The 54,915-nt window shown below is 53.6% G+C and overlaps 1 protein-coding gene and 1 pseudogene across 2 annotated transcripts; one reads left to right on the top strand and one right to left on the bottom strand.

Moving 5' to 3' along the window:
• The first annotated feature begins 6,586 nt into the window (after positions 1-6,586).
• Positions 6,587-34,334, top strand: HNF4A (hepatocyte nuclear factor 4 alpha). Of its 2 annotated transcripts, none has more exons than XM_075527765.1 (10): positions 6,587-6,701; positions 10,962-11,136; positions 12,211-12,305; positions 17,882-17,988; positions 18,646-18,801; positions 22,993-23,080; positions 24,110-24,265; positions 27,981-28,217; positions 32,957-33,079; positions 34,192-34,334. In XM_075527765.1, exons 1-10 carry the CDS (start codon positions 6,587-6,589, stop codon positions 34,332-34,334), a joined length of 1,395 nt encoding a protein of 464 aa, XP_075383880.1. The 2 variants fall into 2 exon arrangements, with proteins under 2 accessions (XP_075383880.1, XP_075383879.1); XM_075527764.1 differs by having other exon boundaries at positions 32,957-33,109.
• Positions 34,335-46,525: 12,191 nt separating this feature from the next.
• On the bottom strand, positions 46,526-46,858 carry LOC142422488 (large ribosomal subunit protein eL33 pseudogene; annotated as a pseudogene).
• Positions 46,859-54,915: the final 8,057 nt, after the last annotated feature.

Below are 54,915 nucleotides of genomic sequence, written 5' to 3'. Positions count from 1 at the left end.
CCTGCTGGGGCTTTCGGGTTCTAGAATCCCCAGCTCCAAGCTGTCACTGCGTATCCGTGTTTGGGAAGCGCTTCCCCCAGCCCAGCCGCCTTTATCTCGATTTGGCAACAGCAAATTTGCTCAGGCCCCCGGAGCCAGGGAGAACAAGCAGAGTGTTGACTCTGGAGCAAAACCTACCGTTTGGAGAGCGACAGAGGAGGCCAGGGGCTGCGCGTGTGGAGGCCGGCGGCCTCTTGCATCACTGCCTGCCCACGGGGGCCTTTTCAGGGTTAGGGGTGAGGCAAACCGCAAACTCATGTCCAGTTAATTTTTTAAGGCAAAATCAACAGGCTCAGCAATGATTAGCAGGCAGGGTAAGTTCGCCTTCATCGTGCTGAGGGGCAAGAAGGAGCCTCGAGGAGCAAGGGGATGGGGCCCGGTTATCAGTTAACCATACGAATGTGGTTTCCTTCCAAACCCACTGGCCTTCCATCCAGGGCCCCCTCATCTTCCTCCCAGGGGACCCCAGTCACTGAGTGAGCAGGCAGGCGACCAGCTGCAGCCCTCGAAGGTGCTGGCAGGACCCCTGAGGGCCGCCACAGAGGACAGGGCTGTCAAAAGGAGACGCCACCTCTGTGTGGCCTGTGCTGTGGGGTCAGGGAGAAGCCCGGGTCCATGTCCCAAGCCTCGGCTTCAGTCTTCAGTAACTTCCTCTCTGCTGGGGCCTCAGTGTCTCCATCCGTCCAGTGGGTAGGTCGGCAGAACCATCCCTTCTAATCCTGGGGTTCATGCGGCCCTGATTCAATGGAGCCTGGGGGACTGCATCCGGCTTGGGGAGGGGACTCTGGGCATCCGTGGAGGAGAGAAGAAACCCAGGAGACCCAGGGATGGGCATGGGGCCTACCTGGTGTCTGCCGTTGGTAGGAACAAGCAAGCATCCGATCCCAGCTCCAAAAGAGAGTTCTGTCTTCACGGCTGGGAGGTGCGGGGGTCCTGTGGGGGCACAGGGGGGTTGCAGAGATGGCCTGGCAGACCCCAGCTGGCCCAGGACCCCAACCCGAGGACTTAGAGAGCTTCTCAGGCAGCCTCAGGCTGGGTGGCTGCCCGTACTGGAGTTTGGTCAGCGGTCGGGACCTATATTGTGAGATAGTTAGGACTTTGTCCACAAACTGGAATTTGAAATTTCAAAGGGGCGAAAGCTGAAGGGCCCTACCCCAGAATGGAGATGGCTCTTGGCTTCTTTCCCCCACGACTTTTGTTCTTTGTCTTGATAAGTCCTAACTGTCCCAGCACCGCTCCCAGGGGTGGAGCGAGGTGGAGGGATAGCCTAGTGGTTAGCTCTCAGGAGAAATGGAGATGCCTGGTGAACCCTGGGTGGGTGGCCCAGGATCTGGAGCAGTGGCTCTGAGTTCACCATTGGCCCAGGGACACAGGATCCTTTACTTGAGCACCTGCCCCCCTAAACTCACATGATGGCAGCACCCCCAAGGCCAAGAGCTCAGAATTCTGAAGGGCTGACCAAGCAGCCCTGTCCTCTGTGCTCCTCCACCTGGCTGCCCAAAGCCTACATTTCTCCCGGCGCGAGACTGCAACACAGGGGTGTGAACTCTCAACTCAGACATCAGACTCAAGTTCAAATGCAGCCCCTCCTGTCTCTACCCATGTAGCCTTGGGCAGGTGACATCGCTTCTCTGCACCCCCCCCCCTTTGTCAGCAGTGAAGGGAAGATGGGCTCAGTGGTTCGAACCCACCCAGGGCCTCAGAAGGCAGGCCTTGACATGTGGTTTGGAAAAGTCACAGCCAAGAAAACACTAAGGTGCCCAGGTCTGTCTGCAGACTGGATGGCAGCCTGAGCTGGAGTTCGGTCCAGAGGAGGTGCCGTGATTCAGAGTCAACGTCATGGCAATGATCAGTGGGAAGGGGCCAGTGGTCCCTGCGGCCATGGGCACATCCAATGAAACAAGTGGAAGGCCTGGCACAGGAAGCTCTCACTGTAAATGTTAGCCCCATCCTCACTTGAGGTGGGGAAATGACATGGTCCCCATGCCGCTCCCTTAACCGCCATCCACACGGGGCTGCAGCTTCCTGCTCTCAGCGGGGTGTGCTGCAGCCCTGCCCTGGCACCCACGGCTGCCCCTGGCCAAAAAAGTCCAAACTCACTGCCATCAAGACTGTTCTTCAGAGAGGCCCTGAAGGATAGAGTAGAATCCTGTGTGTCTCAGAGGCAAGATCTCTTTTTTAAAATATTATTTTAATCGTTTTATTGGCGTATGGCTCCCATGTCGTAGGAGGGAATCGTCCCGCCATACGAAGAAGAGTTTTGCAGTCATCACACAATCCATTTCAGACCGAGACTAGACATCTTTACGGGAGCAGAAAGCTTCATCTTCCTGCTCCGGAGTGGCTAGTGGTTTCGAACCGCTGACCTCCCAGTTGTTTGCGACCCAACACATCACCCACGGTGCCACCAGCACCCCTTTGGCTGCCTGGGCCAGGGCGATCAAAGCAATTCCTCCTTCCCCTCTGGAGATTTCCGTCCCTCCCTCTCTCTCCCATGGAGGAGCAGGGCCGGGAGCTCTGAGGTCCTCCGCTGTCCTCTGCAGATGACTGAGCCAGGCTCTGGTGACCCAAAGGCCTTAATTGTCCACGCTGAGTGGCTGTCCCCGGGAACACTCCTGAGCAGAGCCAACAGCGCAGGACAACCGTCAGCACCATCCTCTGTCCTCCTCTACTTGACCACTAGTGCCCACCCCATTCTTACAGAGAAGGCATCCACCCATTTCCCCCACACCAAAGCCAAGGCTGGGGGAGGAGGGCACAGAGCGTGGGAAGCTGGCAGGGGGCTCGATTGTGAGCCCGCTCTGTCTGACTTCCAGGTCTGTGCTTTCTGCCCCTCAGAAAACAAATCATCTCACGGAGGGGAAGATGGGGCTGAACCAGGCAGGGTGTCACCAACTCGATGGCACCCGCCAATAACCAGAACCCTGTGGAGTCCCTGAGCGGCGCAGGGGGTTCAGCCCTTGAGTACCGGCTGAAAGGGCGGCTGTTCCAGCCCCCAGTGGCCCCTTGAAAGACAGGCCCGTGACCTGCTTCTGGACTGTCACAGCTTTGAGAACGCTCTTGCCCACGGGACTGTCATGGGTTGGAACCAACTTGAGAGCAACAATGGGAAATTTATAGGCGTTGCTGGGCCAACTGAACAGTGAATGGGGTTGGCTGCTAACCGAGAGGGTGAAGGTTGGGGTTCGCCGGCAGGCACCTTGGGGAAAAGGTGTGGTGAACGATCTACCTCCCCAGCCAGCCACTGACTAACTGCTCTGTAGGGGCACAGTGCTGGTCGGACATAATGGATCGCCATGCGTCGGAACCGACCCTGCCACTGTTGTTCTGTTGTGGTGGACGTTGACGCTGGACGTTGAAGAGCCTCCGAGTAGCCACGCTCTTAACTCTTACAACAAACTGCCCGTGAGGCCTCTTGTCCAGAAGAAACAGAAGCCCCGAAACAATATATAACTCACCTGGGGACATGCAGTCAGTCCAACCAACCAACTACTGAGTCCATTCTGACGCCTCACCCGACAGGACAGGGCAGAACTGCCACGGGGGTTGTCCTGAGGCTATAAGCCTCACCTTTGTCCCAAGTAGCTGCCGATGGTTTTGAACGGCCAACCTTGTGGTTAGCAGCCCAACACATAACCAGGGCTCTCACGGAGTCAGTAGTGCTAATATTTGGTGGGTCCTATGAGGAATGTGTATCTAAATGTGATTGTTTTTTGGGGAACAGCTTATGCTCCCCTAAAAAACCCCAACAACAAGAGGATGGAATAAACTGAGCAATGGATTAATTGGTGACTGGATGGGTTCGCTGGTGAGATGGGACTCGGATGGCTTGGACCAGTGAGGGGCATCGTGTGTCTTGCGGGCCATGCATGCTGCTTGGTAAGTTGTACACGCCATGGTCCGTGGGTGCAGGCTGCTGCCCTGGCGTGTGGGTCGGTACTTGTGTGCATTGGTGTCTAGTCGGCTCTGTGTCTCGGCAGCCTTAGGTAGACCTGAACCGAATGCCTCCCCATCCCCTCCCGTTTCGCCGTCGTGGGCTCCTTGTTAACGCTATGGTGCCCCCGCTTCTCCTGGGGATGAGGTTCCAGGTTCTCGCTGACCCTCGCCTTGACGAAGCACCCTGGCCTTTGCTAGCTGGGGATAGGCCTCTCCCCAAGCGTCTGAGCCGTAGCATTCTTCCTGATACCCATCTGACTTACGGATGGGCTTTCCGTAACGGGAGCCCGGCCCTGCGGATGGTGCCGGGAGTAGCTGTGTGTGGCCTGCCATAGGTGCCAGACCAGTGGCAGGGACCTGGGGTCTGCCATCCGGGCCCCTCCCCGAGCTGCCCCCGACCTCCCTCTGTGTTTCGCTCTTCCTATTTTTGCCTTTCCTTCCTGCCCCAGCTCCGCACTGCCCCCAAGGTGGCTGCAGCCAGGATTAGGTGGCCCCAGGGCGGGCCCCGCAGGAGCCTGCCAGTATTTGTAGTCTCCTCAGACCCCTATCTAATCTCAAAGTGTGAGTGAGGGGGTTTCCTTCTTCCTCCCTCCCTGGGGAGGTCTCCTCTTGTTCCACACACACCTGGGCCTGTATTGACTCCCCGTTTTACAGAGAGGGACACTGAGGCTCAGAGAAGAGACATGATTTAAACAGAGTCCGTAGGGTGAGGGAGTTTGTCCCTGAGTCAGGTCTCCTGCCTCTCTGATCTTCTCCGGAACAATTGCTCTCCCTGCCCCCCAGCCCCCTCCCTCCAGGAAATAAGCCACCCTGGTTATCTATCAGCTTTGGGGAAGAGGCTGGGGGATGGGGGGATGAAATGGGCCAAGACAGGCTGGTTTCCCTTACCTGGAAGGGTGTGGAGAAGACCATGCCGCCTCATGCCAGCTTGTCTGTGGTTTGCTTGCTCATTCTTGCACCCCCTACTCAGTAACCACCTCTTTCCTTATTTCTTATTGCTCTTTCTCATGGGAGCTACCAAATCTCTCCAACCTGCCTATGCATGAGTTCTCTCACTCCTTCATCCATTCATTCATTTACCCACCCATCCTCCCACTCATGATTTTTCTCTTTATTTATCTACTCTTGCTCACAGAGGTTACCAAGTCTCTCCAACCTGCCCATCCACTCACTCGTGAATTCATTCTCACTCATTTGCTCATTCATTGACTCACCTACCCATACACTCGCCCTCTTGTTCACAAGAGTGAATATGTCCCTTCTTGGCCAGGAGAGGAGGGCAAGCTCCCAGGCAACCTCTCCGGCTTCTGCCTTGGCGACCTTCCCTGACCAGCTGCACCAAGAGCCCCGAGGAATGCCTTCTTAGCAGACTATGAGGGCTGGAGGGTGGGAGAGGGAAAGGTGGGAGTCCAAGGGAGTCGACCCGGCCACAGGATTTGCAGCATCCAGTCCAAAGCAAACCGGCAAGGCCCCTGGTGCAAAAGTTTCAAGAGGGCATCAGCAGATCACTAAGCCAAGGGGCCCTTCGGAACCAAGGTGCTGAGACACTGCCCAGGCCAGGGGCCTGGAAGCCAGCTCCACAGTGAAGCGAAGGAAAGGAGATAGAGATGGAACCCAGGAGGCGAGAGAGAGAGAGAGAGAGAGAGAGAGAGAGAGAGAGAGAGAGAGAGAGAGAAGCCAGGCACCCCTGGGGGCCTGACCTGCAGCACCTCATTTAATATTCAAACCAACTTCCAAGGAAACTGAGGCTCAGAGAGGCAAATCATTTACCCAAAGCCACACGATGGTAGAAGGCAGGCGCCTGAGAGGAAATCCAGGCCTATGGGCCTGTAAGCCCTGTCTCCTGGCGGGGTGGGGGTGGGGGTAGGGGTAGGGGGGTGGGCAGGAATGAGGGATTTGGAGGATAGGACTCGGGTAGAAGAGGTGGTGCCTCCCCACACCCCCCTCCGAGAAGCTCCTAACTTGGGAGCTGTGGATGCTGGTAGTCACCTTTGAGGGTGGGGAGGGTGATCATGGGGAGATGGAGCAACCAAGAGGTGAGTCTGGCCCTCCTAGACCCCCATCCATTGTGACCGCTCTGGGGAGAGAAGACCAAGTGGCTGGGACCTGGAGTCACCTCGGGAGCCTGGTGGGGAGCTGGATGTTGGCTGTTCATATCTGAGCATAGCCATTAGAAACCAGACTCAGGTGCCAACGACTTGGTGAGGCTGCGCTGGAAACCCAAGGAGGGCAGCAGGGTGAGGTGAGGCTCAGCGCCAAGCCTGAAGACTCCCCAAGTGAAGCTTAGTGAGTCAGGGCCTCAACAGTTGTAATCAGTACCCCCCCACCCCCAGTGTCTGACAGAAACCAACAAACAGCCGAATCCCTTTGGTCCCGCCCAGCCTATCCACCGGGGGGGGGGACCAGATTAACCATTAACCCCCCAGCCCTCCCCGGCAGAGCCTCCACCCCTGTGGCGAGCCTAGGCCAGGCTCCCGGCAGAGCCTCCCAGAGGACGTTTGAGACACAGGAAGGCAGAGAGGGCGCCTAGGTGGGGTCGAGACAAGGCCCCGGGCCTTCAGGGTGGGCATCCTGGGCTGGGCAGGTGACCGAGAGGTGGCGGCAGGGGAGAATGCGCCTCTCTAAAACGCTGGTCGACATGGACATGGCCGACTACAGTGCCGCGCTTGACCCGGCCTACACCACCCTGGAGTTTGAGAACGTGCAAGTGTTGACCATGGGCAATGGTAGGTGTGGGCAGCCATGACCGGGCGCGGAGCGGGTCTTGGGCATTCTGGAGTAGGAGTGATGGACAAGATTGGTTGACCCTGTAGGGGGAAACTCAAGTGTTGCCTGGTTGAAGCCAGGGTGCCCAGATACCAGGAGCGGGGACATGCTGGAGGAAGGCGGGTCGGTGGGCGGGCGGGCAGGCAGGGGCAAATTTCCAGCAAGTCCACTCCAGGTCTTGGAAGCCCCTTGGAGCTCTTCCTGCTTGGTGTGCGGCTTGAGGGCAGCAGGGTGGCCAGCTTCCTCTTGGCATCCAGCTCCCATAACGCACCCCAACGCGGTCCCTTCTCCAGCCCCAAGACCTAGATCCAAAGAGATGAAATGGTACGCCCCGACCCTGGCCTTGGCGGGAGAAGGCACAGCTGCATTTCAGGTGTCCTTGGGGCTCTTCTCTGGGTGGCCCCCAAAGCTTGCCGGGGCAGCCTGGTTACTTGCTGAGAGCCCTCAACTCGGCACAGTGCAGGCTGCATGCATGACCCCTTGATGCACACAAGCCCTGCGTCCCTGGGTGGGTATCTCCCGGTCTGTGGGCACGCTCGTTCCTGCCGGCAGACATTTGCATGGTTGTGTCCCTCCGTCCATATCCCGTGGGCATTTCCTAGGTATTTGTCTCTTGCTCGGGTCTGTGCGTGTGTGTGTGTGTCCGGGCACCTGTGCGTGTGTGTAACTGAGTGTTACGCACGAGTCGTGGATGTGGACAGCGTGCCTGTGATTTCTGGACATAGGTCCGTTGGCGGGCATTCTGTCACTGCTTCGGATGACATGTGTCCCTCTTCTGGACTGCAGGGAGCGGGTGGGGTCCATGCCGTGACCCTATGCAGACAAAACGTGTGGGCTCCTGACATTGCCGTTCCCCCAAACGAGACTCCCACTGGCTATGTGGCCACTTGCCTCCGAGCGGGTTGTGGTGGCCTCTGCACCTTGGAGAGGTCTCTGCGTCCCACCCAGCACAAAGAGGGGGTGGCCGCTTCTCCTCCACCAGGCGAGGCAGTCGCCGCGGGCCAAGTTCAGCCGTGGCTCGGAGCTGAGCAGTAGGGGTCCACCCGTGGCTGCTTGGTTCTGCAGCGTTCAGCCCAGCTAGAAAGAGGAAGCAGCGACCAGGCCGGCGGTGGGGGTGGCGGGCACTAACCGCTGTGGTCCAGCTCATCAGAGTGTTTGCCCACTGCTGGCATCCACTCACTGTGGCCTTGGGCACACCTCCTGCCCTCTCTTGGCTTCTGTCTAGTCTACCTACAAAATGGGCTACCTCACCCACTGCCTGCTGACCAGCCGGCTTTTAGGAATGCCCAGGGTCACAGGCTGGCATGGTAAACAAGGGCACTGTGCGTGGTAAACATAGGGTGTTGTGTGAGCCTGCAGGGACAGTGTGTGCTGTCCCACGCCTGGCCAGGGCCCAGCCCCTCACCCCCCACCCCTCCAAAGCCTGTGTCCCCAGCTCCCAGGAACTGTGTGCTTGAAGCAGAGGCCAAGTCCAGCCTGGCACCTGGGTGTCCCCAAAACAGGACCGCTTCTGGTCCCGGAGCCAGTGAGATGTGGGTCAAACGCTGACCTCGGTCCTTTCGACCTGTGTGAGCTCTGCTCCTGCCTCTCCGGGCCACCTCAGTTTCCTCATCTATAAAATGAGGATACATTGTCCTGTTGCCTGCCACCTACCCCCCCACCCCCACCCCGTGGCTGAACAAGGACATCCCTGAGTCCTTCCCATGGGGGACTGGTGCCAGCCCCCATGCGGGTGGTCAGTAAGAAGGGCTATGTCCTCAGAGTCCGAGAACTGGAGAGGTGTTCAATGTGCATACTCAGAACTGGTGGCCCCCAGGCTTCAAGGGTAAGCCCTCCCCAGCCCTGCCCCCCATTCAGAAGCAGCAACAGCAGGGGGTCCTTCCATCTCCGAGGTGCTGAAGCCACCTTAAAATGGGCGCCTGGCCAGAGAGGCTGCCAGCACCCCGGTTCTTCCTGCGCTCAGCAGCAGAAGGCTCACCCCTCAAGCATCAGTGCCCACCCTGGAGGTGGAGGATGGAGCATGACGTGTAAGAATCTTCCGTCGGCCTCTGACCAAATGGCCCAAACCTGTGGGGTGAGCTCGCCCTGGGCATGTGGAGTGTTGTGGGGTCGGCTCAGCCTGGGTGGTGTCCGGTTGACCAGTGAACAAGGTGAGGACGGGCTTAACCCAGCTCACTGCCATCAAGTGGATGCCAACCTGCAGCAACCCTGTGGGACAGACTAGAACACCTGCGGGTGTCCGAGACTGGCGCGCTTACGGGATTCTTACTCACCTGTGTGCAGCGGTTCGAGCTTCGCTGGTTGGGAGGGCTGTTTTTCACCACATTGGCTGGGGGCTGCCTCTCTCCTGACCCCACGGTGCTGTCTTAGAGAATCATAGCCTCCTTTCAAACGTGTGATTCCTGACAGGAGTGGGGCGCTCATAAGCAAGGTAAGCACGGCTTCCTTGTGCTTATTCACTCATCTGTGAACTATTTCACATCTGTCGTGAGCAGTTTCGTGTGTTTTTGACCATAGTAAGTAAGCACAAGTCAGTCCATGCTTCCCTTGCTTACTGGGTACTCCACCCCAGCCCTGGAGGTCAGGGATGGGTGTTAGGAAGTAAATTCTCCCGGGGGTGGGAATGAGGGGGTGAGCCTAAGGGAGAAAGGGCACCAGAATGGCTAACAATTACCCCCGAGTCTGGGAATAATTCACCAGGCGAGGGGACCACAGTCCTGAGCATACTTGAAGTCCCAGGAGACCTTCAGCCGGCGAAGGCCAGAGAGAGATGCAGCTGCGTCCTCTGGTGCCTGGCCGCAGGGAGGCTCAGCGCTGAGCGGTTTCTTTTGCAGCAGTGATTTTTGTCATGGACACTGATAGCTATCAATTCACGACATCCCCCTCACGGCCCTCGGGGTCACGGTGCACCATGTGCGCCCATGTGACAAGCACGGAATCTCGGGTTGGAGACATGAACTAACTCAGCCACCGCCACAAGCTAAGAAGTGGAGGAGCCGGAATTCGAACCTGGATATAAGGCCCCCCGAGTTGGTGCTCTTAGCTACAATCTGGGCCTCTCTCCTGTTTCCTTAGGACTCTGCCGATGGGTTTGGGGCGGGGGAGTCCGGTGGAAACTAGTGTGTAACCATGTGGGGAACATGCCTGTGTTTTTTCTGGGGAGATGGTGTACAGCTTTCTTTCTGTTCCTTGAAGGGTCAGGCCTTGGTGGAAGATTTGCTTATTAAAGAATATTAATAGAGGGTTCAGATACTGAAGTTAAAAAGGGAACAAAGAAACAAGCAGAGCAGTCAAACGGTCCCATTTTACAGCTATGGAAACTGAGGCCCAGGGAAATCTGAATTGAGGACAAAAGGCACTTGCCCAGGGCACAGGCAAGTTCACGTCAGGATGGGCACCAGCAACCAGGAGGCTTGGCACCCAATTCAAGATCTCGTTTGGCATGCTGCCTCTTACCCCCGCTCCTCACATCTCTACTGACCTAGTACCGCTAGACACGGGGGAAAGACGAGGCTTTCTACTCCTGGAAAGAGTTCCAGTCTCAGAAAACCACAGGGGCAGTGCCACCCTGTCCTAGGGTGGCGGTGGGTCAGAACTGCCTCCATGGTGGAGAGATGGGAGTTTTGGAGCACCCCTGGGACAGGAGATCATTAAGGAACTTCTCTGCAGCATCATCCCGAGTGTGGCTCGGGGTTACCGCTTCTGACAGGGAACATTTAAGGAGCACCCGGACACGGGGCCCTGACCCTCCCAGGCAGGCAAATGAGCACCTGTCCTCAGAGCATGGTCCCTCTGCTCCTCACTCAGCCCAGGTCACTCAGTGAGACATGAAGGGCAGGACTTAGATGGGGGCGCGAAGCTAGGGGAAGGGACATCTTGATCCCTCCCACACCTGGCCCACTTTCCCACCCTGTCAATCAGGGGTCTCCTGGGGTCACCTGTGCCCAAGGAGGTGCCCAGATTTTCATTCCTGCCCAGAGGAGCCCCAGTCAGTGGCCAGCACCGTGGAGGAAAGCAGACATGCCCAGACCATCCTGTGGACTCAGGGTAGAACCCACCCCAGCTTAGGGATGTGAAACGGAGGCTCCACATGGCCAACTGACGGGGATGGCAGAGCCCAGGAAAGTCCCTGCAGTGGTCGCCCTGGCTTCTGAAGGGCCACAGCCCAGAGGAGGCTCTCGGCCTCTCCTGAGTCCACGCTCCCCTCTCTTCACCCCCAGAAACATCCCCGTCTGAAAGTGCCAACCTCAACGCGACCAGCAGCCTGGGGGTCAGTGCCCTGTGTGCCATCTGTGGGGACCGGGCCACGGGGAAGCACTACGGGGCCTCGAGCTGTGACGGCTGCAAGGGCTTCTTCCGGAGAAGCGTGAGAAAGAACCACATGTATTCCTGCAGGTGAGAAGTGTCCCCCACCTTACCCCAGGCCTTGACTTCCCCAGCTGGGAAGTGGGTGCGCTTGGGCTAATGCCCCCTGGGGTCCCAGAGGCATCTCCCCCTCAAGGCTTCCAAGGCCCCCTTAGTTTCTTAGGCCTTGAGGGTCCAGAAGAGAACACCTCGCCAGGGAATCCCATTCTCTGCTCATCGAGCTGTGGGCTGCCGTTTATTGAGCACTTACTGTGTGCCAAGCACAGTGTAAGCCTTTGCACACATTACCATGAGGAATCCGCCCAGGTGGCCCCATGTTAGGATTCCCACCAGAGCACATGAGGAGCCAGGAGGCTTTGGATTGAGCCTCCTCTGGAGCCTCAGAAGGTGAGGGGTCCTCCTCCATCTGGGGGCCTTTTCTGGGGCAAATGGGAACCCGACCCCCAGAGCTTTCTACCCACCAGGTTCCCTACGGCCTCAGACATGCTTCCTGCAAAAGCTCCCCAATTCTGAGCAACAGCCCCAACAGGCAATAGCAGCTGCCCAGGTACAAGACTCGCCAAGCTCTTGGCGTTGACTGTCTGGCTGGTGCCTGCGTAGACCTCTCAGAGGTGGTTTCTGAGATGGTTCTCATTTTATGGATGAGGAAACTGCGGCTAGGAAAGGGCTCAGAGTGTACCTGAGGTCAGAGGTGGAATTAGAGTTGACATTCAGGGCTCCTCCCCGGCCGTGACGCTGCACTGCCACTACCTCATTGAACCAGGCCCTCTCTGGATGCTGGACTTCTTGAGGTGTGATGGAAATAGCAGGGCCCCGGGGCTTCCAGAGGCTAGGATTCACTCCAGCTCTGCCACTGACTAGCTAAGGGCCCAGGAGCCCATGTGGTGCCTCTCTGAACCTCAGTTTCCCCATCTTTTTTAGTAGGTTGGAGTTGACAGCCTGCCCAACTCCTGGTTCATTAGGTGGGGGACCCCTGGGAGGAAGGGTGGGAGGAAAGGGGCTGGGGGTGGGGGTGGGGATCAATCAGATGGCCAGGGTCCTAGTTTCTTCCTGGGAGGGGAAAGGCTGTCCCTTCTCCACCCAACCATCCCGAGCCCTCCCCAGGTTTAGCCGGCAGTGCGTGGTGGACAAAGACAAGAGGAACCAGTGCCGGTACTGCAGGCTCAAGAAGTGCTTCCGGGCTGGCATGAAGAAGGAAGGTGAGCCCGGACCGCCCCACCACCCCACTTCCCTCCCCGCACCCACAGCGCCCCGAGAGTCATTTACAACTGCGGACACCACTTTATGACTGGGCAACAGGTCCCAGGGCCACTGGCTAATGGCTGAAAGGAGGGTGGGGCTGGGAAATCTGGCCACAGGGAGGGGCTGGGCTTGGTCCTGAGAAAGATTCGGGGAGATAAGCGCCCACTCTCAGCTCCTCTTGGAAGCAGTGGGCAGGCCACCCTGCCTGCCTTCCCACAGTGACTGTCACACCTCAGGCCGGAAGTGGAAGGGGAGGCTCTTACTCCGGGTTTGGAGTAAGAGACCAGGGACACTCTAGTCCTGAATCTCCTGCCCCAGCAACATCTGCCCCCAAAACCTTTCCTCCTCATCCTTCTGTGCCAGGGAATGGTTTGCACGTTCTAGAAAAGCGGGACCCAGACTCCAGGCTTATCCTAGGTGATGGGAAGAAGGAGACATGAGCCTTGGAGCTTGCCCCGCTCCTGCTACCTATCCCTGGCTGGCTGGTGTCCGTGTGAGCACATTCCTGTCTCAGCTTGGTCCTGTGTGGCTGCCACTGTCAAATACCCCCCTTCTCTTTCATGGATGAGGGAAAGGAGGTCCAGACGGGTTAAGCAGCTTGCCTAAGGCCCCACAGCTGACCAGTGGAAGACCTGAGGTTTGAACCCTGAAAGTTTAAGACTCAAGTTCAGAGCTATCTGGACAACACTTATCTCTTGGCCCCCGGGCCCCAGAAATATGGAAAATTGCTTTCAGCCAGAGTTTATCTAGGACAAATCTCTTTCAACTGCTTCTCAAAGAAATTTGAGTTCATTTTCTAACCCCCCTTGTTTCCTTCTGGGGCCCTGGTGGCCTACTGGTATTGGGCTGCTAACCGCAAGGTCAGCAGTTCGAAATCATCAGCTTGCTCCGCAAGAGAAAGACAGGGCTTTCTACTCTGGTAAAGAGTTACAGTCTCAGAAACTCACAGGGCAGTTTCTATCCTGTCCTATCAGGTCACTGTGAGTCAGCATCGACTTGACTCAATGGCAGTGAGTGAGTAAGTCTTCTCCCTGCTGATCTCCTTGCTCCCAGCTCAGGGACTGGCCCAGGCCTCCACTGCCACCTAGAGCTCTGCCACCCGAGCCAAGCCTAGTCCTGGACAAGCACAAACCCCAGACACCCTATAAGCAGGCACCTGGGACCCAGGTGAGGGGAGTACACCTGGCAGTCTTCCTGTCCCCTGACTGCCTCTGAGCCCATTTTCTCTGCCTACACCTTTGGAAATACTTTCTGGGTCCCAGCTCTGGAACGTGCCAGTGTGAGGGGGTGAACCCTGCTGGAAGTCCTGGATCTGCCAACCCCAATGAAGGAATGGATGGCCCCCAGATCTCAGGAGTTCTCAACCCTGTGATCTAAGGGCCAAGGTTTCTCTGCCTGTGGTCAGTGGTTCGATTGGTCCAGTCGTCTAAGACGTAGAAATTCTGATTGTCCAGAGGTATTATGCTGAGAGTTTGTGTCCAAGAGAAGGAATCCCTCCCATTGAAATATCAGGCCTTGAGGCAGGCAGGTGAGGAGATGGGTTGCCAGACACGCTGAGCAGACGTCTCCCTACCTGGATGGACCTGCGGGTGCCCAGTCATTTAGATGGCCCTTGTTACATAAATGCAGACTCGTTGGCACATGTGTAATGTGGGGGCGTTTCTGTCCCTCTGGGCTCCAGTTCTGCCCTCTATAAGATAGTGCCTGTACAGGTAACAAGAGCACCAAGGATATATGTTTGCTCTCTGACCTGCCACGGAGCTAGCCTAACTGTGTCAGGTCTCCTGGAAGTGGGTGGAATCCCAGTTCATTCAGCCCTAAGTTGGCCTTGGAAATAGCTGTTTGCCTCCTGACCAGGGCAGTGACATCACTCCAGGAGGACAGGGAAGCGGCTGAGAGCAAGTGAGAGCAGGCTAGTCATCTCACACACTTGCTTCTGGGGCTGAGCCAACCTGAAGATCATGCCGCATGCAGCCTCCTGGGGCTGAAGTAGCAAAGTCTTCACTTGTTGCCAAGGTCAAGCTCTGGGCAGTAAGGTGATGGCGGCCAGTTCGACCCAAGTCTTCCAGAGCACCGGGATGGCCCAAATGCTTAATACAGGCAGCTGCTAACCAGGCGGCTAGCTCTTCAAGACCCTCCATAAACAATGCAGGAGGCCGGCCTGCTGAGTCCGAGGTCTGTGGAAATCGCCAGGAAGCACAGTCCTGCTCCGACAAGTAGAGTCACCAGGGGTCCGAATCGTCTCTAAGACATGGACTTTACCGAGGCCTATGGTGTAGTGGTTACACATTAGGCTGCTAACTTCAAAGTTAGCAGTTTGAAGTTACAAGCCACTGCACACTCTCAAGATGAGGCTGCCCACTCCCATAAAGAGTCTCAGAAGCCCCACAGGGCAGTGCTACCCTGTCCTATAGGGCTGCCGTGAGTCAGAATCAATTCAATGGCAGCGAGGTTGCTTCGCTGATCAGACAATTAGGGGGAGATTCCAGTTCTCTTCCTTGCTGCCTTTAGCAGGGTTTGGGGACTGAAACTCAAAGTCGCCTCTGAGGGCAAGAACGTGTGACCATCCCTTAAATGGAGGCTTTCTCCACAGAAGGGGAGCCTGAGTCCGGGGAGGGGATGGGAAGGGTCAGGACCAGAACACAGGTTCCCCAGGGCAGAGCCAACACCCAGTTCTCTGGATTGAAACAGGGATCAGGGATTTTATGGTCTAGACTCTTCTCAACTTTCTCTTGACCTCAGTAAAGGACTCCAGGCGCCCCCCCACCCCCACACCCCCGCCCCAGGCCTGTGTCTCAGCCTGAGAAGCATTCACCACAATGGGCAGCAGGTGCCCTGGGCGTCAGTGAGCCCAGCGGTAGGCTGAGATGGCTTCTCTAGCACCAGAGACTAGGGACACCTCCCTGGACCTCAGCCACCAGGCCCCGGCTCAATCCTGGCATCTGAAGTCCAGCCCAGGAAGTAGGGTCAGGGGTCAGAGGTACAAGAGGTGCGGTTGGTGGTGGACCAGGGCTGGGACCTACCCCCCATCCAGCCTCCACCCAGGGGCCCTCAGGGAAGCCCAGCTCATCCTCCTCTCTGCCTCTTCCCCACCGGTTAATATTCAATAGGAGTTACATTAGGTCCCCGACCCTGCTAATACTGTGCAAACATTTGGAAAACATCATTCCGTGACTGAACTCGCGCCGGCGCTGATAAGGCCGGCCTAACCTTGAGGAGCCTCCTCGCAGCTGCTGACAGCAGCCCTTTTATTCTGCCGGCCTCTGCCCCGCGAGGCGCCCAGTGAGGGCGGGCGGCCCGGCAGGCCCAGCAGCTACAGGAGGGTGTGGACAGGTGGGGCAAGTGGCAACCTGGCAGGAGCTGTGCAGGGTGGGGTGTGCTGCCAGTGGGGGCTCAGGTGGCCTGGTGGGGAGTGGGGAGGTCTCTATGGAAACCCCACTGACCCCTGGGCTCTGTTGGCGGCATTTGACTTTCTGGTCCCTGCCCCCCGGCAGGTCCATGCAGTCAGGGGCAAACTAAAGAGCAGGGAAATCAAACGGTTCCTTGGGGAAGAGGGTGCTTATAAGAATTAGAACTCCTTCATCCACTCGGCAAATAGCGTCAGAGTCCTGACTGTGTGTCAGGCACAGTTCTAGACCGAGCTACAGCGTGAACTGGAGAGACGAGACCCCACTGTGTGCTCTTTGGAGCTTCCTTCTTGCACCGAGAGAGAGGCAGTTCACAAGCAAACAGCTATATCCAGGTTACTTGCTTAGGAGAAAAGCCAGGTCCGGGCAGCATGAGAGGGAGGGTGGGATGTCATGTTCCAGGGTGACCTCAGAGAGGGTGACATTTGTGTGCCAAGACAGAGTGAGGCAGTGATAGGTTGGAAAGGATGCCATGCAGTAGGACAGCAGCTGCCCTGGGAACAGCACCTGGAGGGAGAAGGGGCCGAGGCATCTGTGGGCCAGCTGCCATTGTGGTCAATTGCCATTAAGTAGACTTCCGGCTCATGACGACACCATGTGACCAAGTAGAACCACCTCCTCCATGTCAGAGACACCACAAAGGAACTCTGGTGCCATAGTGCTTACAAGTTGGGATGCTCACTGCAAGATCAGCAGTTCGAAACCACCAGATACTCCTTGGGAGAGAAAAGGGGACTTTCTACTCTCAGCAAGAGTTACAGTTTCAGAAACCCACTGGAACCGTTCCACCCTGTCTCGTGGGGGTCCCTATGCATCAGTATAGATTCACTGGCAGTGAGTTGGGTTTGGCTCTGGAGGGGACACCAACTCAAGGTCGCATCAATGATTAATGTGTCCAGCTGTTTTCTGACCAGTTGGAGATCTTAAGTCCACCCAGAGGTGCCTCAGAGGAAAGGCCTGGCAGTCCATAAAATCTGCATTGAAAACCCAATGGGACACAGTTCTACTTGCACACATGTGGGGTTGCCAGGATCTGGGACAGATCCCGTGGCAGCCAGAGGGGAAGCAGTGAGCTGGGCCTGCCTGAATCCTGAGGTTAAGCACCAGGGCCGCTTGGATAGGCCAGAGGAGAGGCCCGCTGGCTGTGGGCCTGTTTTATTTGAATTGCTGACGGCATTTGCTGGTGGATCTGACGTGGGGTGTGAGAGAGAGGAGACCAGGAAGACACCCAGGCTTTTGGTGGGCGAGGCGGGAGAGCTTTCAAAGAGCCAGGCTAGGGAGGGTAGCAGACCTGGTAGGGATGGGGAAACAGGCCCAGTGGAAAGGTGGGTCCCCAGGAACACAGAGAGCAGATACTAGGTAGGAATCCAGGGTGCCCTCCAGCTTCCGCAACAGCTCCTGTCCATCCTGAGACAACAGGGCCTCGTGCATTGCCAGGGACCCATGTGAGGCCATCTGAGGTCAGTGCTGGCTTGGCTTTGGACGGCAGTGAGGTGTGGGGCCCTGGAAGACACAGAGAGAAAAAAATCCCAGCAGTGGAGGGGTGGGGGGGCGCAGCTCAGCATTGCTCTCGCTGAGAGGGTTAAGCCAATGCCCTGACTGCTCCTGCTGGGACCCTCATGCCCGACTTTGGTCCCAGTGCCCTGAATGGTCGCTGTGTCGCCCAGAGCCATTTGTTTTGCTTGTTTTACACACTTTCATCTGGAAGCAAAGGGACCCTTTTCTGAAACAGGTTGAAGGCTGCCTACTCAGTGTCTAGGACCCACTGTAAGCCTTCTGGCAAGCCATCACTCTCAGCTGCCAGCCACGATGGGTGCATCACTCTTACAGCCACCATATGTGTGTGTGCAGGTGGGGGGTGGGAGGATCCTGGTGTCTGGAAACTTCTACCACAGGCCAAGCTGGACGCCATCTTCTCTCAGTGCCATGTTCTGCTCTGGGTCTGCCCCCTATACACTGTCTCTCCAACCGCTGAATCATTTCTTTTTCTTCGGAACAAGCTTGACAACTCTCTCTGGGCTAGACAACCCCCTCTACCCCCACACACCTTGAACTTCCCTCATTCTTCACGAGTTATGAGTCTCCTGCCCCCAGCCCCCTCCTCACTGCCCTCTGTCTCCTCACAGCCGTCCAGAACGAGCGGGACCGGATCAGCACACGCAGGTCCAGCTACGAAGACAGCAGCCTGCCCTCCATCAATGCCCTCCTGCAGGCCGAAGCCCTGTCTCAGCAGGTACTGGGTTGACCACCCCTCTGGATGTTCCTGCCATTTAGAGTGTGCCCCCATCCCCCATGCTCCCCAGCCAGGCCCTGCAGCAGCGGGTGGAAGGGCCTTGGGTATTTAGAAGGGAAACTGAGGCTAGAGACAAGGTGCTGCCAGGGCTTCACTGCCTACTTTGTAGCGAAGCAGAACTTGCACCCAGGTCCAGAGGCCTGGTACACTTGCTAGTTCGTCCTGCTGCCTGCACATGCAGGTCAGGCAGAATCCTTGCTCTCACTGAGGCCCTGTGATCGGCTCGGCACTGAGAAGATGCAGTGTGGGACAGGGGCTGCACGCAGGCTCAGCCACGCTTGGCTGTGAGACCTTGAGAGAGTCACAGCTCCTCTCTGGGCTGAGATTTCTTCACCTACCAGATGAAGTTAAGCATTGTCCTCAGGGCCTAAGGGAATCCTAGGGGTTCTAGGGAGCTGGAAGCGGGGCTCCAGGGGACAGACCACAGAGGAAGACCCACAGGAGCCCTCCTCCCTCGTGCCAGCCTCCTCGGCATGCCACCACCTGTCTGCTCTGCCCTCGAGCTTCCTTCAGAGCTGGGAAGGCACCCAAGGTCCAGCACCCCATTTTCCAGGACTGAGGGTGTAGGGGGCAGCTGGTCATTCTCTTTGTCTCCAGATCACCTCCCCCGTCTCTGGGGTCAACAGCGACATCCGGGCGAAGAAGATCGCCAGCATCTCGGACGTGTGTGAGTCCATGAAGGAGCAGCTGCTGGTGCTGGTCGAGTGGGCCAAGTACATCCCGGCCTTCTGCGAGCTGCCCCTGGACGACCAGGTGGGCGAGGCAGCCCCTGGCAGGGGACGCACAGGGTCCTGCTGGCCCACTTCGAGGGTCCCTGTGGAGCCTGGTTCCGTTTGACTTATCAAGAACACGCAGAGTATCCACCAGGGCCTGGAGCTCTGTTAATGACTTTGCAAATATTAACCCATACAACCCCTCCAATGGCCTTCAGGGCAGAGGGGGTGTTATGATTAGCCCCATCTTACGGGTGAGGAAACGGAGACCCAGAGAGGTTAAGTAACTCATACAAGGCTCCATAGCTAACATCCTGCAGAGCTGAGACTGGGCCCCAGCGGGCAGCCTCCCAAGTCCAGTCTCCTAACCACTGCGGTCAGGAGCTAGCTCCGAGGCTGTGTGAGCTTGGACCATTACTTCCTCTCTGGGGCTTCCGTTTGCTTATCTGTAAGGTGAGTGTGGTAATGTCCCTTCACTGTGCTGCTGAGAGGCCTGGGTCCCATTGCTATGTGACTACCTCACAGCTGTACATTGGAGCATCTCCTTCCAGAGCCAGCCTCAGGTTCTTTCCTGGCTTCCCACCAAGGTGGTTGATTCAGCCTTTTATCCTCCAAAATGCATTCATGGGGGGTAGCCAAGGATCCCAGAGGGAGAATGGGGCTGGACCAGGGGAGTCTGATGGCTGAGCAGTTTCTGAGATTCCGGATACCAGCTCCAGCTCAGAACAACCACTAGCCCCCCTGCAGACCTCCTCCCCGTCTGCCAAAGGGAGCTAGCTTGGGTCACCTTTGAGCCTCAGAAAGTAGCTCATGGGACCTGGGGAGCAGGTAGCCCAGAAGCCGGCTCAGGGGGTGCTTACTTACATCACTTGCACATTTGCAGAAGAGACTGATGCTGCTGCTCTGTATAGTATTAGGAGCCCTGGGGCGTAGTGGTTCTGCGTTGGGCTGCAGACCACAAGGTCAGCTGTTCGAAACCACCAGCCACTATGCAGGAAAAATACACTGAGACTTTCTACTCCAGCAAAGAGTCACCATCTTGGAAACCCACCGGGGCAGTTCTACCCTGTCCTATAGGGTCGCCGCAAGTTGGCTCCGACTGGATGGCAGGGAGGTTTGGTTTGAATTGGCATATTAAAGTTCCCGAGAAGTCCAACCATCTAGACAACTGCTGAGCTTTGAGGGCCCCGCACTCTCCAAGAACACTCAGCAGCACCCTACAGGGGTCACTCACACTGATGCTGGCAGCTGGTCCCCTGCCTCTCGGCTCCCATCCACTTTGGAGAAATGGCAGGGCAGGTATTTGGGCCAGGTTGCCCCTGCCCTCTCCTCTGCTGCTAGGCCCTGGCCCGGGTCCCCTCTGCTGGAGATCCTGTATTAATATTTAATCAGCTCTGGTCCTTCCCAGGGGCTTAGCAGGACAAGACACCCCCTAGCTGAACAATTGTTAACCTCGATTTCCCACTCAAACCTCCCTGGCTGAGGCTCAGAGCATTCTCAGAGAGCAGTGAGGGGTGGCCAATAATGTGGGACAATCATTAACGCCCCCACAACCACCCCCAGAACAGCCTCCGTGTCAGGGGGCTGAATCTCAGAGCAGGGGGTTCCTGGCTCTCGCTCATGGATCAAAAGGAGCCCACCTTGGCTGGGGGACAGCTGGAGGATAGGGACCATTGTCCTCCAGAGGCCATCTCAAAGCTATCCCCCAAGGAGTCAGTGCCTCAGCTTGTCTGCTGGCTGCTCTGTTTTGGACATCGATCCCTAGTCACCTAGATGGTTGGATATGATCAGAGAAGGGGATGGAAGCCCAGAAAGGGTAAGGGACTTGGTCAACGTCACAGAGAAAATTGGCCACGGAGCTGGGCTTGTGGTCCAAGTCTCCCGCCTCCCAGTGTGAGCGCCCTAGACTTGCCCCCCCCCCCCCCCCCCCCGGCTGCTGCTCTCTGTCCAGGTCATGGAATTCACTCCCATCGATTCCAACTTATATCGACCGTTAAGGAAAGGGGTCCCCAGTTCTCTTCCTTGTCTGTCATCCTTACAAGTTCTAACTACGGGGGAAAGGGGCGAGGGTAGTAGCTGCTCAGGAGGAACTAGAGGTGGAGAGAAAGTCAAGAAATATGTTCATCCGCTCATCCGTTCAAGGAGTCCCGGCCATCACATTCAACCCAACAAAAAACTCCCCCAAAGAGCAACTCTGTGGGACTGAGAAGAGACTTGCGGACAAGGCCTTGTGGATAAGATCCCTGAGGCTACCAGCCTGTCCCCAATGTTGACCATCCCACCCTTTGGTTTTCTTGCAAACTTGAAAGTAGGTGGTTTGGGGGAGGACTCCCACCTCAGAGTTCCATCTTCCTCCCAGTCGGCCTTGTCCTCGCTGCCGGGAAGGGGGTCTGTCCCGCTGAACCCTCCCATCCAGAGCTCACACCTTTGCCTTGGGAAGGCCCATCCCGGAGACCAACATCCCCGTCCAAGTCCTTCTGGTCCTCTCGGAATCTTGTTGGGTGCCGTTCAACCGGGTACGACTCTCAGCGACCCTGTGTACAGGCGAACAAAACACTGCCCATCCTGCGCCATGCTCGCAGTCACTACTGTGTCTGAGTCCACGGCCGCAGCCACCGTGTTGGGCCTTGTCCTTGAGGGCCTTCCTCTTTACCCTGACCTTCTACCGAGTATGATGTCCTTCTCCAGGGCCAGGTCTCCTAATAACGCCATCCAACGTACACGAGGCAAAGTCTGGTCGCCCTGGTTTCTAAGGAACATTCTCACAATACTGCTTCCAAGACAGGTTTCTTTGCTCTTTTAGCAGTATAATTCTTCGGTCTCCCTTATTCAATGGCCAACCGTCACATGCATAGGAGGCCACTGGATGTACCATGGCCTGGGTCAGGTGCGCCCTAGTCCTCAGAGTGACAGCCTTGTTCTTCCTTGCATTAAAGAGTCTCGTGCAGCAGATTCGCCCAAGGCAATGAATCGTTTGATCTCTGGGCTGCTGCTTCCAGGAGCATTGATTTGGGGTCCCAGCAAGGCCACGACACTCTTTTCTTAGAGGATTTGGGTCTGCTTGACATTGAGTTAGAATCCATCCTGAAGGCCGCACTCTCTGATCTTCCTCAGCAAGCGCTTCAAGTCCTCCTCGAGTGGCTGATGCTCTGGAAATCCTCTGGACCTGAGCGCTCCCCCACACAAGTGCACAGCAGAACCAACCAGGACGTTTGTGGAATGCAGATTCCTGGGCCCCACCCTATGCTGACTAAATCAGACTCTCCGGCAGTAGGGCCTTAGACTCTGCTAACTCTCTGGCGCTGGGCCATTGGTAGAGCTTCAGGATGCCCCGTGGGGTGGGAGTGGGGCGGATCTCAGACCCTCTAGACCCTCCAGAGCAGTGGTTGGGAATGGGTTTTTTTTTTTTTTTTTGGACATTTATCACGTCATTCAGGGGCCATACGAAATAATTAACTTAAACATAGCCTGCTGTGTTTAATTAACCTTTAATTAACTCACCCTTCATGTGATGACAAGAAGCGCAGGTGGCATCGTGCCTACGCACTGGGCTGCTAACTACAAGGTCAGCAGTTCAAAACCAGCAGCTGCTCCGTGGTAGGAAGAGGGGCTTTCTACTCTCATTAAGAGTGACAGTCTCAGAAGCGCACTGCGGTTGTTGGTTCTCGCCTGTCCTACAGCGTTGCTGAGCCTCGCTGTGCACTCAATGGCAGTGAGCGGTGTGCTGTGCTGAACGTGACGAGGGCTGGAACTGCTCTCTGGGGAGCGGGGTGTGATGTGAGCTGGTCAGGAGGATCCCGAGGGCCGGAAGTCCTCCATTCCTGCTGTAGAGATCTGATGCCGACCCCCGAGCCTCTGCTCAAAAGAGACACTCCCAGAAGGTCGCTTCCTGGACCCTCCAGGCACACAGACCATCCAGAGAGGAATGGCTGTGCGCGCCCCACCCAGGGCCACAAAACCCCAGGCAGGACCCCTGAGGCTTCCCGGCTATGAGCCCCGTGTCCTGCCTCCTCCTAGGTTTCTCCTTGGGCCTGGCAACGTCTTCCCGGGTCCCTGAGCTTCCAGGGCCCCTGGCTAGGAGAGGCAGGCAGCAGTGCTTTGAGGCCCACTTGGTGGATAGGGCAGGAGGAGGCCGCTGAGAGGTGTGTCCAGCTGACTCCCTGGGGCGCTGAGTGGCCAGCATTCCTCCCAGGGGTGCAGCTGCCAGAGCCTGTCCCTCTCTCTCTCCCAGGTGGCCCTGCTCAGAGCCCACGCCGGCGAGCACCTGCTCCTCGGAGCCACGAAGCGGTCCATGGTCTTCAAGGACGTTCTGCTCCTGGGTGAGTGGGGGCAGGGGCGCCTGTTCCCAACTGAACACCCCCCGGGCCCCAAGCCAAACTCAGCTCACTGCCGTCAAGTTGATTCCAGCTCATATCAACCTTAGTTCAGGGTAGAACTTCCCCTGTGGGTGCGTGAGGCTGTACATCTTTACTGGCGCAGTCTCGTCTTTCTCCCACAAAGCGACTGGTGGGTTTAAACCCCCAACCCTTCGGTGAGCAGCCCAAAGCGTAACCACTCTGCCACAAGGGTGCCCTGGAAAGCCCCCTTGGATGCAAGAGTGGACATTTCCCAGTGATGCAGTTATGGAGAGAGTTAGAAGCTCCAGGCTGCCAGCGGGATAAAGGTCTGGCAATCAGCCCCCGAGGAGAGTACAGTGAAGGGAACCCCACGGGCAGTTCTAACCTGTCACATGGCATCAAACCCCAACTCCATCGCACCCAACAGCAAGCATTCGAGGTCGAGCAGGCCGGGCTGTCCCCAGATCACCCGTGCCTCCTGGAGTAGGGACGGGAGGTGGACCTGGGATGGCCCATGTCCCCTGGGCCGAATTTCAGATGCATGCTGTGTGCCAGGTCTTAGTCTTATTCATTAATTCGTGAACTACAAATCAGGAGAGCACTATTATGCAGCTCTTGTCACCGAGGAGAAAATGAAGGTGCAGAGAGACTAAGTATCCAAAGTTGCCTGACTGTGTGTGGAGAAGTTCAAGTTTGGCCTGAGCCCTTAGCCTTTGGTGGCTTCTCCCAAGCGGCCCTTGATGGCCACGAGTCTTGTGAGTTGTGTTTGGGGATGGCGCTTGGGTGATGAGGAAGGAGTCGAGAGAGAAGGCTCCTGCCGCGGTGGGTTGCCTTCAAGAAAGCCATTCCCTTCATCCGGGCCTCAGCTGCCTCATCTGTAAAATGGGCAAGCCAGGCCCCGTGGGACCTTTCTCCCTTGGCAATGGCAAAGGGCACACCCAGGCCCCAACTAGGGCAGAGTGCTAAGCCCAAGGGTGGCCATCCATCCCCGCTTCCTCTCGCCCCACCCAGGCAATGACTACATCGTCCCCCGCCACTGCCCAGAGCTGGCGGAGATGGGCCGGGTGTCCATGCGCATCCTGGATGAGCTGGTGCTGCCCTTCCAGGAACTGCAGATCGATGATAATGAGTACGCCTGCCTCAAAGCCATCATCTTCTTCGACCCAGGTACAGCCACACCGCCTCCTTCCCCTCCTCCTCCTTCCCCTCCTCCTCCTCCTTCCCCTCCTCCTCCTCCTACCTCTCCTCTTCCTCCTTCCTCTCCTCTTCCTCCTTCCTCTCCTCTTCCTCCTTCCTCTCCTCTTCCTCCTTCCTCTCCTCTTCCTTCTCCTTCTCCTCCTCCTCCTCCTTCCCCTCCTCCTTGCTGGTGCTCCTGCCCTCTGTCAGTGTCTCTTACTGTGCACACAGAGCCAACAGCCCGACTCCTGCTTCTAGCGGCCAGAGTGCTTGTTTTCACTGGGTCCCTTTAACAGATGGGTAGAATCGAGGCTCAGAGGCCTGGCGGGATGCTTTCCTTCCCTCCAGCCCTGCTTCTCCCTTTCTCTATCTATCTATCTATCTATCTATCTATCTATCTATCTATCTATCTATCTATCTATCTATCTATACACACATATATATATAATATTTTTTCTCTCTTCTTTTACCTTTTCTTCAAAAAAAGTCTACTGAAATAATAGCTGCACATGCTAAAGCATGCCAATAGCCCCACCCCCATTCTGCCCCCACTTTCCCAGCCCAAGTCTCTTTCCCAAGGGATTTGCCACTTCTAATTCTTTCTGCTTTTTTCCAACAGCTACCACATCACTATAAACAAAACGCTGAGCTCTACTCTCTCTACCTCTCTCTCTATATATATCTCTATCAATCTCTGTCGTTTCCGTTTTAGGTCGTAGTTCCCCACTATGCTAGTTGAGAACTTTGGTCTATCCCCATTCCTTTCTCTTCTCTCCAATCCTTCCAGTATATGTTTTATTGCTCCATCGGGCTGTTAACCAAAAGGTCACTGATCCCACCCCATCAGCTGACAGTCCCCACAGGAGAAAGACAGGGTTTGCTCCCATCAAGAGTTCATCTCTGGAATCCACAGAGGCAGCTCTCCCCTTTCACTCGGCTCAGTGACAGTGAGTGAGTGAGTGAGTGAGTGAGTGAGTGAGTGAGTGAGTGAATGAATGAGTGTGCGTGAGTAAGTAGTGAGAGAGTAAGGAGTGAGTGAGTGAGTGAGTGGTGAGTTAGTAGTGAGAGAGTTGAGTGAGTGAGTGAATGAGTGTGAGTGAGTGAATGAGTAGTGAGTGGTGAATGAGAGTGCAAGGAGTGAGTAAATGAGAGAGTGAGAGGGAGAGGGAGTGAATGAGTATGTGAGAGAGTAAGTGAGTGAATGAGTGTGAGTGAGTGAGTATATGAGTGTGAATGAGTGAGTGTATGAGTGTGAGTGAGTGAGTGTGAGTGAGTGAGTGAGTGAGAGGGAGGGATTTGAGGGAGGGAGTGAGTGTGAGTGAGGGAGGGAGTTGAGGGGCTGGAGGGAAGGAGGTAGGGAAGCAGGAGTGAGTAGGAATTGGCGTCTGTGCTCATGATTTCTGTCGCAATGAGCTGCCCACTTGTGCCCTCATTACTTGCCCTGCCCACTGCAGACAGCAGTTCTAACTCCTTCCTTAGCAGGACATCGTCTGACACCCCCACTTTCCCTCGGCTCCTCCCACTGTTCGTCCCTGACTCTGGCCACCTGCCCTGCTGAGAGCCCGGAGGTTCCATCTTTATGGAAAGCCCGGTCTTCTCTCAGCATCGAGGTGTCTGCGCCCAGGAAGCGGGCTTGCTTCCTCTCCCCCACACGGATGAGAAAGAGCCACTGTGTGCCAGGGGGGCCTGCTTGCTGGGACCCCGCTGGCAGAGGTCCCTCTCGAGATCACAGTAATAATGGGGAAGATAGTAGTCTGTTGCCAGGGAGACGGTGACCCCATGGGTATCAGAGTAGAACTGTGCTCAATGGTTGATTTCCTGGAAGGAGGTCACTAGGACTTTCTTCTGAGATGCCCCTGGGTGAACCGAACCCCCAACCTTTGAGTTAGCAGCTGAGCATGTTAACCACAACCAGGGACTCTAGGGTATATACTGACGGACAGTCTCGATACCTTATATGGATGATCAATAAGATCTCATAGCATAGTTCCTGGCAGGGAGGACGGGCCTCTCACTCGCCGCACGTTGCCGAAGAGACACTGAGGCGTAGGAAGATGGATCAGCTTCCGGAGACCACACACGAGGAAGTAGTGGAGATGGAGCTTGAATCTGAGGCTGTGTCGTTCTGGTCACCACAGGCCAGTCCCAAATCCGAGGACAGTGAGATGTCGGGCCTAGTTCCACTCAGTGTGTGGCCAGGCTGTGCCCACTGCAGTGCTGGGCAAGCAGCTCAATGAATGGGCGGGGATAGCATTCCCGAGGGGGTCAGCAATCTGGAAGGGCAGAGGTCGGGGCCCTGGCATGCTTTCAAGTTGATCCTAACTTACAAGCGCCCTCCAGGACAGGAGAGAACTGCCCCAGAGTTTCCTATGCTGTCAGCTTAAGGGAAGGCGTCTGCCACCTCTTTGTCTCTTGGAGGCCTTGGCGGATTCAACCCGCTGCCCTTCTGATTAGCAGGCAAGCACGTAACCACCCCACCACGGGGGCTTCTCTGGATGTAGTCTCACGCCAAAACCAAACTCCCTGCCACCGAGTCCGTCTGACTCCCAGCGGCCCTGGAGGACAGAGTAGAGCTGCCCCTGTGGGTTTCTGAGACTGGAAGTCTGTACAGGAATAGAGCGCCTCATCTTTCTCCGGAAAGGTGGCTGGTGCTTTTGAACTGTTGAACTTGCCTACCTCATAAGCACTCATTGGGCGCTTTTGGCCAGCCAGGCAAACGCTGGCCAATCGATAGGTCTGGTTTGCATGGCTACAGCTTCTCGGAACCTCTGCAGTGGCCAAGGAAATAGGCTGAGAGCCGATCTTAGAGGTTGCCCACCCAGTATTTAGCCCACCACACCGCCAGGGCTCCTGGGCAGGTGGTGGGTGGTCATAAATGTTGGGTGACCAATGATGGAGTACACCCTGGGAGAGCCCGGGGCGGAGAGTGGGGTGAAGCTCTCTTTATGCACCACAGTCTGTTTGTACAAGGACAAAGTGCTGCCTTCACCAAGATTGGGGTACAGCCCCCACTGAGCTCCCTCAGGAAGGGATTTAGCAGAGCCAGGCTTCCATCCTTCCATTTCTCTCTACGTCCCTTTGTCCGTTCACTTGTGAAACAAGCATGGACCACCGCCGGTGGGAAGCAGATGAGACCTGCCCCTGCCCCTGAGCTCAGCGTCTGATGGACGTGCCGGGTGGGAAGTGGTGACAGGAAGAGCCACAGTGCTCTCTGGACCTGGGGGCTGTGCACAGTGTAGACGAGGGGGCTTTACCTGGGGGCCTGAGGAGATGGGAGGCAGGAGCCAGGCGAGGGTTGGCGGTGAGTGGGGACAAAAGATTGTTCTAAGGTAACAGAACCCATGTGGGCTGAGGTCAGGAAGGTGGTGTGGGCACTGCCTGTGTGACCTGGGCAAGTGCTTTCCTTGTTCCGTGCCTCCGTTTCCCCCAGTGTAAAATGAGGAGATTGACAGGTACGCTCTTGGGAGCTGGTCCCGAAGCCTGGCCCTTGAGGCCAGCCCCTATCACTCAGTATTAAATGACACAGCAGGAAGCCACCATGAGTGCTGTGTGCCCTGGGGGTTCCTCAGCCTGACCCTGCAGAGGACTTGCAAAGTGACCCCCTGTCTGGGCCCCAGGAGTCATGGAGATACCCCACCACACCCCCAATATGGAGGTCTGGATCTGAACCCCCCAGATGCTCCAACCCTGCTTCCTTCTGCCACAGACGCTAAAGGGCTGAGCGACCCAGGCAAGATCAAGAGGCTTCGCTCCCAGATGCAAGTGAGCCTGGAGGACTACATCAACGACCGCCAGTACGACTCGCGAGGGCGCTTTGGCGAGCTGCTGCTGCTGCTGCCCACGCTGCAGAGCATCACCTGGCAGATGATCGAACAGATTCAGTTCATCAAGCTCTTCGGCATGGCCAAGATCGACAGTCTGCTGCAGGAGATGCTGCTGGGAGGCCCCTGCCAGCCTCAGGAGGGGCTGAGAGGTGGGCAGCGGGGGCAAGGGACCACTCTGTGCACACCTGCGCTCACCGCGCAGTCACCAACCTGTCTGGACCTCACTTTCCTTGTTTGGAACATGGAGACAGTGGTGCACTTGTTCAGTCACTGTTGGAAGTAGGAGATTCATCAGGGGACAGGTTCTCTGTCCAGCTGGAGAGAGAGAGAGAGAGAGAGAGAGAGAGAGAGAGAGAGAGAGAGAGAGAGAGAGAGAGAGAGAGAGAGAGAGAGAGAGGAGTAGACAGCCATCAAACACAAAACAAGCCAAACGGCCACAGGTTTTGACATAAACAGGTACAATGATGGAGAGTAAATGGAAAGGGGCCTCTTTTGATAGCTTGGCCAAGGAAGACCTTTCTGAACAAGTTGGTGAGTTTTGCTCTAAGACAGCGGTTCTCAACCTTCCTAATGCCGCGACCCTTTCATACAGTTCCTCATATTGTGGTGACCGCCACCCCCAACCTAAACCATAACATTATTTTCGTTGCTACTTCATAACTGTCATTTTGCTACTGTTATGAATCGGGTGACCCCTGTGAAAGGGTCGTTCGACCCCCAAAGGGGTCGCGACCTGCAGGCTGAGAACCGCTGCTCTAAGCCCGGATGGAAATGAAAGGATGGAGGATATTCGTATGGAGACCCAGGCACAGGAGATGTTGGTGGGTTGAGGAAGAGGTTGCCATGGGAGAATTTGTTTGAGATAAAGATGGCTATTTGGGCAGAAACAAAACGATAAAGACGTGGGCTTGCAGACCTGGGCAAAAGTTTGGGTTTTTATTTATTGTAGAAATGGTGAAACCAGTGGCCATCAGACTAAATGTTTGGGGAAGATCACTGTGATCATTGGCTGCGGAGTAGACTTCAGGAAGGCCAGAGTGCAGGCAGGAGACCATTAGAATGGGTCTGGCCAGGTGAAGGGTGATGGAGGCTTGGCCGGAGGCGTGACTGGGGGAATGGAGCTGCAGAGAGAAGTTTGATAACCTCTCTTGGAGGGAGAACTCTCAAAAGATTTGCTGATTAGTTGGAGGTGGGGAGTGAAGGGAAGGGCAGATGTCAAGGGTGACACCTAGCATGTCGCTTTGAGCAACCAGAATGGCGGCAGAGCTCTTCGCTGAGAGAGGGTGGGCTGGTCGATGGTGGTGATGGCGGTGGTGTGGACCAAGTTCATGATGGACTTGAAGTCAACTTGAGATGACATCCAAGTGGACTGATATTGGTTATCCAAGTTGTGTTCGATAGCTAGGAGGCCATTGCTCAAACAAGAGCTGGGGTTCACAATGAAAGGCAGCTCCCAGGTTTTCCAGGGGGTAGAAGCGAGGAGAACAGGGGACACCGTGGAAGGAGATGGAGAAAGACTAGCCAGAGTGTGAGGAGAACACTCAGGAAAGGGTAGTCTATCAGAACCCAAAGAAGAGCATGCCTTAAGGAGGACGGCTTAATCAACAGTGTTAGATGCCGAGCAAGGCCGACATTGGATTTGGCAATGGGGAGGCCCTTGGTCGTTCATTTTGTCAGAGCGCTAGGGGAATGCAAACAAGACTGAGCGTGTCTCAAAGTGAGCGGAGTGAGTGTGGGAGGGGGGAGTGCGCAAGTGCAGACAGCAAGGGTGGGCAAGGCTTCCTTCCACTGGTGACACGCTGACGGAGTTGAAGTTTGATTGCAAGGGAAGGATTCCGCCAGTGGGCTTCGGAATCTGGGCTGAGCAAAAGGAGGGATGCGGATGAGGTGGAGATGTGTCGAGTGGGTTCAGCAACCTGCTGGGTAGCGAAGGTACTCGATGTGGAGAGCTGGAAGGGTGGGAGGTCAAATCCAGGTGAAGACATTTGAGTTAAGATTTCAGAGGGGTGCAGTTCGTGGGGAGGGATGGCCTGGCAGAGGGCAGGATCTCTCAGCCTCAGAACGGCACACAGGCCTGGATGATCTTCTATGGTGGGGACCGCTCTGTGGATTGTAGGCTATTCATCAGCTCCTACTAGACAGTAGTATCGGACCCCAGGTCCCAATGTCTCCAGACATTGCCAATTGTCCCCTGGGGTGGGTGGCAGCAAATGACAAAACCACTCCTGGTGGCTACACCACGGGTCCAGGGTGTGGCCACGGGAATAGGGCAGGGGCGAGGCAGAGGGAAAGATAAAATCACTCAAGGTGCCAGGTAGAGTTTCCAGGTGCATCTTGAAGGAGTCAGAGAGGGGGAGGAAGCAAGCGGACAGTGAGCCCGAGACTCGGTGGGCAGCAGAGGTTCCTGTGTAGAGTCCCTAGGTGGCTTCTTCAAAGGAGGTGGAGAAGGAGACGTTTGGAAATGGTCAGGAAAAGGCAGAAGTCCTCACCTGCCAGCCTCCCTTCTTTCAATAAGTATTGACTAATTAGTTTGACTAATTAGTGTATGCCAGGTAAATGGCCGGGTGCGGGTGGAGGGGGAGGATTTGGTGAAGAAGATGTGGAAGGAACCTCTTCTTGGAGCTTAAATCCGGCAAATCATCACCTGTGCAAGCAATATATCACGACAATGAAAACGACTGCTCAGTTGGAAGAAGTTGGTGCTTGATGGGAAAATCACTGGGTTGGAGTGAGACAGCGCCTCTCTGAGGAAGTCACACCTAGCTCTTATTTGGCAGAGAAGTGGGCAGGCAGAGCTTTAAGGCGGAATGGAAAACAGGACTTGGTGATGGGTAGGTGTGGCCATGAGCACAGGATTGTGTCCAGGTGTGTGGCTTCAGCACCTGGACAGTTGTGCTGTCACTTGGTGCCCATGTCCTTCTGTGGACCAGGAACACCAACTGAGTGAGGAGGAGACCTCACGCTCTTTGAATCCTTCTGGACATGCTCTGAGCCCCACCTACTTCCCCATTCTCATCAAAGCCCCATTGAGCACCTGGTCCCAGCCCAGCCTGGGGAGGCCATTTGAATAGAGTGACTAGGAAGTGGAGAGGGCATGACCCCAGGCTTCAGACTTCGCTGGGTGTGGTGGAGACAGCAAAACGGTTTGTTTCCCCAGTGACTCCATGAGGGAAATCCTTCCAGAAGGTTCCCAACCATCTCATCAGTAATCTAACGCCCTTGATTTTTGGGGAAGTGAACTCCACAGTGGAACCAGCTCATGTCCCGGATAAGCTCCGGAGTATGTTTAGGAGCCCTGGTGGCGCAATGGTTAAGCACTTGACTGCTGAACTCAAGGTGGGTGGTTCAAACCTACCGGTGCTCCATGGGTGAAAGGGGTGGCAGCCTGCTTCCATCAGGACAAGTAGCCTTGGGAACCCACTGGGGGTCAGTCTGCCCTGTCCTACAAGACGGAGTGGATTCGATGGCCATGGGTCTTCTTAGAGCACTTTTATATATGACAGGGGCTTCTCAACCATACATGGTTGACCTCTTGGGTTGGATGAGTCTTCACGTTGAAGACAGTCATGCACCCTGCAGGATTATGAGTAACATCCCTGGCGTCCACCCACCGGATGGGAACATCTTCCTGCTCCACACCCAGTCCCCAACAGTGATGGACAAAAAATGTCTACAAACATTAGCCAAGCTTCTTCTCGGGGCAAGATTGACAGGAGGAGAGAACCATTGCCATAGGATAACTCGCCTAACTCTCATCTCAACCCGGTGAACATGAGATTATCACAAATCAGGTATCATTGAAATTAGGATGAGGAGTTTACGTTCTATGACCAAATAAATTTGGAAAAGAAAATGAACCTTCCAGTGTCTTGTTAGCTCATCTGTAAAATTGGGATAATGATGAAGAATTAAATTATTTAAATCCATAATATATATTATATATATAAAGCCCACAAAGCTCTGTAATACAGTGCCTGGTGCATAATGGGTACTCAGTAGTCAAATAGCTGAACTAGGTGTACTTTCCAGGTTTCTGCTAGCCCTACATTTTCATTACATTGTCATATTTGTGAGCAAATCATACCCTATATGATATTATTACTCCTGGACACAGCTTTGCTTTGGGAACAGTTACTGAATTCTAGACACTGTGCTAGACCTCAAAGCAAAAAGGAAATTTACACACAAGCACCATGTCCATAGACAGAGGGAGTAGCTTGTCCCCTAAACGAGGTTGCAGATAAGTGACTGGGAATTCAGAAGAAGGAGGGATTGCTGTTGTGGGGACACTCGGGAGAGGTTTTCTAAAGGAGAAAACACCCGAGCTGGGTTTGGACTTGTGAATGGGTTGAGGTGTGGGGAGGGGAGAGGAAGGGAAGGGTCTCTAAGGAAAGGTACAGCTGCAGGAAGAGCACAGTCAGGAGAGGACAGGGAGCTCCTAGATGCGGGGAGAGGGCCATTGGGCTGGAGCAGAGGCTTGAGAGCTGAGGCTGAACGGTTAGCTGGGACAAAATGATTGGTGACCTTGGCTGTCAAGGAGCTTTAAGAGTCATGGATTAAATCCATCACAGTACTATGCAAACCATACACGACTGGTCTTCATATTTACATAATCGCAAAGCTTCCTTAGATAATTTTCGTTCCTTTCAAATCACTTTTGCTCTCTGGGTTTGCTGGATCCTCTGTAAGGGTAGGAATGGCAAGTCCCAGTTTACTAGCCCAAGAATAATCAACCAGTGGGTACTGTCAGTGACGGATGGGCGGGTTGGTTGGCCATTCCCGAGGAAGATGATGGCTCGAGGTCTTGGGTCCACATCCAAGATCTTCCCTTCTAATCGAACCTCCTCTTCACCCACAGGGTCCTCCGGTGATGCACCTCATGCCCACCATCCCCTGCACCCTCACTTGATGCAGGAACACATGGGCACCAATGTCATTGTTGCCAACACGATGCCTGCTCATCTCAGCAATGGACAGATGTGTGAGTGGCCCCGTCCCAGGGGGCAGGCAGGTGGGCAATCTGGGAGACTACCCAGCCAGGGGTGAAGATGGTTATCAGAGAGAAGAAGCAGGAGAAGGTTGGGTCTAGTCGATGGAAACTCAGACACACCCATGCTCTGTGGTACAGGCTAGGGAGTGAGGGATGAGTGAGGTTGGTGATCTATTAAGGCTCTCTCTTCAGAAAGGCCGTCTATTGAGGTAACTGACAGTCTCGACTGAATATAGCTGTCCCTGGGGTGAGGCAACCTCCTGGGTGAAGTTGCTTTTGAGTGAAGATTTTCATTGGGTGAGAATTTCATTAGGAGATATTTACCATGAGGTTAAGTTGTCCAACTGGGTGAGACTACGTATCCATTAGACAACTTGCTTAACTTGTTCACTGTGTGAGGACATTCCCTGAGTTAGACTATTCTCTTAGGTAAGATGTCAGAAGAGTGAAGAGGTCATTGGGTCAAATTCTTCAAAGAGTTAAGATGATCCGTGGGATGTGCTCATCCTCCTGAAATGAGATTTCGTTTCATTGAGATTGTTCATTGAGAAGGTTGCCCATTGCCTGAGGTGGTTATTGGGATAATGTTGTCCAAGGAAGTGAAGCAGGATAATTGGATCAACGTTACTCTTTTATGGGATAGTTTCTGTTGCTAATCTTTGAAATAGCCAAGAAATGGTATATTCAGAGCCAGTTAGCCCACTTTGGGGTTTCATCGATTATTGCTCCTTCTCCAAAGAAAAGGTATTCTTGTCACATGACTCTTGCCTTGGAGAGAGTCAGACGTGGGTTCTGGGTAGAAAGACGTAGCCCAAGTCTCCATCTCGAATAGTAGGGGCCCCTGGGGAGTTGAAAAGGCATGGACGAAGGAAAGCCCTGACCACCCCAGCCTGTTCTGGGCACAGCCTTTTAAACCTCATGAGATTTAGTCTTGACCATGTGGGGCTCAGAAGGTTTGAATGGTAGGAGGTTTTAGGAGTGAACTAGTTTAGGTCTTTCATCCCAAAGACGAGGAAGCCAAATCTCAGAGAGTGGGGAGAACGCTTTGCTTACTTCCCCAAAGGGCAGGGATTCTGAGCACCCCTGTCTCTTTGTCCCTCCAGCCACCCCTGAGACTCCACAGCCCTCTCCGCCAGGTGGCTCAGGGTCTGAGCCCTACAAGCTCTTGCCAGGAGCCATCTCCACGATCATCAAGCCCCCCGCTGCCATCCCCCAGCCAACAATCACCAAGCAGGAAGTCATCTAGCAAGTCGCGGGGGGGTCGGGGGCTCTGCTGGCTCCCCCCAGCCCCCTCAGAAGAGTGCAGGGTGATCACGTGGTCACAGCCAGGGTCAGTCCCAGAACAGTAAGAGAAAGGGCAAAGGGCTCAAGGTCAAGAGCCGAGGAGAACATCCCCTTGCCGCCCTTCCCCCCTCTGCGCTGGACAATGGGGCTTTGACGTGGGGACACGCTGACTGGAGAGCCCTCCGCTGCCATGGACAGCTTTTGTGATGCCGAGGCCACTGCCTTCACCTTCATCCGTACCCGCCCCACCTCCTCTGCCTGGAAGGACAGCTGTCTAGAGACAACATGGGGCACCTCCCTAAGCATGGCTCCCTTCTCCCTCCGCCTCGCCTTGTCCTGATCACAGGGTCCAGACACAGCGCCTCTGAAGGTGGATGGTGGTGACTGCCTTACCTCCCCCCACTCTGCCACCCAACCTCAGACGCTGTCCCCATCCCCGCTCCAGACCCCTGCCCGAACCAGCACCAAAGCCATCACTGCCTCGCTGATGGGCTCGCAGTCACTCACGTGGGTCAGCAGAACTGAGCCCACCGGGGCTCCCATGCCCAACTTTCCAACAGGTGGCCATCAGGCCGTTCTTTCAAGGCACCACCGAGTGGACTTGAACCTCCCACCTCCGCTTAGCAACTGAGCACATGAACTGTGTGCACCATGCAGGGCTCCTGCTTTTCCTAAAGCCACCTCTCCAGAGGTCGAGGAAGAAGCCCTGGCTCCCCTCATCCCAGGACTATTTTCCAACACGCAGGGGCCCCAGGCAGCCGAGGATAGATGGGGCCTATTGGGAGGGACGGCCCCACCTCGCCTCCCTCCCTCAAGGCCTTGGGTGGGTGTTTGGAGTCGTGGTGGTGGGCTTCCAGCAAGGAGAGAACTCTCCCAGGTGGACATCTGCTGTGGTAATGACTGCTCGAGGGCTGGAGAGTCCTAGGAAGCCTCCTGGGAGAGGGAGGGTGGGACTACAGCCAGGGGCCCCGCTGAGACGGCATTACACATGAGGAGAGGCTACCTGGCAAGGGCTGGGGGCCAGAAGATGGGTGGGAGGAAGTAGGTAGAGAGACCAGGCTGTCTGGAGCAGAGAAGCCTCTCTGGAGAGCACGGGGCTCTGGGGTGCCAGATTGAGGCCCCAGAAGTTCATCCTGGGTGTGAACGTACCAATGATGGTGAGGATGGCGCAGGACTGGGGAACCTTGTGTTTGGTCCCCATGAGCTAGTGCCACCTTACAGCACCTAGCAGCAGCAGCAGCAGCAGCCAGGTTGAAATTAGAGAGTCAGATGGGGGCTGTGGTATGATCTGGGTGAGAAGGAATGGGGCCCGAGCTATAGCCTAGGTTGAGCCTGGAGAGGAAGGGATGGTGAGGGAGAGATGGACTGGCTCAGGTCAGCGCTATGCAGGGATTATCCCTCAGAGCCAGGCACTGTCTTCTTGGGGGGACATGGTACCCACCTACCTCGTTTATCTTCCCAATTACCCAGCGACACTGTCGGAGGTGAACTTGAGTTCTCCGAGGTTGCCAGATTTCTCTGGAATTCACCCTGCTCTCAAGAGGCAGAGGCGGGACTTGAACTTAGGCGAGATCCGACTGGATCCGAATGGGAAGTCTTACCCATGGTGGAGCAAGCTCGCCAGAAGGGCTTCTCTTTCCTCACCCAGATCAAGTTGTGGGACGTTGGGCCTTCTCACCAACCTCAAAAACAAATACCTTCCCCGTCTCCGGAGACCTGCCCCTGCCTAGGACTTGCATTGATCCCAGGCTTTCCCCTACCCCAAACTATTTAGGGCCCAGCCTCTTGTTTGCGGATAAATATTAAGGAGAATTCATGATTCCTGGACTCCCTTTCTCTCTTCCCTCCCCGAGTCTGGGAGAGGGAAAGCTGGGGGCCGGTCTGACACAGCAGCCTAGGAATGGAATGGTGAAGACACGGGAGGGGCCAAACAGTACAGATGGGGAGCTCAAGCAGGGTAGGAAATCTGCCTGGGGGCACCACTACCACCAGGTCCCCAGAAGAAGCAGCCAGCACCATTGATAACGGTGGGAACATTCTAGAAGATACCATTAGCCAGTGGACCTAAAGAGATGCATCCTGTGACTTGGGCCATGCCTAGGTCAACAGTGGCTTGTTAGACTGGCTACCTGTCCTGCCCAGAGCTGCCCTGAGTGGATGGCACAGAACCCCCAGAGCCTAGGAATTCCACCATGACCCATTACTCTTTTATTGAAAGATAAGCGAAGCAGGTAGGCTGTCCAAGAGAAATGTCCGCACCTCCCAGTGCTGTCAGACAGGACAGGTCCAAGCTCTGGAAAGAGACTGGTCCCTGCTCAGGTTCTCATCAGTGTTTCCCAGCCACCCCTCACTCCAGTTCTCCAGAAAACCTGACCAGATGGGCTCTGGCAGACCTGGGTCAAGGCAGAGGAGGGAGCTGGGCTCATTCTGGCCATCACCACCATTGTCATCCCCACTCTTTGCTCCTCTACACCCAAGTTGCTCGGGCCTCAAAGGAGGAAGCAAAATTGAGATCAGGATTATCCTTGGGGGTAGGGGTAGGGGAGTGGTACCCCTTTAAGGCTAGCAATCTCTCAGCCCGGGAATCAGTCTCCATCCCTCCAGCCTCCACCTTTCTGGCCCCCATGATGCTTCAGCCAAGGCAGCCCCCTCTTTAGGCAGCCCACAGGAGCCAACAGAGTCCAGCCCACTCTCCCAGAGTGCAGGGAGCAAAGAGGAAGGGGAGGGTATCGAACCCGAAATGGACATGGCTGGATTTCTTGGGGTGACCAAGCCGAGTGCTTTTGCCAAACTGTTCTGCGACCCTACCCTGGCTGAACGAACTGATGACTCACCTCAGCTGGAAGGTTCCTTCAGACCTGTCAGCCTCTCCCTGGGCAGTGACGGTCATCCGGTTTCATGCTGGTCCCTGCAGCCCCATCACTGCCATCTCCATGGGGCAAAGAAACAAAAAACAAACCCAAGCACCCATTTCTTACTTGCCCATATCTTTTAACAGCAACATCAAACAAACCCCCCCCAAAAAGGCGCATAAAACAAAATAAATGGTGCATGTATTTTCTAACTCCTGGGGTCCGCATCTGCTCTTTGTGGCGGGTGGGTGAGCAGTAAAGGATGGGAGTGTGCTAGTGTCGAGCACTCTCACCCCCGGGAGTGTTCCCCATCAGAGACATCATGGTTGGTCCTCTCTTTACGGAGGAGGACACAAGGGTCAGAGGGCGTTCTTTACCCTGAGGGGCTGACGTGGTAACTGAACCCAAGTCTCTTGACTCCCAGTTCTCTGAATGCTGATACCGTGGGCTTGGATCTTCTCTCCTGCAGAGGAGTGTCGTGGGGGAGAGAGTGATGGACAGATCTGTGGTGGGGGGCAGGGGAGGCAAGAGAGCCCATCAGAGTCTAGGATGGAGCCCGTACTGGGTCCCCCTGGAGACCTGGGTCAGCCATGCTTAGTGGCCTGTAATGGCAGACAAGTTAGCAAGGGGCAGGTTTCTTAAAAGCAAGGGTTATATTTGAAAACAAAAACAAGAGTTCCCAACCCTGTCTGTAGTCACTGTGGCCCTTCCTCCAGCTGAGCGACCTGCGCAAGGGTCCAAGACCAGACTCCTGTTCCCTCCTTTCGGGAGCGATTCAGGGGCCCTCCTGTTCAGCCTAACCTCTGTGGGTTGTTGTATCATATCTCGCAGACTATGGGGTAGTGTATCCCCCACTATGTGGTCCCTGGTCCAGTCAACAGCAAGGCCCTCTGCACCCATCCACCGACCCCCTCTTGTGCTGGCCAATGCTTAAGGAAGAAGTCTTGGTTTGTCATGTGGGCCATTGCTGGTGGTACGGATGCTCCCCCAACACTCTTCACACGACATCCCTGAGCACCCATTCATTCCCCGCCTGATCCTGCCCCCCCCACCCCCACTCCCACACACACACACTTGCTTCCCTCAACTTGACCAGGAAACATCTTCTCTAATGAATGTTACCAGGGAAGCCCTGTCCAGGCTGTTGGCAGCATGAACATGGGGGTAGGGACCCGTATCAAGACCATAAACTTCGGGCTGCCATAAATTCCTCTGGCCTTGGTTCTTCCACCTCATCGGCCCTTTGCCCCAGTTGATCTCCTATCTCAGTATGGGCGGCCACGGCCAAATCCTGTTTTCCATATCTGTTGGAAGACACGGGCAGCCTGGGTGACACACAGCACGTCTCATGAGCCCATTTCAGAGCCCCAGACTGAGGTTCCCAGAGGGGGGGGAACCTGTCCCAGGTAGCCTAGCTGTTAGCACGCAGGTGATCCAGGCTCAGGCTGGAGAGCCTGCTTCTTCTGTCCACCCATGTGTCCTGATGAGGAATTAGGAATTCTAAAGACAATCTCCCCCTCCTGGTCCCCCGACAAAGGTTGTTTCTAAAGATACGTCTTTCCTTCATCCCAAACGGAATCTCGCCCCTCGGAGTGCAGATTAGAAGTAGAAGGGACACTGGGAGACAGGCTCCTTGATCAGCCAAAGAAAGTTCCAAAAAGCAGGCATGGCTTGTCGTTCTACATGGGTGGGATCACCCTACTTCCTCCTTTGTAGTGCCCAGGTCACCTTTGGTCTGCCTTTCTCAAGCTGGCGTGTCATATGTAAATTACAAAACATGACCTAAGCGACTGGAATCGCAGGGTCCCAGGTAGGTGTCTGATGATGTGGGCTGAAGACCCAAACCAGGATGTCAAGGACAGCGGTTTATTGAGGACTTCCTCATCTGCAAACACTGCGAGCACAGCGGGACAGTCCAGATTTTTAACAATTTTTCCCGAGTCCCGCGGCGTTTTAAAAAAGTCCCGATTTTTGGAAAGAATGCACGCCAAGCTAGGGTAGACGGTTTTCAGCTGCCATGTGGCTATTTCACCAGGATATGAGTTTTATCAATGGCGTCCCGCTTTACCAATGTCAAAATCTAGTCACCTTACCCAAAGACCCTCTGAGGCACACGCGGCTGCTCGGAGATGCAGAATGAGGACGGTTGGTGACACAGCTGAGATTCGAAGGCTGCTGGTCCGATGGCGCTGAGGACGCGGTCACCACAGCACGTGCACAGAAGTAGCGTGGCCCGTGGGGGTTTGTCCCTTGACAAATGTTGATGAGCAAAGCCCCGTGCCCGGGCAACCTAGGGTAAAGTCAGAACCCAGAGATGCCAAGTTACCTGTTCCCCTCCTAAGGACATTTTCTGGAAAAGGTAAGATCATTGGGATAGACCACACCAGGGGTTGCCAGGGGCTGCGGGGCTTGACTAAAAAGGGGCAGGCGGTAGGGGAGAGGTCCGTCTCAGGATCAGGAGTGCGGGGCTGATGTTACATGGCTGTCTGTCAAAGCTTGCTGAACGACACATAGAAAAGGCAAATTTTAGGGTTTGGAAATGAAACTTCGGTTTTTGTAACTGGTAGGTGGAGATGAGGACTTCACTGTGGACTGAGCAACCTCTGAGGGTGGGAAGGGCCCCGAAGGACCTCTTTGATGCCCATGGCGAGGGACGGGCATCTGAGCCAGGCTGCGTGCTCTGGTGTGCCTGCTGTCTTACTCGGGCCCTCGGGGAGTTGGGGAGGCGGATGTCAGGGACGGTCATGGTTTACCGACATGGAGAGGACACTTGTCCTCACAGGGGCCACGAGTGCAGGACGAGAAAGCCCAGGTTGCTGTCCCCAGTCCACACCATTCCTAATTGGCCTAGGAAGCACAGCGTGCGGGTGTGAATGGCGCCCTCCCACCCCCCACCCTACAGGTGTGGTAGTTCTGCCAGCAGGTTCAAGCTGAAGATATGAGAACGTGGTATTTTTAGAGAAGTGGGATCATAAAATATGTTCCATTTCCCAACGTGTACAACGCCCAGGCCCGGCCCCTGGCCTTGGGAAAGGCTCCCTTGGCTTATCTGGGGTGGGGGTAGCTGGGGAGAGTGAAACTGTAAACGTCTTTATGGCTTTGAGATCATGTCTGGCAGCGGCAGCCATTGTCCATTGTCGCCATAAACTTGAGCTGGCCCTGCGAGGGTGATGCCTGGGGCCGAGGGGGGCCAGGGAAGAGTTGAGCAAGGCCAAGGAGTGGCAGCTGCTGAGCCAGGCACTGACTTATCTCACGCTCCCATACACCCCGAGAGTTACTGCAGGATTATTCAATCCCATCACGCACCTCTGTTTGCATTCTGATAGTTCTTGAACAGGAATGGGTCCTCGACTCAGGATGCAACTCGCCATCACTTTTTGGTCCGATCAAGGGCAGCCCTGACCGAATTGGCTGAGCTCATTATTTCAGTGATCTGACAACAGTAACCCCTGGGCTTCCCACCCCCAAACCACGCCAGGACCACTTAGGCAGGGGCATGAGTTCCCGTGGTCTCACGTAGAAACCTGGGAAGGGCAAGAAAGCATGGGGATCACGATGGGCAGAAAAGAAGTAAGTGACTTGGAAGACAGCACACCTGCCCTCCCAGAAGAAATGCTGCGTGATCCAAGTTGCTGGTGTCCCGGGGACGATCTTGTGTGAAATGCATAGACCAGGAATGTTCTGGATGGAAAAGGGGCCTCAGTCCGCTAGACTCCGAGTGTGAAGACATTTTTAGGGACTCTCAAGTGATTCATTTCACTTCTATTTTCCTTTTTTATTTGTGCCCCAAAAAGCCTAACCAAGTCTCAAAGAGCTCTTTTAGCAGATGTCAAATAAAAATTCTAAGTGATAAGAAATCATTGGATCATGATTTCATTGACAGTGTGTTTTCTTTTTACCAAACCCCCAAACTCCCTGCCATTGAGCCTATTCTGAATCATAGCAAGAACTGCCCCCTGTGGGTCTCTGAGACTTTAAAGTTTTACTGAAGCAAACAACTTCATCTTTCCCCCACCAAGTGATGGGGGAATTTGAACCACTGACCTTGTGGTTCGTTCGATGCACAGCTCATTCCACCTCTAGGAGTACTCTCACAGTCGAAGCGCCTTGGGTTATGCATTTTCCCCTTTCACAGATGAGAAAACTGAGGCCCAGGACAGATAAGCCGGAGGGTCTGAGTCTCTCTCTGACAGCAGGGCCTTCGCTCTTTCTAATACCCAAGGCTGCCGTGTGGCAGACCTCAGCTCCTTCTCGTCCTTCTCAAAGGGATTTTCCCAGCCAAACAATTCCAGGTTTGCCATCCCAAGAACCCTGAGAGCAGCAAGTCTGCCTGTTGTTGGGAGGGTTTGCAGCGGGCCTTCAGTCCAGTGACCCAGCCACTTCTGGTTCTCATCCTCCAAGTCAATGACATCAGTCTGGCCAAGGCTCAAGCTGTGCCATCCAACAGCCTTACAGCTCTCCTGGGACTCTGATACAGGTGAGTGGTATCACCTGCCCTTGACCACCTCCCCTAGGGCCGAGCAAGACTAAATGCTCCTCAGTTTACAGGGGGTAACTGAGGCCCGTTGGGGTGGCCTGGCTCACCCAAGGTCAGGGGTTGAGTCAGAGCAGGGCAGGGTCTGGAATCCAAGGTTCAAGAGCCAGTATTCTTTCCAATACCAGCTCTCCTAGCTCCAGAAGAGGCAGGCTGGGGAGGGAGGCCAAGAAACTCGGCCACAAGAAAGGACTTCCTGGTAAGAGGGAGTGCCAAGGCTGGAACACATAGTTCAAAGGTCCTGTCCCTGGGTACTTCTGGAGACCCTGAGTTGTGGGACAAATGTACTTAAGGTGGGAACAGAAATGTCGTCTTGCTCAGAGAATCACTTCTCCCATTACATCTGCCCTCTCCCTGCTTCAAAGCCTCCCTTGGCTTCCTATCATGAGAACAGAATGCAAACTCCTCTCTAGCCAGCAAGGCCTCAGGAAGCAACTCCTGATCACTTCCCAGATGTCTGCTTCCACTCTCCCCCTTGGTCACTCCAACCCAGACCCCTCGGCCCCCTCCCTGCTCCACAGCACGCCCCCACCCCACCCCAGTTCCCATTCCACAACCTTTGCCCTAATACTCCCTTTGCTGGCGGCCGTCTTTCACGAGCTCGTTCAGGCTCTGATCAAATGCCACCCTTTGTAGATGCCTTCCGTGACCAACTAGGTTAACAAGCTGAGGTTTTGCAGGTCATGTGGTCTCAGGTACAGTACTTAGAGCTGCAGGGAGGTGAGAAGCAGCCATAAATAACATGTAAGCAAATGGGTGTGGCTGAGTCCCAGTAAAATTTATTCGCAAGCAGGTCGCTGGCAGGATTTGACCCATAGTCATAGCTTGCCGATCCCGCCTCTAAACATCTCATTTGGTTTTCTTCAAGACTTATAGTAATCCAAAAGTGTTTCCTGAGAAGGTATTGTCTCCCTCCATCTCCCCCCACCCTCCAGACTGAATTCAGGCAGGGCTGGCAAGTGCTGTGTCCGTCTTGTCCAAGGTTGCTGTGTGGCCCTGAAGCGATCCTCGCTGGTATTGTCACCACTTTGTGGTCCCCTCACAAAGGATATAAGGTCGATCGAGGTAACCAAATGACACCGTGCGTTGGGTAAGTCTGCAGCACGGAACCTCTTTCAAGGGTTGAATAGCAAGGAGACGACTTTGAGGACTAAGGAGACCCAAGCAACAGTATTTCCCATGGCCTCATTCATATGCTGATGAAAGTTGACCATCAACTAAGGAAGACTGAAGAAGACTAGATGCCCTTGAATTACGGCGCTGGTGAAGAACATCAAGCGTTTCATCGACGTGGAAGAAATACAGGCAGAATGCTCCTTAGAGGCAAGGGCGGTGAGGCTTCATCTCACATACTTTAGACATGATGTCAGGAGAGACCAGTCCCTGGAAAGAGCTTTGCTGCCTGGTAGAGGGGCAGCGAAAAGGAGGAGGACCCTCGGCAAGATGGATCGCCACACACAGTGGTTACAACAATGGGCTCAAACAGAAGAGGCACTGTGAGGTTGGCACAGGACTGGCACGTCCCTCTGTTGGACATGGGGTTGCTGCCAGTTGGTACAAGTTCAATGGTACCTGACAACAGCAGGCGATCGCCAGAAGAGCATGGAAATGCGTGCCCCTCGAGACTAGAATGTAGAAGACATGGTGGCAGCAAACACATGAGTGATGCCCCGTGTGCTTGGTCACCAGAGGATGTCATCAAAGTCACAGTGAGATGCCATCTCACTCCCACCAGGATGGGCATCGACTTAAAAAAATAAATAATAGCGAGCAGTAAATGTTGGTGATGCTGCTGTGAAGTGGGAATACTGACTTCTTCCTGGTGGTTCTGTGGGAGAAGCGCTGGGCTGCTAGCCTCAAGGTGGGCGGCTCAAACCTCCCAGCCCCTGAGAGGGAGAAAGATGGCCTGTCTTGGAGCCCCTACAGCGCTGCTACGAGCGGGCGTCAACCGGACGGTAGTTTGGTGGTCTTGCCAATTGCTGGGGGGAATGCAAAATGGACGAGCCACTGTGGGGGGAAGTGGGGTGGCTCCTCAGGAAACTGAAAATAGAACTGCTACAACTCCTGTCCCAGGTCTGGACCCCCAAATGGAAGGCAGTGACTCATACCCCACTGTGGAGCGGGGGGCCGGTTTCGGGAGGGGCAGAGGGGAGGTTGTTGCTTATGGACTACCGTGGAGAGGGAGGGGGAATCTCAAGTATTAAGGGTGGGTTGCCCAACCGATTGCTGTGGGAGCGGCCAAACTCGTCGGACAAATTTATTCACAACGCAGGGGGTTGGGGGGGACAGTGTCTGTTGAAGCTACAACCAAACTTCTCGTGGGATCTTGGTTCCGTGATTTCATGAGCCATCCCAGTTCATTGGCATCTTGTGGAGTGCTTCTGTTCAACCTTCTAGTTCATTGATTCGTGTCTGGAGATTTCCCCAATAGATGAGTTATGAAGTAGTGGTGTTTAGATAAACTAAACGAGGGAGCCCAAGTGGCACAGTGGTTACACTTTGGGCTGCTAACCTCAAACTCAGCAGTTCAAACCCACCAGCCGCTCCATGGGAGGAAGACCAGGCTTTCTACTCCCCTAGACAAACCAAACGCTGTTCCGTAAATGCCGTTCTGTTTAGTTTCTTTACAGGAAAGATTTGCTTTAGTTTATGGTGCATTCGTTTGAGTTTTATGGTTGGACATTATTGAGATTGAGTTAGTATTGACCTTCTCACCGCCTTCCCAGAACAATTAAGAATTTCAATTCAATTAGATTCCTAAGTGACAAATCATTTGATTTTCAGTAAAGTGTAGATTGGTCCGTTAGAGCACTCCATTTTTTCCCTTGGATTTATTTTGAATCACAACTTCTGGAAGGTTTTATTTCATATGTGAAGGCTTTTAAATATATATATATGCTTTCTTAAATCATAAAAGAGGTAAAATCAGTTGGGTTTATTGAGATTAAGGACAATTTTTTTGTTGTTGTTGTTGTTTCTTTTTTTTTTTAAATTTTAACAATTTATTGGGGCTCATACAATTCTTTTCACAGTTCATATATATACATACATCAATTGTATAAAGCACATCTGTACAGTCTTTGCCCTAATCATTTTTTTCTCTTTTCTTCTTTTACATTTTATTAGGGACTCATACAACTCTTACCACAATCCATACATATACATACATCAATTGTATAAAGCACATCCATACATTCCCTGCCCCAATCATTCTCAAGGCATTTGCTCTCCACTTAAGCCCCTTGTATCAGGTCCTCTTTTTTTTTTCCCCTCCCTCCCCACTCCCCCCTCCCTCATATGCCCTTGATAATTTATACATCGTTGTTTTGTCATATCTTGCCCTATCCGGAGTCTCCCTTCCCCCCTTCTCTGCTGTCCCTCGAGATTAAGGACAATTTTATTCTCTAAATTCTTTTGATGTCTTTGTTTCAGTGAGCGTTTTCCACTTCACCGTTTCTCTGTAATTGGCTCGGTGACATTGGCCGGTTACTTTTCGACATGGTGTCAACATTCTCACTGCTGGTTTGGTCCTTTCATTTCCAGTAACCTAGTTTTTCGGCCCCGCCTCCTCTTTGCTGCAGGGTAATAAACCGTTGACTGGTCTCATAGGTGAGTTTTCAAAGGAACACACACAGTACTCAGGTGTTCGTTTTGTGACTCAGCCTGTTGTTTGGCTGAAAGGTGACTGTAAGGGAATCGTTTTGATTCAAGGTTTAAAGCAGGGATGGGGAACCTTGTTCTGTTAAGGGCCATTTGGATATTATAACATCATTTGCCATATGAAATTGTCAACAGAAAAATGAGCCTGCTGTATTTGGTCATACATCTCACTACTCACCCCTAATGTGACGTCTGGAGCCGCTCTTGTTTGGGGCCGCGAGCGATGTTAGCTGATACTCATGACTTCTCAGCCAGATGTCCCCACCCCATGTTCAAGTGTATCTTGCGGGCAATAGTCTTAGGGAAGTCCTCTAGTCTCCGTGAGTTTTATGCTTGTACTTTTTAAGAATTTGAATTATCTTCCTCATTTTCCTCTCATTCTATCAATGTCCATCTGTGGTGGCCCTGACCAGAACGGCTGGTGAGGGGCGAGTGAGTGGCAGCCAGGCACCTTCTGGTTCTTTGGATCTCAGGATAGTCAAGCCATTATTTGTGTAGACTAGCTTCTTCTGAGTCCTGGTTTAATTTCTCTTTCGTCACCAGACAAGTAGGGACAAATATTTGAATATTAGATGGTTGTAAGCTTTTAAGGCCCCAGTCAATACTCACCACATTCCAGGAGGTAGAACATAAACTCTATGAACTATCCTTTGCCTACTGACCAAATTGTACTGTGTCTTCGGCACCCAGACAACCAAGCCCAGCGTTGTTTGGTTATGTCTGAGAAGTATCTGTTGCTTTATACTGTGTACTTTGTATACAGGAATGCATATATGATTAGGAAGATGCATGTGTACATACGGTTGGGCCCTATCGAGTTGATTTCCATTCATGGTGACTCATGTGCCAAATCCACCCCAAGGAGCCCATTAGAGGGTGCCAACCACTAGCCTTTGGGCTAGCATCTGAGTACTCGACTGTTTTGATACATAATCAAATCAAACTACCAGCCTTTTAACAGCCAGTGCTTAACCCTTGGTGCCACCAGTACAGCTACAGAAACATAAGTGCATATAGAACCACATCATTTTTATAGTCTTTAAAGTTTCAGTTGCAGTTTTTTTTCCTAATGTTTAAATGCACAGTTTTATTTATTTACTTTCAAGTTTAAATCCTTGAGGGGCACAGCATCACACGGATTCTGTGTCCAATAGCCTTAGCAGGTAGGTTGCTCTGGAATTTGACCCGAACCACACCACCATTTCCATGGGCACGAGTTACCTCTCCCCAGATGACTCCGGTTTTGTTAGGTTTGCCGCCAGGAATCACTGTGTTGTTCACTGCTTTGTACACACGAGCATATCTCTTGCCTCAATACAATTCAGTTTCATCTCGGGTGTAAACACCTTCAGTTTTAAGATGAGCTGTGTGCTCCCTCTGGTTCCGAAGACCCCGTTTATAGCCAGCAAAGAAGGCCTTGGACCACAGCCTTCTGGACATACTTGCTGTTTAGAAGTCCTGTTCCCAGCAGACCTCCACGGGCTCCAATCTGGCGGGAAAAGCCAGTTGTAATTTTTAATGGATTACATTTAGACTTAGAATGGGAAGTTTTATGTATACCTCTTACTTTGTACACTGAAAAATAGAATTATTCCATTGAAGCCCGCTCTGTCTAGTTGATGCTTATTCTTTGTTACTGTTTTATAAAGTCACAGTGAACATTGAATTAGCAAAAAAGAAAGAAAGAGGGAAAGAAAGCTGCCATTCAAGGAACAGTCCTTGGTCTCCATTCACCTGGAGTAACAGGAGGAGGAGGAGGGTCAGGGACCCACGGAGGGGATGGAACCTGTGAACAACTGCCTCGTTCTCCATCAGACCAGAAGAACTGGTGGTGCCAGGCTACTATTACTGAACACTTTGGTCAACGAGTCCATGGAAGACTCCTGACCAAAAGGGGGAAGTGTGTGTCGAACAGAATTCTGATTGTCCTGAGATCATCTTTCCGTCTTAAACCATAAACATCCCTCGAAGTCTTCTTACATCTGAACGATAGTTTAACTAGTACACATAGTTTAACTAGTGCACATAAACTAGTACACATGGTTTAACTAGTACACACGGATGCTTTGAGCACTGTGTTCCCCTAAGGTCTATCTCTATAGGATCCATGGCAGCACACAGCAACTTGAGAATGGTTTTGAAGAAGGGAATTGAGGTCACTGAATTATGTCGGTAGGAGCCTGGGTGTGTGTGTGTGTGTGTGTGTGTGTGTGTGTGTGTGTGTGTGTGTGTTGCTATGGACATAATCAGCAGCAAAAACATAATAAATAACACTTGAAACAGAAAAGTCACTGTGGTGTCCCGTCCTGTTGCTGGGATCACTAGCTGTCGGGAAACCAACCTCAGCTCTATCCTGAGATTCACACGTAGGGGTGCGGAGATCTCCAGCCAAGTGGGTTGTCTCCCAATCAACCCTTCAGATGCTCTTAGTTCCATCGGGCACTTTGATTCCTGAGAAGTGCTGCACCCGAAGTGTCCAACGAAACCAAACTCACTGCCATGATTCGATGCCGACTCTTAGCGACCCCGTAAGACAGGGGAGAACTGTCCCTCTGAGCTTCTGAGACTGTTACTCTTTACAGGAGTCGAATGCCCCACTTTTCTCCCATATCCAGCTAAGCTGCCCCTGAGTGTATAGTGTTTGTGCACACATGGGCATGCGCACACATGCACACACAGATATAATGTTTGAGCCAGGGTGTTTTTTTTTTTGTTTTGTTTTGTTTTTTTAGTCTTTTTTTTTAAATTTATTTATTTTAACAATTTATTGGGGCTGATACAATTCTTTTCACAGTTCATACATATACATACATCAATTGTATAAAGCACATCTGTACAGTCTTTGCCCTAATCATTTTTTTTCTCTTTTCTTCTTTTACATTTTATTAGGGACTCATACAACTCTTACCACAATCCATACATGTACATACATCAATTGTATAAAGCACATCAATACATTCCCTGCCCCAATCATTCTCAAGGCATTTGCTCTCCACTTAAGCCCCTTGCATCAGGTCCTCTTTTTTTCCCCCCTCCCTCTCCAGAGCCAGGGTGTTTTGCTATACAGATCGACAGAACGAATATCATTCCCTAGCACCGTCTCTGGTAGATTGAAGGTGTGGAGCTTATATTGACAAATAGATAAGTCAGGTATCCAGTAGATGCAATAGAAGGACACATTATAAAACTCAATGTGTGTAAGAAGCAGGTGCAATACAATATTTGCATAAATGTGTGTACAATTAGAAATCCAGTTACGCAGAAGACCACAACTGAGACTTCCCCTCACCATCCTTGGACAAGATGCCCCGGCAAGAATTCCTCCAAGCCAAAAGAGGCAGAGCTTCTGAGATTCTTCGTTTCTGATTTCAGATACTCTCTCGGGCTATAGTCATATGATTCTGAGAGATTTTCGCCTCCTGTTTCAGCAAATTTGCAATTCTAAGACTTGATGGTTGTGCGACTCTAAGGCTTTATTGTTGGTTTCTGAACATGTGGCTTTGCCCAGCACTCCCTCTCTGCCGGGCACGGGGCTGGGAGCCCTGCTTCCGCCTTCCAGTGGCTGGTGAGTGGGGGCAGCCAGGTGGGTACTGGCACAGACAGTGAGCACCGAGACTGGGCAGCACAGGGCAGTGGGCTGGGCAGGCCATGAGAAGAAAGACTTCCAGGAGGCGATGTGGAGACTGCGAGGAAAGGGCTGTGAACAAGAGGAAGAGTCACTGGCATGGTCTGCGTTCCTAGCAGAAGGGAACTGCAAGAGCAAAAGTCCAGGGGTGAGCATCTAGCACAGCTGGGAGTTGGGACAGAGTGCGGGGGGAGGGGGGAGGTGGGATGAGGATGTGATCAGATGACAGAGGGCCTAGTAAACTGTGTCACGGAATTTGAACTTTATCCGCAGGGCAAAAGGGAGCTAGAGAAGGGTTTTAAGAGGAGAGGCCCAGTCTGCTTAGTGTTTCCAAAAGATGCCCTGGCTGCAGAGGGGAGGCCGTCGGGGAGAGTGGGGGCGCTGGAAGGAAGAGACCAGAGGGGAGGTTGGAGCCAGACTCTGGGTGAGAGAAGAGGCTCTGAGTGGACTCCCCACCTCGGGAGAGGTTTGCCTCCGTGGTGTGATGAAGTGGGGTGAGTGGTATGGAGGGGGGCTCTGGGGGCATGGCTTAGGCGGAGGACCTGTGTGTCCAGGACTGCGGGATTTCCTGATTCTAAGATTCCTGGATTCTGCAGTCAACATTCCGTGATTCTCTGACACAAAGGCCGTTGACACCACAATACATTTCCCGTCCTCCCTCCCTCTTTGCAGAGCCTGTTTTCCTGTTTGCACAGCGGGCTCATCGACACCCCCCACTTGCACGGTGGCCGTGGGGGGTGTGCTGGTGTGTAGCCAGCCCCTGGCACAGTCGAGGCAGGGGAGGTGTCTGCCAAGCCGATGGTGCCTTGGGTCTTGAGAGATCACGCTGCGGGGAGCAGAGAGCTGAGCAAGGGCTCAGGTCTTAGCCTGAAGCTGGTGCCCTGTCTGTTGGTTTGCCGTCTGGTGGCCCAGACACCTAGGTGTGTCCGTGGAAAACAGCACCTCGGGCAAGTGCTGAAACTGCACCCCTATGCAAATAGCGGACACCCATCTTGTAGAGAGCTTCACTATCTATCTGCTCAAAAGTACAAGGCAAGCTGGTTAATCTCTTACTCACTAATCTCTTTCTGACAAAGCCACCTTCCTTGCTTACCCTGCGGAAAATAAGCCCAGGAGGTGATCACAGGCGCTTCCCTGTTTCATCCTGTTTCTTCTCTTTCTATACCCTGCAAAGAAGTCCTGTGCGTTGCCGGATTGGGGTGCAGACTGGTCTGACATCCAAACACCTGCCCAGGGGCCAGCTGAACACTTTCGATACAGCTCTGTCTTGGACTCGGCCCTGCCTCGGCCCACCGAGGGTCCTTCCCGTCCGCTCCCCACCCCCTGGCCCCAGCATGGGGAATGGCCTGGGGAGCTGAGACAGTGCCCTGTACGGAGAGCATGCCCACCCCAAGGAGAGCGCACGTGGGGAAGCTGGAGTGGGAGGCGAAATGCAGTCTGCTTCTCCACATCTCCTCGGCTCCGTGGATCACCACACTAAATTTGGGGCCCCCACACTAGACCTGTGCTGGATAGCCAGAAACCCATTCCTCTGCCTGCCCCTGCTCCGCTCCTGCCCCTTAGAGCCCCCAGATAAGCTGAGATAAGAGAAGGCTGTGCAGTTAATGGCTTTGGGAAAACAAGGAAGATCTCACAGTCTGCCCTTGGCCCAGGAAGGCTCTCAGATACACAAGCACTCTTTTCTGTGCTGAATGCTCTCTCACAGTGGATCTCAAGAACAGCGAGGGTTCCCAGAAGCTTTTCAGGGGCTTGCCTCTTCAAGCAGCCTGGGCAGGTGCCATGCCAGTCACTGCTCAGATAGTCCCTGCCCACTCTGTCTCAAGCGGGCAAGTTACGGTGAGACTGTGCACCTCTGTAGGTGGGCAGGACCTCCAGCTTCCCCCTCCTGGTCTTCAACTCTCTCAGGGGCTTCAGACACCTGCCATGGAGAGTCCTGCAGGTCTGAGCCTCGCCAGGTCCCTCTCGGTTGGTTGGCTCCAGCCCACCCCCAATCCTGTCCACCCTGTGGGATCTATCACAGGGTGCGAAACTGACTTGGCCATCCTCTCCCTTTGTAGAAAACACACACACACGTGACTCGGTACCCCTTGGCACTGAAAAACAATTGCACTTCTAGCCCACCAGAACTCAGGGGAAAGTAGTATCCTTCCAGTGCCTCCCAGACGGGGACACTGCTCACTTTGGGAGGCACTAGCCCTACTACAGGTTTGTCCTCGGTAGACAACTGTCCTGATGTCGGACAAGAGCAGGTCTTTGAGACAGAGGCCAGTCTGGGTACAGATTAACCAGCAAGCATGGCTCCTGGCCATGTAGAGTCAGCAATGTCCACTGCAGCTTTACTCCTCCGTATGAGCCATGTCACCTGGTTTCACCACAGCCAAAGGGCCCCTTGGGCCACTGTGGGTTTGGCACTGGGCTGCAGCCCAACACTGATGGGCCCAGAAGTCTTGGAAACTGTGAGGAGCCAATCTACTCAGTTCTATAGGGTTGCTATGAGTTTGCACTTGGTTGGACTTTTGGGTTTTCACGGTGTCAAAGCTTCCCTGGCTTATTGGGTCGTCCGGCCCTGGAGAGCTTGCCACCGTGTTCCTCCACATGGCGGGCAAGATTTCGTGTCTGCTACTGGTTGGCAGTTTGATTCTTGCCAGTGGAACCGCTTCAATTCAGCTCAGTCCACAAAATATCCATCGGACCACCTAGCTGTGGGCACAGCCCACAGAGAGGGTAGGCTCCTTGGAGACTCACTCCTTGCTTGGAGGAAGAAATGGGTGGCTGAGGGTGGAGGGCCCAAAGCCAACCAGGGAGGCCTAAGCTCTCAGCCCATTTCCTTGGCCATAGTAGAGGTTCAACAAACATCAGTGGAAGGGAAGTCCAATAAAGACTGGCTGTCTCAGAAACACAGCGGGGCAGTTCTACCCTGTTCTACAGGGTCACTGTGAGTCGGAACTGACCCGAAGGCAGTGGTTTGGTGTTTGGTTTGCATGGCTGTTTGTGAAAGGAGGTAAAAGCAAGGCTTTGACCCAGATCCTTCTGGTTCGGTCTGAGAATTCGCCTTTCCACCCCAGATAGATGGAAGCAGAATCCCCATGTCAACATCTCCAAGTGATTCTAATAGAGCCCCGGGTGATTTTTTTTAAACTGATGTTACTGGCATAAGATTCATATACCAGACAATTGAATAGTTCGATCGTAGTAGGAAGAGCTGTCCAAGCATCAGCACAGTGCATTTCAGAACCTGTTCTCCTTTCCCATACCTGTTGCTGTCAGCTCCCCCCTTGCCCCAATCCTCAGGCGATTCTTCTGTCCACAGCTCACAAAACCGAACTCACTGCCGTCGTGTCCATTCTGACTCACAGTCACCCTGTAGGACAGGATAGAACTAACTGCCCCTGTGGGTTTCCGAGACTATGCCGCTTTATGATAGTAGAAAGCCCTGTCTCCCTCCCAAGGAGCAGCTGGTGGTTTCAAACCTCTAACCTCAGGGTTAGCAGCCCAACTCATAACCACTTCACCACCAGGACTCCTCAGTCTACAACTGGTGCCCTAGACTTGCTGGTTTGTAAACAGTATGAACCACCAGGGGATCTTCTTGCCAGGTTGATGCGGACGACCTCTCTGGGATGAGAAGGCGGGTTCTCAGCAGAGGGACAAAGCAGAACGAATGGGTTCAAAGCCTTGGGCTAAAGACACTGGAGCAAAAGGTGACCTCAGGGAAGGAGAACTGAGTGGCAGGGGTGGGAGAGAGACCAACTTTTTGATTGGGTGCTTTTGTACCGTTTGCATGTTTTCCCCCAGCAAATACACCTGCCAAGGCCATCAATCAGACAAACAATGACAACAAAACAAACAATGAAGTGAGCCAGGCCCTTGTGTCATCCATGCCTTTGTGAATGTTATCCCCTCCCCGGCTGAAACTCCCTTGTCCTAGTTTGTTTGTGTTTGTTTGTTTGTGTTTCTCAACTACTGTTCCTTTCTCTTTGTTTCCAAATATCGCATCACAATCACCAATGATTACCAATGCATCTGGATTGCATACTTAATCAATTCCCAACTGAAGAAGCTGGTAGGATTCTTCCCTTTCTTCATCACTAGTGTTAGTGGCTCGCAGCAGAACATGGTCAGCTCAGCACATCTTAAACTAAAGCGCTAAAGAAAAAAATTCAAAATTTGAGTTTCAGTATTGAAAGAGTCTACAGGAGAAATACTGAACAATGCTGGAAGCATCGAAAGAAAATGGAATGAATACACAGAGTCACTGGGCCAAAAAGAACTAGTCAATATCCAACCATTACAACAGGCAGTATCTGATCAAGACCCAATGGTACTTGTGGTAGTTGCATAATATGGTGTCAATTTGAGGATTAAGAGTTTAGGGGTGGAATCTAGCCTGTCAATCAGGATATAGCCAATGAGGCCTCTGTATGGGTAAGGCCTTCTCCTGAGGATTCTGGGAACTCTGGTACAACTCCCTGGAGGTAGGAGGCACACTCTCTCTCTGCTCACTCCCTGAAAGACATAACAGCTGACAAGACACATGGAACTATACTAGTGCCCTGAGCTGGAGAAGCCATGAGGAGACCCCTGCCAATGCTAAGAAGCTTACGCCACTTGTGCCACTGGATCCACAAGACTTCCCACCCACTGGCCTATGATTTTCCTGCATTTGGTGTCATTGGATGTGTTTCATGAGTCTGAAGAGGACTTTATAGATTGGTATCAGACATAAGGACTAATATCAGACTTATGGACTTGATCTGGACTGGGCTGGAAGGTTTTCTCAATATTCAATCGCTCTTGTATATAAAGCTCTTTCCTATACATATATGAGTGTTTATGAATTTCTCTAGTCTACCCAGACTAACACCGTACTGAAGGAAGAAGTCTAAACTGCACTAAAAGCATCAGCCAAAAAGAAGGCTCTGGGAATTGATGGAATTCCCACTGAATGTTTCAACAAGCTGATGAAACACTGGAAGCACTCACTCATCCATGCCAAGAAAATTGGAAGTCAGCCACATGGCCAACTGACTGGAAGAGATCTGAATTTATACCCATTCAAAATAAAAGGTGACCCAACAAATTAGAGAACAATATCATTAACGTCACATGCAAGTGGAATCTTGCTGAAGATCACCCAACAGCAGTTGCAGAAGCACATTGACAGGAAACTTCCAGGAATTCAGGCTGGATTCAGAAGAGGACCTGGAACAACGGATAGCACTGCTGATGTCAGGTGGATCTTGGCTGAAAGCAGAGAATACCAGAAAGATGTTTACTTATATTTTATTGACTAATGAATAAAACTTATTGAATGCAAGGAATTCAACTGTGTGGGTCATGACAAACTATGGACAGCCTTGAGAAGAATGGGAATTCCAGATCACTTAATTGTGCTCATGTGGAACCAGCACATGGACCAAGAGGAAGTTGTGGGAACAGAACAGGGTTTAAAATCAGAGAAGGGTGTGTGTCAGAATTGTATACTCTCAGCATATTCAGTCTATATGCTGAGAAAATAGTCAGGGAAGCTGGATTATATGCAGAAGAATGTGGTATTAGGATTGGAAGAAGGCATATTAACAACCTACGATATTCAGATGACACAACCTTGCTTGCTAAGGAGCACTCTGTAGGACTCTAAGATTCAGGGAAGAACTTGAGGCACTTGCTGATAAAGATCAAGGATTGTAGCCTGTAGTATGTATTACAACTCAACGTAAAGAAAACAAAAATCCTCACCATTGGGCCAAAAGGTAACATCATGATAAACGGAGAAAAGATTAAAGTTGTCACTAATTTCATCTTGCTTGGATCCGCAATCAATGCTACTGGAAGCAACAGTAAGAGATCAAGCAACGCAGTACATTTAGTG

This window comes from Tenrec ecaudatus, chromosome 12 (genome assembly GCF_050624435.1).
Source record: "Tenrec ecaudatus isolate mTenEca1 chromosome 12, mTenEca1.hap1, whole genome shotgun sequence".
In the NCBI taxonomy this organism is placed as follows: Eukaryota; Metazoa; Chordata; class Mammalia; order Afrosoricida; family Tenrecidae; genus Tenrec; species Tenrec ecaudatus.
This window is presented reverse-complemented; position numbering and strand designations above follow the sequence as displayed.

Excerpts from the sequence above, each read along its gene's own strand:
- HNF4A (XM_075527764.1), top strand. The coding sequence starts at position 6,587 with ATGCGCCTCTCTAAAACGCTGGTCGACATGGACATGGCCGACTACAGT. Across the intron at positions 18,802-22,992 it reads AGCTGCCCCTGGACGACCAG|GTGGCCCTGCTCAGAGCCCA; the intron begins GTGGGCGAGGCA and ends TCTCTCTCCCAG. Across the intron at positions 24,266-27,980 it reads CATCATCTTCTTCGACCCAG|ACGCTAAAGGGCTGAGCGAC; the intron begins GTACAGCCACAC and ends CTTCTGCCACAG.